At 38.7% G+C, this 72,089-nt stretch overlaps 1 protein-coding gene across 1 annotated transcript; it reads left to right on the top strand.

The window, feature by feature from the left end:
* Nucleotides 1-15,561: 15,561 nt before the first annotated feature.
* On the top strand, nt 15,562-71,579 carry WDR11 (WD repeat domain 11). Its single transcript, XM_081240253.1, has 29 exons — nt 15,562-15,884; nt 16,882-16,993; nt 23,243-23,396; nt 24,366-24,539; nt 27,092-27,278; nt 29,992-30,157; nt 30,584-30,698; nt 31,540-31,735; nt 32,104-32,207; nt 35,697-35,873; nt 39,111-39,195; nt 44,698-44,804; nt 47,161-47,236; nt 51,697-51,805; nt 53,768-53,892; nt 54,590-54,737; nt 58,707-58,813; nt 59,240-59,354; nt 59,736-59,907; nt 62,212-62,320; nt 63,534-63,596; nt 64,719-64,784; nt 65,797-65,974; nt 66,588-66,683; nt 67,223-67,388; nt 67,906-68,003; nt 68,447-68,592; nt 69,361-69,441; nt 70,636-71,579. Exons 1-29 carry the CDS (start codon nt 15,799-15,801, stop codon nt 70,790-70,792), a joined length of 3,675 nt encoding a protein of 1,224 aa, XP_081096379.1. The 5' UTR covers nt 15,562-15,798; the 3' UTR covers nt 70,793-71,579.
* The last annotated feature ends 510 nt before the right edge of the window (nt 71,580-72,089 follow it).

Here is a 72,089-nt window from a genome sequence, read left to right as displayed (position 1 = left end):
CTCCCAAAGGGTAAATGGAGTGTTGTTACCAAAAGCAGGCATGGAGGTTAACTAGGCAAAAACAACGGAGATGGAGTAAGTAGCTGGGTGACCTTGAATTAGTCTCTATGCCTTAGTTTCCCCATCTGTAAAATGAGAATAATACTAATAATACCTGCCTCCCCAGGTAGTGATAAGGATTACATGAGTTAAAGGATATATACCACTTAGATAGAACATAGCAAGCACAATGCAGTGCTAACTAACATTATTTGTATCTGTAATATCATCTGTTCTTAAATTTCTATAATGAGCTCCAGTTATTTACTTCCTCACCAGAGTGGCTCTTTCTTTAGTTGTCAGCAATTTTTGAATGCTCTTTAGCAAGAGTCCGTCAGCTCTTGATTTTTGGTAGAAAATGACTAGAAAGCAGTTTGCCAATTTCTACATAAAACTGAAGTAATCATAACAGCCCCAGTAATTGCTATAAGATTACTAGGATGGTGTGATAATCCTGGCCAGCCTTTCTCCTAAGTCTAAATTCCAGGCATTCTTGGTTTTAAAGGGTTCCTACAACGAGAATCCAGAACCACACAGAAGGGAATGTTCTAGATCAGGAATCTATGTGCCCTGACAATGAGAATGCATAGTCTGACTATTCTCGCAGTTCCTTGGAGAGTCACAGTATCTCCAAGAGAAAAGCAGCCTTTTGTGATTTTCATTGCTACCAGAGCCTTTCTTTCCCCCACTGGCTGCTCAAGCCAGAGAAAAATGGCAGGACTCTGGTTCTCTACATGTCACACTGCATTAGTGCTTATTTCTAGAGACAAATGGCTCCATTAAAAACTGGGAAAGCCTTCTTATACCTGGACAGCCAGCTGAAAATATTTAAATTGAATTTCACTCTCATAGCAGAAATCCATCTTTATAATACAGTCCCCAAAACGACTTCAAATGATTTTGTGAATAGTTTCTGAGATGTGATGATAAGAAATGATTGCTTTGAGGGAGGGGGGCAATGGATGATTATTTCATTAGCTTTGTTAGCCTTGGCACACCATGACATTATGAAAGGAATTAGCAGCCCGGTGGACTACTCAGGGTACAAATAAATATTTTAATATAATTTGGAAGGTACTGCAATAAGGTCCAGCCTGGAAAATCCACTGCTTTCATTATGATGTGCTTATGGTTGAAAGTCAAATATCTGAAAATCAAAATTTAGTCCTACTCATTTTAGAGAGAAAATACAGTATATGACAACTTTCCAAACAAGGATTTATTTTTTATTTTTTATTATTTTTTTTTTTTGCGGTACGCGGGCCTCTCACCGTTGTGGCCTCTCCCGTTGCGGAGCACAGGCTCCGGACGTGCAGGCTCAGCGGCCCTGGCTCACGGGCCCAGCCGCTCCGCGGCATGTGGGATCTTCCTGGACCGGTAACGAACCCGTGTCCCCTGCATCGGCAGGCGGACTCTCAACCACTGCGCCACCAGGGAAGCCCCCAAACAAGGATTTATACAGTGCTGCTGACCTCAAGGCCCAGGCAACATGGCGGGCTTGGTTAGAGCCCTCTCAGGCAGATTCTGGGGGCTGGGGCTGAAGGTGGCTTCCAGCTACCTGGGCAACAAAGAGGGAAGCACAAGTATTTATCCTGCATCTAGACCTGCTGTGTTACCTAGTGGGCCAGGGCGGATAGGGGGCAAGTAATTCCTAATCTGTAAATATCCCCCAGAGATTCATTAAGAATCCTTCACAAGGGTGTCAGAAAGAAGTATATTTTCACCATATCAGGGCTGAGCAGATTCTCAGCCAGCTGCCGACATCCCCACCCCTCCTACACAGGGCAGGTCCATGGAGACGGTCTTTAACCAGCTGCCTGCCACCAACTCCAACCCTTATTTACTGGGAGAACTTAGGCAAGTTATCTTGTTACACTGAGCCTCAGTTTTCTTATCTGTAAAATGCGTATGCTTACTCAGGATGTGCTGTGAGGATTAAATGAAATGAGGAACGTGAAACACTGAGCACAGCGTCTGCCCCGTGAGGGTTGTCCCCCACCTCTTTCCTCTTTTCTAACATAGAGGAAGGAAGGGATTCTCAATTCCTCTTTGAAAAGCAATAACAAACTATCATGGGCTACACATTCCTGTTTGTTGTGAGTTTATAAGAAGCTGAGAAGTATAATTCTTTTGAGGAGAATGACACTCAGTTTTTCTGACCTCTGATTTTCTGTGTGACCTTTGATGAGCCCCCGGTCAGTCTGATTCCTGGTTACTTGGACCAGTTGGTCCCCATAGTGACTCCCAGCCCTGTCGTTTGCTGCCTTGATTCTCCCACATAGCTGAGGCTCTGCAGAGTGAACCTCTCAGGAACTGTTTGCAAGAACCTCTTTTTTTTTCCAGAAGCATCTGGGCCATGCACACAACTATATGGGAGTCCTTTATGTTATTAGACAGCCTGGCTTCCTCTGGCCAGAGGGGGTTCTTCCAGGCACCCAGCCTGAACAGGTGAATCCAAGTTCATCTCCATGAGTTGTTCCGGAATTGGGAAAGAGCTACGGGAAGCAGTGAAATCTAGCTCAAAGCTGCTGACAGCCACGTTTCCAGCAATTTGGTGGAGGACAGGCTGCAATGAGAGAGAAAAAAGCCAACACAAAGAGAGGAGCAGAGAGCAAAGGTGTAGAGAGAGTCCAGACTCTAGTCAGTACTTGGCTTGCTAATTTTAATTCCTCCAGATGCCTGCTGCACCCCTCTCCTTCCTGCAGTCTAGATGTTTCCTTCCTTAGTTTCCACGAGCCAAATAATTCTCTTTTTGCCAAAGCTAGTTTGAGTTGGATTTCTGTCCCTTGCAACCAAAATTCCTGACTTGGAACACCATTTTTATTTGATGCAAACGTTCCTCATGTTTATTTGGGATGTCATGGTTGTTTGTTTGTTTGTTTGTGTGGGTTTTTTTACATTTTATTTTATTATGGTGGGGACATTTAACGTAATATCTAACTCTTAACAAATGTCTAAGTATACAATAGTGTTATTAACTACAGGTACATTTTTGTACAACAGATCTCTAGAGCTCTTTCATCTTGCATAACTGAAACTTTATGCCCAATGATTGACAGCTCTACTGTTTTCCCAACTCCTGGTCCCTGGCAATCACTATTTCATTCTTTGATGCTATGAATTTGACTATTTTAGGTACCTCATATAAGTGGAATGATGCAGTATTTGTCCTTCTGTGAATTCAGTAAAGTTGCAGGATACAAAATCAACATACAAAAATCAGTTGTGTTTTTATACACTAACAACGAACTATCTGAAAAGAAAAGTAGGAAAACAATCCAATTTACAATAGCACCAAAAGAATAAAATATTCAGGAATAAATTTAACTAAGGAAGTGAAAGACATGTATACCACAAATGACAGAACATTGCTGAAAGAAATTAAAGAAGACACAAACAAATGGAAAGACATCTGTATTCATGGATTGGAAGAACTCATATTGTTTGAATGTCCATACTAGCCAAAGTGATCTACAGATACAATACAATTCCTATCAAAATCCCAATGGTATTTTTTACAGAAACAAAAAAAAATTTCTAAAATTCATATGGAATCACAAAGGACGCTGAATAGTCCAATCTGGAAAAAGAAAAACAAAGCTGGAGGCATCACACTTCCTTATTTCAAAATATATTACAAAGCTAGTAATCAAAACAATATAGTACTGACATAAAGACAGATATATATACCAGGGGAACAGAATAGAGAGGCCAGAAATAAGTGCAAAAATTTATGGTCAACTGATATTTGACAGGGGTGCCAAGAATACACAAGGGAGAAAGGATAGTCTCTTCAATAAATGATATTGGGAAAACTGGATATCTCTTCGCAAAAGAATGAAATTGGGCCCTTATCTTACACCATACATAAAATGGAATTCAAAATGAATTAAAGAGTTAAACATAAGACCCAAAATTGTAAAACTCCTAGAAGAAAACATAGGGGAAAACTCCTTGAAATTGATCTGGACAATGATTTCTTGGATATAACACCAAAAACACAGATTAAAAAAAAGCAAAAATAAAGTGGGACTACATCAAACTAAAAAGATTCTACACAGCAAAGGAAACAATCAATAGAGTGGAAAAGGCCACCTATGGAATGGGATAAAATAGTTGCAAACCAAATAAGGGCTTAATTTCTAAAATATATAAGGAAATCCTATAACTCAAGAAGAAAAAAAGGCCCTAACAACTCTTTTTAAAACGGACAAAAGACTTGAATAGATATTTCTCCAAAGACATGCAAATGGGCAAGTATATGAAAAGATGGTCAAGATCACTATAATCATCATCAGGGAAGTGCAAATCGAAACCACAATGAGATATCATCTCACATCTATTAGGATGGCCATTGTTAAAAAAAAAGACAGTAAGTGTTGGCAAGGGTGTGGAGAAAGTGGAACACTTGTACACCTTGGTGGGATGGCACGGTTTTTAATATTTTATTAAACCTGCTAGCATGCTACCCTTGAAATTCAGCTTCTGTTGCAACATGCTATTACTTCAAGGGAAAACTGGGAGTTCCTCAGTGGTGTACAATCCTCCATCTCCAGGCCCAAAAGATATCTTTTCCATGAGGGTCTGATAAAGAAGAACATGCTACCACCAGCCCAGCAGGTAGAAGACAGAACAGGCTGGAGTCCCTCAGAATTTGTTATCTTCAGTTATGCCTATAAGTGTGGAGTTTATTACAGAGTAGATTTAACTTTCTGAGTAGGAAATACAAAGTGTTCCTCTAGCAGTTTGGACACACTCAGGCAGAGTAAAAAAGTCAACCATGACTTCAGGCTCTGGAGTTCTGCATTCTAGAACAGTTGGTCAGTGTTACTTTGGTGGTTCAGTTCTTAGATGTAGTGTTTTGTGAAGCATCAAAGACCCTTGTTTTCAAAAGAAGACTGCTTTGATTTATTAATCCCACTCTCTTTTACTACTCTATTTCTCTTTTGCCTTCATTCTATACCTCTATTTGTCAGGAGGAATTTAGATCTCTTTTCTAACACCCTAAATAAAATGCTTAATTTGGTCGCTTTTTTGTAGCAATAAAAGCATTTAAGTGAATTAATCTGGTTGAGTTCAACAAATATGTATTGAAGGTCTACTCTGTGACAGGCATAGAACTAGGCAGAGGAAGGCACAGGACGACTGAGACATGAATATATGTCCCCAAGAGGCCTAGAGAAGGGAACAGGCATATTAAAAGATACCTTTTAAAATATATAAATGTCATGGTTATCTTCAGATGGGATTAATACTGACTTTTTCTCTGTACATTTTTTAAAAATCTCATTTCTTATAGTTTCTTTTATTTTGCCTTATTTTATTTATGTATTTATTTTTGGCCACACTGCATGGCTTGTGGGATCTTAGTTCCCTGACCAGGGAGCGAATGTGTGCCCCCTGCATTGGAAGTGTGGAGTCTTAACCACTGGACTGCCAGGGAAGTCCCCTCTTTTGTACATTTTTGTATTTACCAATACTTCAGTGATCATTTTTTTACTTTAGCAATATTTCATTCATGAACATATGCTACTTATATAATCACAAGAATACAGGAAATGTATTTTTTAAAGAAAAGCTATTTTGGTATAAAAGCAATGATATTTAGCCTTGAATCTGGAGATTCTAGAAAGACCTGGCAGAGAAGAGGACACCAGATCTGAGTTTTAAAAGAGGAGGAAGAAACAATCAAAGACAACGGTTTATTTCACGAAGAGGAATCGGCATAAACAAAGGCCCAGAGGCAGGAGAAAAGAGGCATCACCCCAGGTGATGGTGAGGTCCCCAAAGCCTGCCTTGGGGTCTGCCTGTTTCACTGCTGTGTCCCCAGCAATCGAGGATGGACAGATGGGCTCCAGCTGGGCCTGCAGCACTAGCTCTAACAGGCGCTCCGTGAACACGTGTGACGTGGAATGAGGAGGGGTAGGGCAGCAGTCAGGGGAGAACGCAGTTTCCCAGGAGGATAGACTTGATCCCGGGGGCTATTGGGAACCCCTGTGCAGTTTTCAGAGCATAAAGGAAATTTTTACTGCACTTGGCACACTCCATTTTACGCATAGCTACTGATCAGGGCTGGATAATGTCTCCACAATTTAAAAATTGATGTGTTATTATCACTTCCTTGAATCCCTAAAGTTCATATTAAGGAACCTCCTACCTCCTGCTGTAGGTTAATTAGCCCTAATGCAAAGCCTGCAATACCAATATAGCCCTGACATGAATATATTACCATGTAAAGACTGTTCTTATGGGCTGAATAAAGCAGACAGCCAATGGATTCCTCAATCATAGGCACCATAAATGTCTTCGGGAATGGCTGCTCTATTGGCCCTTTCTGTTCCGGCCTCAGCAGTAACTCATGTCCTCTACCTCCTGAGCCCCCAGGAGAGCACTCAGCTAGGAAAGGCAAGACTCAGAAGGAGAGCATTTTAATATCACTGCCGCTTTAACAGATGGCAAGTTATGGTAGGAAAGAAAACATTTCTCATATGTGTGTGTGTGTGTGTGTGTGTGTGTATAGAGAGAGAGAGAGAGTATTCGTTTTTTTTTTTTTTGCGGTACGCGGGCCTCTCACTGCTGTGGCCTCTCCCGTTGCGGAGCACAGGCCCCAGACGCGCAGGCTCAGCGGCCATGGCGCACGGGCCCAGCCACTCCGCGGCATGTGGGATCCCCCCGGACCGGGGCACGAACCCGTGTGCCCTGCATTGGCAGGCAGACTCCCAGCCACTGCGCCACCAGGGAAGCCCCTAGTATTCGTATTTGTAATTATGCACATATACATAATCAGAAATACAAATTTTCTTTTACTGTACTGCTCCTCAATAAGTAACACTGTTATTCAGTTCATCAGGATTTATAAAATGCCCCTTTATACAATTATGCAAGAATCCTAGTGGTTTTCCCTTTAAAATATATTAAGTGAAATTTAAGCCTGTATCCTACAGGGAATTAACTTTTACAACCACTACATTCTGCCACAAAGGAGATTAATGACTTTTCCTTGTCTACTTTCTATTGAAACCCTTCATGCAAATGAGACAGATGTGAGAGACTTGGCACATAGCAAAGTCAGATATGACTTTCCTAATGAATTTGGCTGGAAACCCCTAGGCATTAACTTCACCCTCAAAACAGCATCCTTCAGAGGTAGGAGCTGAATTCTCAGTAATCGACTTGTTTGGCGACCACCTACTAGGTCTGTCTTGAGGCAGACGAGTGGGTCTGGACCAGCCTCCTAGGTGTTGAGCTCAATGACACACAAAGGACCAGGAAAGGCAAGGTGAGACTGGGAATCCCAGGCTCCCCACAGAGGCCATGTAGACAGTGAGTACAGATTCTGGGAGACAGTTCCTGCTGTACCCAATGTCCCCTTGGAAACATCAGGCCAGTGAGAGGAGCAGGATGAGCAGGAAGGAGGGATGACACCTCCCAGTCCTGGCACCTGGCTCAGCTCCAGATTTGGAATCACCTGGGGACTTCAGACAGGGCTCCTTTTCTTTGGCTTCTGACATTAGGCCTAGAGTCAGGTGTGTTATGACAAATACAGAACATCATGTTGTCAAATGGTAATCTGGCAGTCAAGCAATGTAAGACATGCCTTCATTGTATGAAAATGGCATACGATGGGCAGTGCATTTTATTCCATTAGAAAATGTTAAATTTCTGTATTTCCCAAAAAATCACAAAATAAAGGGCAGATTACGTTAGGGAAATGTTTGCAAATGATTACATCTGATTATTGAGTGGAAAAGAGGAGAGTAAAAATAGTTCTTATAGTATGACCTCAATTTTATAAAAAATAAAACATATATGCATTTTTTTAAAGAAGAAATATTTAGTCACTTAAAAGAAGCCAATATTACCAGGGGTCATATATTTTTTGTATTTATGCTCTTCTGAAGCTTCCATATTTTCTTCAATAAGTACTTACTTATTTTGTAATTTAGAAAAAATTTAATAATAAAAAAGAGACAGTTATACTCACTCCTGTGAATTATTTTAGGGAAATAACATAAAATTAAAACCAACTATAAGCATGAAGATATTTACTGTAGCTTTATCTTTGTGATTAAAAATGGAAATAACTTAAATATCAGGCAATAGTGGAACAGCTAAATAAGTTATTGTATATATATTCTGTGAAATATTGTGAAATCATTCAAATGATAATTATGATAACTATATAAGTATTACAATTATGATAGAAGTTTCAAAGAAAAAGATTAAGGGCTTCCTTTGTGGCGCAGTGGTTAGGAGTCCGCCTACCAGTGCAGGGGACACAGGTTTGAGCCCTGGTCCAGGAAGATCCCACATGCCGCAGAGCAACTAAGCCCGTGCGCCACAACTACTGAGCCTGCGCTCTAGAGCCTGCGTGTCACAACAATTGAGCCCATGTGCCACAACTACTGAAGCCCACGTACTTAGAGCCTGTGCTCCGCAACAAAGAGAAGCCACCACAATGAGAAGCCACGCACCGCAATGAAGAGTAGCCCCTACTCGCTGCAACTACAGAAAGCCCGCGAGCAGCAACGAGGACCCAATGCAACCAAAAATAAATAAATAAATTTAAAAAAAAAGAAAAGAAAATGATTAATAAAATGTATGTGTATTATGAAATTGTGTAAAATATGTTTTCATTTGGACAGGATTGGGAGAAAAATATGTGAATATAAAAATTACATTAGCAAATGATTGTGGATAAAGATTGTGGATACATTTTTCTCTTTTAAAAAAATTGTGATATTGTTCTTTATATTTCAAAGGAGTAAAACTAGATGCTCTTAGATAAACACTTTCAGTATATGTCAGGGGGCTACGAGTGCCCTGCTTTGTCTTATGGCTTCTAGGCCTCTTGATTTAGTCTGTCCACACTCAAGGCTTATTACAGGGAAGACTTTGAATTACAAGTCAGTCATCTACCCTGAGTAGAAGTACAAGTATGACACTTAGAGATTAGACGTATCAGTGGCAAGTTGGCATTTGTTTTTTTTTTTTTGTTTTTTGCGGTACGCGGGCCTCTCACTGTTGTGGCCTCTCCCCGCTGCGGAGCACAGGCTCCGGACGCACAGGCTCAACGGCCATGGCTCACGGGCCCAGCCGCTCCGCGGCATGTGAGATCCTCCCAGACCGGGGCACGAACCCGTGTCCCCTGCATCGGCAGGCGGACTCTCAACCACTGCGCCACCAGGGAAGCCCCGGCATTTGTTTTTAATTGCAACAATCGGAGGGTTCTTTGAAAGACCAGACAATGTGAAAGCCTGTTAGAGTGTCTCACAATCTATTTCCACCAAGGTCCAAGCTCACTAAGAATGTGAAAATCAATAGAATCATTTCTTCCCAAGAAATCATGATTGCCAACCACATACAACCTCGTGGGCTTAATCTAATTTATGAAATGCTTTTCCATGAGCACAATATTAAGCCATTGTTTATTTGGACTAATAAAATTCTGATGAATAAACCAAATAAGGAAGTCCTCTAGTTTATTCTTCCCTTAAAAACAGCCAATAACTGGATAAACACACACTGACAGAACCTAAGTGGCCCCAGGAATGAGATTTGCTGGCAGGTCCATTATGGGGACCCTCCCTGGAAAGAGGGAAAGGGTGAGAACGGGTGCTGACCTGGCTTCTCGTCCTTAATACTCAGGACAGCTATCACACTGGAGAATCTTACACGCAATATTTTTAACCTCTAAATTTGTCCAAAGTCACAGAGCTAGGAGGCGGCGGGACCAGAGCAGGACTCCTGTCTGTGTGTCTGGCTGGCTGTCTAACCGCAAAGCCCTCGCTGTCTCCAGCAACTCCTAACTGCCTCTCCTTGTGTGCAGGATGTAAGAGAAACACATCCCTCACACAGCTTCCTCGGGAGAAATCCATTTCATCATGACTGCTTTTCTCAGAAACAGCCTTTAGTCTAATAAACCTCAATTACCGTGTCATAAGGTGCAGCGACTGATTCATTACACTGTAATAATTATCCATATTATGTAGAGCTATAAAAAGAGATCAATAACGAGAGTAACCAGATAATAAAGCAGACTGATGATTATCCATGAGGAAGTAAGGAGTGGGCGGAAGGTGTTTAAGGAAAAACTCAAGGAAAGATAGGCAGATGCCAAGTCTAGGCTGTCAATCTAGTACCCCTCCCCTTCAGCCAATCCCCCGCTCAGCTGCCGACTGTGCCTCCCACGTTACTGGGTGCCTTTCCTTTAAAATGTACTGACTGCACAAAGTGTGCACTCCTGGTCCCCATTTCATCCCCTTTGACAATGTCACAACCACTCCTAAACCTCACATGAAAGCAGCTCTGTATCCTGGACTGAGTCCTAACCAGGTAGAGGTTCGCCTCTGTCACTGGCCAGAAATATGATCTTGGGTAAGTCCCTTCCCCTTTCTGAGGGTGAGTTTCTTTATCTAGAACATGGGGTTGGCGATAGCTACCGCTGACGAAACAAGGTTGGTTTGGAATTCAAATGCTTTCGTTTAAATAAGACAGGATTGACCAATTTAAAATACCAATGTCACAAGGAAAATACTCTAACAATGTTATAAGGAAAACACTCTAACAGATGCACTAAATGTCTTGGCACAAAGTGATGCTAGAGTTAGCGGGAGGCTGAGTGACCAAGGGTCAAGAGAAGGGTCTCAGTAAAGACACAGCCTGAGAAGGGAGGCTCAGGGGACCCAAGCCTGGAAGAGAATGAGGCATTGTCATCCTGAAAGATACACAAGCTGCAGCCCCTCTCCTTTAAAAGCTAACCCCTGAGGCCACCGGCCCTGAGCTTCAAACAGCATTGTAAGCATGACGTGATTGTAGGGCGGTCAGCAGAGCACTGGTTGGGGCTTGCCCGGCAGCTCAAACAGCCTGTGTCTTTGGCTATGTGTGAGGACAGCCTGGTCTTTCAGAAAGAGCTGAGTTAGCCCCTTCAGGCCAAGGTCATCATGGTCCATCCAGAACTTCGATTCCCCAAACCCTGTCTGATGTGTTCCCTTAAAGCCCTGGTCTTAAAGTTGGTCACTGTGGTTTTGGTATCCTGGTGACTGACACAGCAAATTTAACTCCACTTTTACCCAAATCCTCATTACTTCTTCTCTTTGCAGGATGCACCTTAGAGAGGGAAGATCTTTCTTCAAATTCAAGATGATAAAGCTTAGAGGGGTCAGTGCTATCAAAAAAAGAGGCCTAGATTTATATTCCAGCTCTGTCAGTAAATTATAAGGTACTTAGGAACCCAAGTGCTGTGTTAGGCTCTTTTAATGTATTATCTAATGTAATGCTTTTAATCATCCAAGGATAATTACCAACCCCCTCTAAAAAATAGAAGAAAAGGAGGCTTAATCAACTCAAGTAATTTGCCCAAAGTCACAATAAATGCCCTTCTATTACTGATGCTAACCATCCATGACTCCCTAGGACCAGAAGAAGGAAATCCAGTATGAGGTTCAAAGAAAAGCCTTCGCTCACATGGAAAGTCCTTAGCTCACTGCCTGACACATGGTTAATTCCCAGCAAATGATACCTGGTATTAGTAATAGAACTGAATTAAAAGAACCTTTAAAGGATCACATACAGTATGTGGATTCCATGGACTTGTGCACATAGAAGCAGGTGGTGTTAGAAGACATTTGGACAAGCGTGAAGGTCAGGAACTGAGCAGGACTACCAACAGTGTGACTGAAGTTGCTCATTATGTGCCATCTTAAGTGAGATAAGACAAAAACACAATTAAAAGCTACATAAATAGTAAAATATGCAAATAAAAAGAAAAATGTTAATGCCTTAATTTTCTCTTTGACTAATTTCATTATTCCTAAGCGTGTACCCTGTCCTTATACACCATGTTTCAGCATCAGAATTATGTTCCTGTCCCTTTCCACAATGAGGCCACAACCAGGCTACCACTATCTTTCTTAGTTTTGGAAATAAGACCATGACTTCAGTCCTTGACCTTATGGGGGTATATGTGCTCAGCCAAGTGGCTCAGCATTCATGTTGCTACCTATAGAATGGGAGAATTTTTTGGTAAATCTGATAAGGGATTTGTGTCTATAGTAGGTAAGGAAATTTTATAACTCAATAGTGAAGAGACAAATGACCCAATTGAAAAATGAGCCAAAAATCGGAATAACATTTATCCAAAGAAGATATATAAATGGCCAATAAACACATGGAAAGATGCTCAACATCCTTAGCCATCAGGCAAATGCAAACCAAAACCACAATGAGAACCACTTCACACTCACTAGGATGGCTACAAAAAGACAGAGAATAAAAAGTGCTGAGGAGAATGTGGAGGAGTAAGTGCCATCCTCATACACTGCTGATGGGACTGTAAAATGGTGCAGCAGCCTCTTTGGAAAACAATCTTGTAGTTCCTTAAAAAGTTAAACATTAGAATTACCATATGAGCCGGCAGTTCCAGTCCTAGGTATATACCCAAGAGAAATGAAAACATATGTTCACATAAAAACCTGTACAGGAATGTTTATAGTAGCATTATTTGTAATAGCTGCGAAGATAAAAACAACACAAATGTGCATTAACAGATGAATGGATAAATAAAAGGTGCTATATCCACACAATGAAATATTATTCAGAAATATAAAAGTACTGCTATATACTACAAAATGGAAATTTTTTTTTTTTTTTTTTTTTTTTTTTTTTTGCGGTACGCGGGCCTCTCACTGTTGTGGCCTCTCCCGTTGCGGAGCACAGGCTCCGCACGCGCAGGCTCAGTGGCCATGGCTCACGGGCCCAGCCACTCCGCGGCATGTGGCATCTTCCCGGACTGGGGCACGAACCCATGTCCCCTGCATTGGCAGGCGGACTCTCAACCACTGCACCACCAGGGAAGCCCAAAATGGAAAAATTTGAAAACATTACACTAGGGGAAGAAGACAGGTACACAGAGCCCAATGTTGTATGATTCCATTTCTATGAAATGTCCAGAGTAGGCAAATCTATGGAGATAGTAGCTTAGTGGTTGCCTAGGCATGAGGAGGGGGTCATGAGGTCAGGGGGAAATGATGACTGACTGTTAACGGGTATAGGATTTCTTTTCCAAGTGACGAAATAGTCTACAATTGATTGTGGTGATGGTTGCAAAGCTCTGTGAATATACTAAAACCAACCAAATTGTGAGATTAAGTAGGTGAATTATATGAATTATATCTCAATAAAAGTATGATTTTAAAAAAATCCTATGCTTCCCAAGCAGCTGGCATTCATTGCAACTGGACTGTGGTGTGGATTGTGCCATGGAGGGCAATGTGGTGTTGTCAGTAGTTAAAAGTATCAGTTCTGGAATCAGATTCACCTGGGTTCCAACACTGCTCTGCCTTTTATTGACTGCATAACTTCAGGCAACTCTGTGAGCCTTAATTTTGTCATCCGTAGGATACTTGTTATAATACAGCCTTATGACTTTGAGTAGATTCAGTGGGATGATGCAGGTGAAGGGCTTATCATAGTACCTGGCATTTTATGAGGGCTCCATAGTAAGCAGTTGACTTCATCACCTTCATCCTCAACATCTCCATCCATGGTCAAACCAATTTACCAGCGCTCTTTCTGATGTGACCTTGGAAATTTCACTTGGAAGTAAGTGATTTATTCACTAATATATTATTTCTGTCTTCATCCCTTTCCTCTGCTTTGTCTCACCCAAGCAGAGTAGCAATCAGAAATATCACCATTATATTCTTATCTCCACCAACTTTAAAAGAGGAAAAACAGTTGTCCTAGTTTAGGGAAGCAAATGGAAGACAGCAGTGGAAGGATGCTCTGAGCCCACTTTACCTGGCTTTGGAGTTGACGCCATCGGACGTGGAGTGAAATGGTAGTTTTTCAGGCATAGAAGAGGAGCTTAGGTTCTTTCCCATGGAAAGAGCAATTGTCCAATGTGTTTATTCTGTCTTCCACACTGGCCAAGACAGACGCTTCAGAGAAAGCCATAAAAACCCATTAACATACTTAATTCACACTCTCGTACCATGGGAGACATATTACTGTTCCAGCCCCAGCTGTTCATCCATCCTTGCCCTGAATATTCAACATTCATGTCCTCTAGGCAGCTTACAGATTCAAACTAATTAATTCCTCTTACTATAAGAGGGTTCCCTGCCCCCTTCTCCACCTGTGAGCTTCTGCACTGACTCCTTACTGCCTGCCACCTCATGCCTGGTTGACCTTGTGCTTGAGGCCATTTAAAACTCTTGCACCATCAGTCATTTACTGAGGACCAGGAAGAGTGCTGGGCATTGGGGAGAAAGGAATATTGAGATCTGGTTCCTTTCTGAGAGGAGTTCTAAGTCTACTAGAGTGTATTTATTCTGCTATAACACAGTTGCCTAAAAATGTGTTAGTCTCCCTTGCTAGACAAACATATCTGCAGATAACAATAATGTAGGGTATAAATACTGAAATAGCACAGAAGAACAGCACAGAAGAGTGGTTTCTCAGAGGTCACTACACACTTCCATTTACATCTCACTGGCCAGAATTTAGCCTTATGACTTGATCTAGTTGTAAGGGAAGCTGGGGTATGTATTAATTTAATGGAGTGATAATGTGCCTGAAAACAAATTGTGGTTACGTTCCTAAGAAAGAAGGGGGGAATAAATTCTGGGAGCCAATTAGCAATCTCTGTCACAGGAGGCACCAATGATTTTTAATAAGGGAGTGGCATATTTAGATCTGTGGTTATGGGTATCTCTGCTAGCCCCAAAGTATCATCAGTAGGGAAGGATGTGGGGCAGGGAAGGCAGGACAGCAAGGCAAGGGAAGGGAAGCAGCAACAATTGCCAGAGAACAACTAAAAGCCAAACTGTATTCATTAACTTTAACGACTAAGAGGACGTTGTCGGTAATCTTTGAGAAAGCTGTTTTATAAGAGTGATAAGGTGGACACAACGACCCATGATGACAAAATTACCATTATTTTTGTTCCTTTTGTTGATCAAGGAACTAGCAATGTACTTGGGGAGAGACAGAAGACTGCAAAAATTGTAAAGAAATCATTGTGTCGAGTGTTAAAGGATAATAAAAAAAAGTGTGGAGTACAGAGGAGGGAGGCATTGAGTCTGACTTGAAGGAGAGCAGCACAGGAGAAACTGGCAAACGAAAGCTATCCCAACAAACAGACACAGGCAAAGGGCACTTGGCCTCAGGAGAAACGCTATTTTGTTGTTGCTTTTTAAGTATTTCCAAGGCCATATATGGAGTATTCTCCGTATTTGCAAATTTTTTATGTTCCGGCCATTCTTCTCATTCACTCTCTCCATTCATCCAATTAACTTCACACATGCATTTATTCTATAAACTCCATGAGGGAGGAGACTTTGTCTTCTTCATCACCACATCTTCCATGCCTACAACAGTGCCTGTCATTGGTTGTTGCCCTAAGTGAACTAATCCAAGGCAGAAAGGCTAATTGGGGCTTTTAGCTCCTGCTTTTCACCATTTCCACCAGGGCACATAGGTCTACGCAGTCCCAGTCTGAACAAACCGGACGTAACCAGAGTCAGCACCTCTCTCTTCCGGGAACCACCTACGCAGAGGTGCGGAACCGCTACAGCGGCGGCATCCTGAAGCAGCCGGAACATAGGCGTGGCGGAACCTGAAGGAAGCCGTACCTGGGGGCGGTGGAACCAAACTGCGGCGCCCACGAAGCCACCCGGACTCTGTTTGGAACGGAAGCGCAGTGGCCGCCGCTTCCTGGTTGCGGGTCGGCGCCGAGGGCCGGGCTTAGCCGCAGCGATGTTGCCCTACACGGTGAATTTTAAGGTGTCGGCGCGCACCCTCACCGGGGCCCTCAGTGCCCACAACAAGGCGGCGGTGGACTGGTGAGGGCGCGGGGCTCCGAGGCCGCCAGGCTCGGCCAGGAGTTTGTGAGGGGAAGGGGACAAAACAAGAGGTTTCACCGCCACCACCCCCCCACCCCGGCTTAGTTTGGCCTCGCAAAGACTGGGTGCCGCCTTCACACTTGGAGTTTTTCATTTAAATGCTGGGTTTGTGTTGTTACTATAAAAGCTGTAAATGCCCCACGTGGGAACTTTGCCTGTGTGGATATATTTGCCCTCGTTCTACCATCTCTGTTTCTCTTTGCTCTTTTCTCCACACCTTCCTCACCCTCCCACTCCCGTCTCTTAACCTCTCTCCAGTCTCCAGCCTTCTCTCCCCAATGTCAATTCCCCTGACCACGTTCTCGTCCCCATTCTGTCTTCTTTCTCTTTCATCCCTGTTTCTTACCTTTATTCATTCAACAGTGTGCCGGACCCTGTGCCAGGCTCCTGTGCTCTCGCCGGCACTTCATTTCACCTTTATCGGTTTACTGTAAAAAGACACTGCAAATTAACAACTAGACAAATATAAAGCAAACTGCGGTAGCTGTGGCTACTGGGAATGTTGGCAAGAGTACCGAAACCTCCTGTTCACTGTTTGTCTTTTTATCTGGTGGGAAGGACCGGGGCTAATCACAGATACCGGGGAGCATGGTCCCACGCACTTTGTGGATGCTCAGTATTAAAAGTTGAATAAGACAAGGTATATGCCCTCAAAGACAAATAGACGACAGGAGTTGCTTTATGCGTCTTCACGGCTCTACGTGCATATCTCTCAGAACCTTTTTTTTATCTGAAAGAAAAACTAAACAAGCTTTTTTAAAGCTAAACGAGACATTTAATTTAAATGCTATAATGTAAAATACTAGCCTTTGGGCTTAAATAATTTTATTAGTGATGGTGCATGTTAGTTAGATTTCTCACTTACTTAGGCTGCCTCTTGGCAAGAGAGAAGTTGCTTTGCTTTGCTTTTTACTTAAATTTTAACACTTTTTGTTAGGGGCTGGCAAGGTTTAATTGCTTATGGATGTCATTCGCTGGTGGTAGTGATTGATTCCAATACTGCTCAAACGCTTCAAGTTTTAGAAAAACATAAAGCTGATGTTGTCAAGGTAAGTCAGATCCCACTTTGACCCTATAACCTATTGTCTATTCTAAAGTTTTAAATATCGCTAGAATCTCAGTAAGTCATATGTACACATGTTGAATAGGTTTTAAGTATGATAATCTATTTGGGGTAGCCTAGTATTTCCATATATAATGTCACATCAGGATGAGCTAGTATGGCTCAGATGAGCTAGAATGAGCTAAAATGCTAGTTCTTAGGTCATTTCAAAGCTGGTGGAAAACACTAATTCTGCCATGTACTGGACCACTCATTCACTCATTAATTTTGAGCACCTAACATGTGCTAAGGATATAGAGATGAAAGCCCTCAAGCAATTCATTGTCTAGTGAGGAAGAATGAAAAGAAAACATACAAATACAGTGTGGTAAGTGAGACCTGCCTAATATGCTGTGGAAAGACAAAGGAGCTACAGGTCACCTCGTTTTAGGGATCAGAGGAGGGTCTCAGAAGTCTTTTCATTTTAGGGACTGTAAACAGTAGTTGGCCAAGTGAAAATTGGGAGAGGTGCACTGCAGGAAAAAGGGAGGATATACACAAAGGGAAGTAATATGTGTAAGGATGGCTAAAAGATGGGATACACATGTAGGAGTGATGAAAGAAGGCAGCTGGAGAAATTCACCTGCCCCAAAAGGTTTGTAAGATTATGAAGGAATCTGGATTTTTAAGTAGGAGATTGATATGATCGTATTTGCATTTTAGAAAAACTCATTCTGGCAGCAGTGGAGGATCTGTTGGAAAAAGGCAAGACAAGGCAGTGGGATCATTTAGAGAATTGCAGTAATTTGGGCAGGAAATTCTTAGGGCCTAAAATAAAGCAGAGGCGTGAAGGAGTTCCATTTAGGAGCTAAGAGGTAAACTTGATAGCCTTTAGAGTAAACAGTCTTCAGGGAGAGTCAGAATAGAATGACTCCAAGGTTTCTGTTTGAGTAGTTGAATGGCAGTGTTGCTTTGATGAGGTGAGTGTGTGAGAAGTCGGTGAGTGTAAGTGTTTAACGTGCAACGTTCGAGACACCTGGGGCAATTGAATTATACTGATCTGAAATTTTAGGGGAGATGTTACAATTGGAGATAGAGATTTGGGGTCTTTTTCATTGTTAACAGGTTTACTGAGATATTCATACCATTTAAATTCACCCATTTAAAGCATACAATTTCCTGGCTTTCAGTATATCCACAGAGTTGTGTAGCTGTCACCACAGTCAGTTTCATAACCCCCAAAAGAAACCCTGTACCCATTAGCAGTTGCTACCCATGCCTTTTCCCCGTCCCCTTCATCCCTAGGCAGCCACGAATCTACTTTCTGTCCTGTAGATTTGTCTGTTCTAGACATTTCAAATAAATGAGACGATACAGTATGTGCCTGGCTTCTCTCACCTAGAAGAATGTTTTCAAGGTTCATCCATGCCATAGCATACGTCAGTACTCTATTCCTTTTTATTGCTGAATAGTATTCCACTGTATGATAGACACCATTTATTTATTGATGGACATTTGGGTATTTCCCACTTTTTAGGTACTATGAATAATACGGCTGTGAACGTTTGTGGACAGTCTGTTTGTGTGAACCTATGTTTTCATTTCTCTTGGGTATATGCCTAGGATTAGAATTGCCGACTCATGGTAACTCTGTGTTTAACTTTTTGAGGAACTGCCAGACCATTTTCCAGAGGCTGCACTATTTTACATTCCTGTAGCAGCGTACGAGGGCTCCAATTTCTCCTCATCCTGAGCAACACTTGTTATTATATGTCCTTTTGATTATAGCCATCCTAGCAGATATGAAGTGGTTCTCATTGTGGTTTTGGTTTGCATTTCCCTGATGGCTAATGATGTTTAGCATCTTTTCATGTGTTTTTTGGCCATTTGTATATCTTTTTTGAGAACTGTCTGTTCACTCCTTTACCCATTTTAAAATTGTAGTTTTAAAAATTTTGGAGTTGTAAGAGTTCTTTATGTATTCTAGATCCGAGTCCCTTATCAGATATATGGTTGGCAAATATTTTCCCTCATTCTGTGAGTTATCTTTCACTTTTTTGATAGTGCCCTATGAAGCACAAATGTTTTAAATTTTGATGCAGGTATAATGTTTTTCTTTTGTTGCTCTATCCAAGAACCATTGCTCTTCCCAATGTCAATAAGATTTACACCTTTGTTTTCATCTAAGAATGTATGGTTTTAGCTCTTATATTTAAATTTCAGATCCATTTTGAGTTAATTTTTGTATGTAATATGAAGTAGAGAAAAATACAGGTGATTTTTTTTTTAATACTAACCTGTGTCTTGCGATCTTGCTAAACTTGTTAGATCCAGTAATTTGGGTGATTTTTTTTTTTTTTTTTTTTTTACATAGACAATCATGTTACCTTCAGATAACGACAGTTTGGGTTTTTCACTGATAGTCTGGTGTCTTTTATTTCTTTTCCTTTGTCCTATTGTGTTGACTGGGACCTCTACTACAATGAATAGAAGTGGAGGGAGGATACTCTTGTCTTATTCCTGCGCCTAGGAGGAAAGCATTCATTCAATTCTGATGTTAGGTATAGGGTTTTTGTTTTTTGTTTTTTGGGGGGTTTTTTTTGAGAAAAAATATATTCTCTCTCCCCCCCCATTTCTATCTTTTTGGCATTTCTGGAGTTTTCATTTCTTAGCGTAGATCTGTGTTTCAGTCTGGCATCATATTCCTTTTGCCTGAAGAATTTCCTTTAAGTTCTTGAGGCATGTATCTGATATTGTTTGATCCTTTCAGCTTTTATTTGGCTGAGAAACTATTTCACCAGTTTTTCTTTTTCTTTTTTTCTTGTAGTGCTTTAAAGATATCACTCCACTATCTCCCAGCTTGGGTAATTTTTAATGAGAAATTTTTCTCTTTGTTTCTCTGTATGCATTGTATCTTTTCTCATCTCATCTCCTTATCTGGATTTTCAGCAGTTTGATTATGCTGTGTTTAGGTGATTTTTTTTAACATTTTTATTGGAGTATAATTGCTTTACAATGGTGTGTTAGTTTCTGCTTTATAACAAAGTGAATCAGTTATACATATACAGATATCCCCACATCTCTTCCCTCTTGCGTCTCCCTCCCTCCCACCCTTCCTATCCCACCCTTTCAGCTGGTCACAAAGCACCGAACTGATCCTCCTGTGCTATGTGGCTGCCTCCCGCTGGCTATCTATTTTACATTTGGTAGTATATATATGTCCATATATACACTACCACTCTCTCACTTTGTCCCAGCTTACCCTTCCCCCTCCCCATGTCCTCAAGTCCATTCTCTAGTAGGTCTGATGTTTTTTTTTTTTTTGGTACGCGGGCCTCTCACTGTTGTGGCCTCTCCCATTGCGGAGCACAGGCTCCGGACGCGCAGGCTCAGCGGCCATGGCTCACGGGCCCAGCTCCGCGGCATGTGGGATCTTCCCGTACCGGGGCACGAACCCGTGTCCCCTGCAACGGCAGGCGGACTCTCAACCACTGCACCACCAGGGAAGCCCTGCTTTTTTTTTTTAATATGTACACTACTTGACGTTTACAAAGATGGAATTCAGGTACCACACACACACACACACACACACACACACACACACAAAACAATAATTCTTATCCGTGGTAGTTTTATTCTGTAAAGTTGTTGCAAACACTGAGTTAGCATATACTGAAACATTGATGGCTCCTCGGGGAAATACATGGTGTGGTTCCGAGTGAGCCTTTAGTCACAATATTTTCATCAACTGATTGATACATAACCTTGTTTTTTATGTGTTTCTGTTAAAAGACATTTAATATATTGTTGATTTATTATCATTGAGCTCATGACCGATAGCAGTATAATTCATGCCTGGACAAAGGTTATTTCACGTGTCTTTTTTCTGTAAGGCACGTCACAACTTCTTGTGCTTAGGAGCACTAGACAGCACTTCGACGCTGCACTTGAGGACCATTTTAAACTGAAATCATCAACAGGAAGCACAAAAATGCAAAACTCATGGTACTTAATAGATCTCAGAAAAGACATTTGTTTACATTATGAGAACTGGAACAAGAGTGCCTCATTCAACCACAGCTGGGATGCAGTTGTATGTTGAGTGACTCAGATTTTTCACTACCCTGCACATGTCTATGAATGACTGCAAAAGCACTGCAAAATACTGATTTTGCAAATAAAATCACAAATACATTTTAGCGAGTAAGCAAATTCACAAATACAGAATCTGCAAATAATGAGGAGGGAGAGTATACATACATTCACACATGTGAATATATATACACATTCAAACATACATGCATATATATGTGCCTACGCACACATTTTATTAAAAAAATTCTTGCCTGAGGAAAAGATGCGTTGGAGTAGAAACCTAAGGCTTATTAACACTGGAGTTCAGAAAACTTCTTGTTTCCATCTTTTTCATGAAGGCTGTTGGAATTGGTTAGCATGCTTCCCTAACCTAGCATTTTCTATGAGTGCTTACTTATAAATACACACATCTGTGTGTCTGTGTACATATGTCTACATAGGTATATATTTGAAGAGTCTGTGGTGTTAAGTTCGTTTACTGAACACATACTCGAACGTCAGCTGCAGGCACTGTGTTAAGGCTGCGGGATAGACATGGGAGTGAGGCCTTGGTGATCCTGCCCTATGGAGTGGGATTGGTGATAGGGTTGGTGATAGGTCAAAAGAAAGTAAACAGAATAATTAACAAAATGTTGTGTGGGAAATGTTCTGAAGTAAGCAAGTAGGATGCTGAGCTAGAGGGGAGGGGAGGTTGTGTCCAGGGAAGGCCTTGGCTCAGAGTAAGGACTCTGTTTTATTCCTTACTCTGCCAGTATTTGATGCTCAGTTAATTTCTTGATTTTGTGCCGGGATTCTTGTGTTTTTTATTTTTTTTAAAAAAAACTATTCTTAATGATATTACTAAAACTATGATGCACAAATTTGTTTTTTAGAGAAAAAACTGTTAATGTTATTTTCCAGTTTTATGAGAGGGATAGCCAGAGTTTTTGTTTGCTTTTGTTTTTTTCCTTTGCAAGGTTTTTGTAGCTGTAAGTTGTCTCCTTTTAATTAGAAGAATAGAATGCAGGAAAAGATTCTGCTTAGCAATTTAGGATTTTACATGTTATGTCAGAATTAGGTTTTATGGTTATTACTGTGATCAAATGATATACCAATGATCATACCATTTTAAGATATGGTATTCCGGAGTTTTTTACGTGAATTCCCCATAGTATTAAGGTTGTGCATCATTTTTTCATATTTTAAAGGCAGGAACATTGTGATGTTTTCAAAAATATTTTAATTACAACTTTTAAAAAATATCATAAATAATAAAAATGTCTGACTTTCAAGATGGAAGCTAGTTTCCTTTTTAAAAAATTTTTATTGGAGTATAGTTGATTTACAATGTTGTGTTAGTTTCTGCTGTACAGCAAAGTGAATCAGTTATACATACACACGTACCCACTTTTTTTTTTTTAGATTCTTTTCCCATATAGCCCATTACAGAGTATTAAGTAGAGTACCCTGTGCTGTACAGCAGGTTCTTATCAGTTATCTATTTTATATATAGTAGTGTGTAAATGTCAATCCCAATCTCCCAATTTATCCCTCCCCCTGCCCTTATCCCTTGGTAATCATAAGTTTGTTTACTATATTCATGACTCTACTTCTGTTTTGTAAATAAGTTCATTTGTACCCTCTTTTTTAAGATTCTGCATATAAGCAATATCATATGATATTTGTCTTTCTGTACCTGACTTACTTCACTCAGTATGACAATGTCTGGGTCCATTCGTGTTGCTATAAGTGGCATTATTTTGTTCTTTTTTATGGATGAGTGATATTCCATTGTATGTATGTACCACATTTTTATCCATTCCTCCATTGAGGGATATTTAGTTTGCTTTCATGTCCTGCCTATTGTAAATAGCGCTGCAGTGAGCATGGGGGTGCATGTCTCTTTTTGAATTATGGTTTTCTCCGCGTATATGCCTAGGAGTGGGATTGCTGGGTCACATGGTAGTTCTATTTTTAGTTTTTTAAGGAACCTCCATACTGTTCTCCATAGTGGCTGTACCACTTTATATTCCCACCAACAGCGTAGGAGGGTTCCCTAGTTTCCTATTTTTATAATATAAGTGTAGAATGTAGTTTGGGTTCCAGTTGGTGTTTTATAAACATTAGGTATAGTTTCATCCAGTGCAAGTACTTACTTGATTTGATTTCTTCTTGATACTAGGTTAAATGGGCCAGGGAAAATTATCACCATAACATCGGCTCACCATACTCCTTGCGCTTAGCTTCTGCTGATGTCAATGGAAAGATCATCGTTTGGGATGTAGCAGCAGGAGTAGCTCAGTGTGAGATCCAAGAGCATGCCAAGCCTATTCAGGGTGAGGAAAGTCTGTACTCCGCCAAGCGTCTGTATTAATACACTTACTCTTAGCGTGGTTGGTTTTTCCCATTCGTTTAATTTCATCACTTCTCAGTTAACTCTTGATTGTGTTTAGCCTGTTCCGCTGATCCGAATCTAGCTTTCTTTTCCTTATCAATATGCTTCGGGGCTTATTTCCTCAAATCTCAGTTGATTTGTGCTTTGGTAAGATGCATTAATTTCAATCTTGCCCTCAGTTGAGCATGATGAGAAAAATTAAGCTGCTGTAAACAGTCTTGTAAATGTAAGCTATAATATAAGTAAGCTTGCCCGAACTGCTCTTTTGAATTAGCCCTCAGTGCTTACTTTCTCTTAATAGAGATAAATTTTTTTTCTCATTTTCATATAGATCATTTGTTTGCTTGCTTATGTTACTGACCTATAATCAATACAGTATTCCTGGGCTCTTCAGGCTTTGACTGAGTGGCTCTCTTGACTGAGTGAATCTTTTAAATGACTATTTAAAAAATACTTACCAACAAGTACTTACTGTACTATTGAACTAGATCCTTATCCTCTTTATTGTTATGAAAAAACATGAAATTCTGTAAAGTCCCATTAAGTAATTCCACAAAAACATTAGGAGAGTCTGACATTGATCATGGCTGGGACAGTCTTTGACATAAAGTTTTAAATAATGAATAGTGTAAATTGCTTTGTATTTTCCTTGAAGTAATATTTCAGATTACTTGGAAATTTTGACCTCTAGATTCTAATGTCCAGACAGCTCATTTTTATATAAAATTAGCTTTTCCTATCAATCCTGACACATATATGCAACATTGAAGGGGGGTAGTTAAGATTTTAAGGATTATGTAAACACACACACACATACACACACACACAACTAGATATCAAGGACACATTAGACAAGTAATTTGAAGTGGGTGATTTCTGAATTTTGCCTTTATTTTTCTGGTCTTTACAGATGTTCAGTGGTTATGGAATCAAGATGCTTCCCGAGATTTATTGCTTGCTATCCATCCGCCAAATTATATTGTGCTCTGGAATGCAGATACTGGCACCAAACTCTGGAAGAAGAGCTATGCAGATAACATGCTTTCTTTTTCCTTTGACCCTTTTGATCCCTCACATTTAACTTGTGAGTAGTAGTTTCTTGTGGAAAATGAGTTGAGGTGTTTGTAACATATATGGTTAATGCTACACACACACACACACACACGCACGCACACACACACACACCCTTCATACATCTATAATGTTAAAATGAGAAACACATCTAGTTCATATATTTTCAGCTCCTATTACAGATACTATGATGGTTAGAAATTTAAATCAGCAAGCCAGACCTTCACTGTGTGGAGTTTGTGAACAGAATTAGATTCGTCAGAGAAAGAGTTGCTGTGTTACTCTAATTCAGACTTAATTAAATTTTTTTCTAGGAACATCGAAAGAACCTGAGTCAAGGGTTTCATTTAGTCTGTGGCCAGATTCATTTCTTCCTTTTTAAAAAATTATTTTAATTCATGCCGTGTATTTTGAGTGCCATAAACAGATGCATGTCAGGAAAAGACCAAGCCCAAGGGATTTTTTTCTCGTGGAGGCTGTTTTTCCCAATGTGCTTTTACTGAGCTGCTGATCTAAAAATCAGATTCTAGACAGATACTTTTATGACTAAATTATGTAGAAAATATTTTTTATTCAGTTATCCAACAGATATTTCTTGAGCTATTGTTATATGCCAGGAGTGTTCTGGGAACCTGGAATATATCAGTGAACCAAGGCAAGAATTCCTTCCTTCCTAAAGTTTTCATTCTAGTGAGGGAGGGTCAGATTATAAACTATGAACATAATGAATTAATAAATTACAATATATTAAGAGGTTATAAGTGGTATAAAAAAGTAAAACAAGGTAAAGGGAGTGGGAGAATGGGAGTGGGCAAGTTGTTGTATTAGATGAAGTGGTCAAAGTAGGCTTCATTTTGATATTTGATCAACGACTTGAAAGAGGCAAGGGGATTAACTATGGTAAAGAATGTTTTCCCTGGATTTGAATGACTCAAAATTCTAACATGTATCCACCAACGTTTATTGAGGGGTGTGTGTATGTGTGAGTGGATGGAGGGAGAGTAGGACAGACAAGTAGAAATTAAAATGGGAAACAGCTGTATAAATAATTGCAGTACAATGTGTTTAGGCTTCGTATATATAAATGTGTGTATATGAACGTATGTGTACACTCACTCACTCATTCACTCACTAGTTTGCTGTGAATGCAGTGCTGTGGGAGCACAGAGGAGGGCTGGCCTGGCTGGCAGAGTCAGGGAGTGAGGGCATCACACAAGAAGGGGAATGACTGGGACCTTGAAGGGTGACTTCTGTAATCTGAAAGGAGACAAGGCTTCAGGCTAATTTACTGCATCTCTGTAATTTGGTTGATGAAAGCGCTATATATTTCAAAGCATCAGTTGACCTAACATCTTTTTTTTTTTTTTTTTTTTTGCGGTACGCGGGCCTCTCACTGTTGTGGCCTCTCCCGTGGCGGAGCACAGGCTCCGGACGCGCAGGCTCAGCAGCCACGGCTCACGGGCCCAGCCGCTCTGCGGCATGTGGGATCCTCCCGGACTGGGGCACGAACCCGTGTCCCCTGCATCGGCAGGCGGACTCTCAACCACTGCGCCACCAGGGAAGCCCTGACCTAACATCTTTAATTTGCTCATTGAATGTGCTGGGGTTGTCATGATTCTTGAATGCTGCTTTGTTCCCTGTGTTTAAAGCAGCCTTGCGGATGGCCAGGATAGATAAGACTTTTATAATCAGATATGTATTAGTCTTAGCCCGTTTTGAGGGGGATTATTTTTTCAGTCATAAAAAGGCATAATTTGTGTTGTTAAATGTGATGCTGCCCCCTTGAATATTTCTGTTTCCTGTACACTTAGTAAACAGCTGTTGGTACTTTCCTTTTTTTGTTTGTTTTTTGCGGTACAGCAGCCATGGCTCACGGGCCCCGCCGCTGTGCCGCATGTGGGATCCTCCCGGACCGGGGCACGAACCCGTGTCCCCTCCATCGTCAGGCGGACTCCCAACCACTCCGCCACCAGGGAAGCCCCGGCACTTTACTTTTACTCTAGATGTAAAGAGAAAAAGAACACTCTTTACACATCCCGAGGTTCAATTTGATACGCAAGAAGAAAAAGGAAATATGTTTAGACTGAGTAGCTCATGATAATGATGAAAAATGAGTATCATCAAGTCAAATATTTGAACTTACCAAATGTGGTGTGCAGAGCCTCTTACATGTGGGATTTTTTATTTCTTCTGTGAATTTTATATTCTGAAAGTCTTTGGATTTTGAAGTTATGGGATATAACGAGGAAAGGTTTTTAATGAAAGTCCATGCACTGAATATATTTGGAAGAACAAACATTTGTTCTTTCTGCCAGTAACCTTCTGGTATCTTTTTAATATAAAACATTAATTTGGAATGCTGAGCTTGGAGGCCTCTGATGAATTGTAATGGACCACCAGTTTCACTTTAACTTGGACAACATTCCCGTTATGTTATGACTGCATAACACTGCCAGTTCTATATTATTAAAATTATCATTACCTTGCTCTCAAAATTGTATTGGAATAAAACTCTATGCTATACTAGATTAAACTTTAATCAGAGTTTTGCTTCTCTCAATACAGTACTCACCAGTGAGGGCATTGTATTCATCTCAGACTTCTCTCCATCCAAGCCACCCTCAGGCCCTGGGAAAAAAGTGTACATATCCAGCCCACACTCCAGCCCAGCTCACAGCAAGCTGGCTGCAGCCACAGGGGCCAAGAAGGCTCTTAATAAAGTGAAAATCTTAATCACTCAAGAGAAACCTAGGTAAGTTACAAGTGTAAAACTAACAGCAACATTCATTTATTTATTCAACGTTTATCTAGTTATCATCTATTCATGAAAACATCATTTTTGGAGATATACTAAGATTAATTTTCTTCTTTATGTTACCCTTTCTTGTTTGTAATTTTGAATTTATAAGAGGAAAAATGTTTTTTGTTTCTTCCCCTAAGAAGAGATTTAGCATTAACATGGCTCCTTTGTTTCCAGTAATGTGGTAAACAACCCCCATTGATTTTGACACATGAAAAGTCTTGACTTCTGAAAATAAGAGAGAAAGATTCTAAGATTATGGCCACTGAACACATTAAAAATTGGGGGACAAAAGCTGGATTTTCATTTTAAATACATTTTTCTGACTTAAATGCTGTGTAATCTCATTAGCCAATAAAATATAGGTGTTTTTCTCATGCATGTAAAGATGTTTCCCATACTGGTTAAGGGCCAAGATTCTAAGGGAAGCTGTAGCTTCTGTGACTCTGAGTATAATTTAATCTTGTTCAAATTTCACTCTCCCAATCTCTAAGATAGTGTTTGAAAGGATTTCTTAGGGTTGTAAGGATTAATAGGTGCAATAGCTTAAGTACTGAACATAGTGTCTGTTACTCAATAAGCATTCTTTTGGTAAAGGCTAGCTATTATTGTTTATTTCAGAAATTTCAACTGAGTACAATTTTCTTTTAAAGAACTAATTTTATGCATTAAAAATAGATTTCTATCTTTTTCCTAGTGCTATGGTAGTTCTTATATTTTTATTGCTTTGGTAGTTTTTTTGGCATTTTTTAAAAGCTTTTATTTTTAATATGCTAAGATTATTCTTTTTTTTCCTTTTTTTTTTTTTTTTTGCGGTATGCGGGCCTCTCACTGCTGCGGCCTCTCCCGTTGCGGAGCACAGGCTCCGGACGCGCAGACCCAGCGGCCATGGCCCACGGGCCCAGCCGCTCCGCGGCACGCGGGATCTTCCCAGACCGGGGCACAAACCCATGTCCTCTGCATCGGCAGGTGGACTCTCAACCACTGCGCCACCAGGGAAGCCCTAAGATTATTCTATCTAGACTTTGTGGGTAATTACCTAAAAAATGTAAAATACAAATTGCTCTACAAACACATTCTGAATTTATATGTAAATATCATTTTTATATAGTAAACCATAGGCTGATTAAATTCACTAATTTATCTGTCAGCCTGTGCTGAAATAATTTAAGATTGCTCCTTAAATATCTTGAGAACTTTTTATTTACTTTGCATTGATTCTGTATCATAAATAATTATTTTTTGCCTGCATAGTTTTATAAGTTATGATTTATATACGTTACATTTTCTGTCATGTGAATCATATGTTCATCTTGAGTACTGGGGAAATGCATTATTTATCCCTTCAAATAGAACTACTCTGGGTGCTTTCACATACGTTATTACATATAATCTTGCTACAATCCTGGGCAGTAGTACTGTGCCCACATTATAAATGAGGAAGCTGAGTCTCACACTGTTTTAAATATGTTACTTAAGCTCACCCAGCTAGGAAATGCAGAGCCAGGATTTTAATGCAATCCACCTCCCTGTCTCTAGTCCTCTAATCTAACTTTAAGTTTCAAAACCTTTTAATAAAACTGTTACATAAGAAAAAAGGTACATAATTGTATGCCCATTCCTACTGAAATATATTAAATATAAATTTATTATAAAATAAAGTTGTGATTAAATATGTACCACAAGCACAACTTACTAAAATGAGTTTTGAGACTCTTTAACCGTCTTTATAATTCTCATATCATTTCATCTCTTTTATTTGCACAGAAGAAAATGCTGTGGTAAGTGGATAAAATACCAAGCTTTGTTTCACGAAAGCTTTAAGACAGCTGAAAAGTGAATGAAGGCGGAGTAGAGGAAGTGCCTTCCTTGCCCAAGCCGTGCGGATAGTGCAGTGACTCCTCATCCAGTTGCCTAGCCCTAACTGCCCTATGTGCTTTATGTTTTAGTCCTGATGCTTCATTTCAGCAGTCTGTCTAGTACTTCTAATTACAAAATAAAAATAAAACTACTGTCTTATGAATGCCATATAGTATTGTCACTGACCATCTCATACTGCAGACTTAGTACTTTACTTTACATTTTCACATATTCAGAAACATGTCTCTATCCGACCTGTACAGTATCATTGTCGTCATTTGGATTTTGGCACAAAGGAGAGATCTAATTTTTAGATACTAGCCCGTGTTGGTCATTTCAGGAAACAGCTGTACATTCTCACTGACAGTTACTATGTGGAAAGTACAAAATTCAATCCTTTTTTAGCTTTTTCTGATATGAATAAAGTCTGACTCATTTTTTTTTAATTGAATTATGGTTAATTTACAATGCTGTGTTAGTTTCTGGTGTACAGCAAAGTGATTCAGTTATACGTATTATATTACATGTTCTTTTTCAGATTCTTTTCCAGTAGAGTTTATTACAGGATATTGAATCTAGTTCCCTGTGCTACACAGTAGGACCTTGTTGTTTATCTGTTTTATATATAGTAGTTTGTGTCTGCTAATCCCAAATGCTTAATTTATCCCTCCCCTACCTCCTTCCCCCTTTGGTAACCATAAGTTTGTTTTTTTGCTTCTCTGAGTCTGTTTCTGTTTCACGAATAAGTTCATTTGTGAGTTTGACTCATTTCTTGGTGCCTGAAGTAGATGTTTACTTTTTTCAGTGCTGAATTCATAACTCTCAATGATTGCCTTCAGTTGGCATACCTGCCTTCGAAAAGGAATCACATGTTGCTACTCTATCCTCGAGAGATTTTAATCCTTGACCTTGAGGTGAATCAGACAGTGGGTGTGATTGCAATAGAACGAACAGGAGTTCCATTTCTGCAGGTATCTACAACTTATAAATTATATTACCAAAAGTTGATTATGAATTATATAGAGAAAAACCATAATTTTGCAAAAGTCCTTAGTCTCACTTTCTCTTTTTCTGTTTATTTAAAGATTAACAATGTTATTTTACATTCCTCATTTTTCTGCACTTTAGATTGGTTTGATTTAACTGTAGAAATTCTTCTGACTGATCTGGAGATATGTACTGAACTAGATAAGTTAACATGGATAAAGACAGATTTTTTTAGGATTATTGATGGATTTTTTAAATGTTCATTTAGTTTTAAAACTAGGGGATTATATGTGTATTTTTGTGTTTTGGGTTTTTTTCGCCCACATTCTCTAAATATGAGTTTATGAATCTCACCGTATATACTTTCAAAATCTACTGTTTTTAAAAACAAATACATCATCTATTTAAAGGTAATACCCTGCTTTCAACGTGATGGTTTATTTTGCCTACATGAAAATGGTTGTATAACCTTACGTGTTCGAAGATCTTACAATAGTATTTTCACCACTTCAAATGAGGAACCAGGTGAGTTTATATCTGACAATAATGTTAATTATATTTTTCTTCAGAGTTATTTTATAAAGCTTCATGTGGCAAATACTTACCAAAGCACGGAGTTAATAATAATCCTTGCCTTAAGAAAGTAGAATATGGTTATAACATGAGGCGTAAAAAAACCCAAGCCCAAGATAATCTCTGAGTGTTATAACAGTGCACCTCTTGTATGCTGCAAAGATAGTAATATTTTGTAATCCCTTCTTGATTATATCCATGAGCTAAGTGGATGTTATCTTTTGTGATTATTTCTTTAGCACAAGTCCAACCTTGTATATACCTTTATTATTACACCCCTTTGCTTTAGGATTTCCATGGTAAAGTAACAGGTTAATAAGTCTCCAGGGCATTGAGTTGTCAGTTTCAGTCTTATCCTGGAGAACAAAACTAATGTTTCTGTGGAGTGATGCACTGTGTAAAGGTGAAAGTGACTTTCACATCTTGTATACAGTGTAATTATTTTCAGGCTTATTGTAGACCACAGTAAATTATGTTGGGCTACAAGTGCACTGTTCATTATTTAATCATATATTACTGTTGATCCTTTTTCAAAGAATTTTCTTTATTTTAAAAATATTAAATAGACTATTTTGATAGTAACTGTTAGTTTGGAAATTAAACTTGGTGTAGACGGTCATTAAGTAAATTATCTTTATATCCTGAAGAAACAGGGAAGCCATTTTTGACAAACTTTGCATTAGTGAAGGGATGATATCCTTTTTGGTTGAGGTATTATTTAAATTAAAACAAGTACCAGTGACATTGATATGGTTGCTGTCTAATATTTAAAAGAAAACTATACTGTGTAAAGATCCAGATCCTGTCCAGGAGCTTACCTATGATTTACGAAGCCAGTGTGACGCAATCAGGGTGACAAAAACTGTCCGTCCCTTCAGTATGGTGTGTTGTCCTGTCAATGAGAATGCAGCTGCCCTCATAGTGAGTGACGGCAGGGTTATGATATGGGAACTGAAGTCTGCCGTGTGTAATCGAAGTTCACGGAACAGGTAAGTGAACCAATAGGGCCTCTTTTTTGTTTTGCTTTGTTTCCCCCTTTCTTTAGATGACCAGAATCATATAAAGATAGCAGAACCTGTTTTCTGAAAAAAATATTTTTCAATTGATAATTAAGACTTTAGATTATTCGGAGATTATGTAAACCTGCTACAGATATTTCACCTATGGGTTAGATTAATGAATACTGTAAAAATGGATAGAATACTATGATCTAAAATTACTATTTTGAGTTACTAACATGTGATGCAGGTTTTAAATATGTAAGGACCAGGTTTTAAATATGTAAGAAGCAGGTTTTAAATATGTAAGAACCAGGCTTTAAATATGTAAGAACCATCTAATTATTATATCTTTGCAGTAGTTCTGGCGTGTCACCTTTATATTCACCCGTGTCTTTCTGTGGAATTCCTGTAGGAGTGCTACAGAATAAGCTCCCAGACCTCTCCTTAGATAACATGATTGGTAAACTGCTTTTTTTTTTCTCTCACTTCCATGTTAGGTATACTTTTTGAAGGGCAAAATTAATAGTCAGTGGCTGCAGTTATTATAAAGACAAAGTTAATACTTGAGAAAACTAAAATGTAGACTTATTCTTTCCTAAATAAATCAGAGGGGTATAAAATATTTAAGCATAATAGTACCTGAAGTAGTATATACTGTTACTGTAGTGCTGGAATTAGAAAATGTTCATTCGTGAGGGACTCTGATCTACATGAAAGAGACGGCATGAGGCATCTGGATGCTGCATAGGTAGCCCTTGCTGGGCAATACCATACCTCCTCCTCCATGCTCACTGCTCCCTCAGCTTAGAATTGAACACACTCTTCCTCTCTCTCCGTTTCTGCTACTCCTTATTCAAAATTCAGCTCAGGTGTTGCTTTCTTTAATTTCCCAAGCCTGATTTTTGTGGTCCCTAATAGTCATCAGCTGATTGTAGTTGTGATTTTACTTGTTTGTTTCCCTACAGTAAATTATAAGCTTCACAAGGGTGGGACAGTGCTTGATTCAGCTTTGCATCCCCAGCACTCAGCCCAGGGCCTTGCACATTTTAGAAGTGTGATAAATATTTATTGAAGGAATAAAGTAACTGAGCAGTATTAGAAAAAATCATCTTAACTTCTTGACTTACATTTTCTTATTTTCACGTTGGGAATTCTTACTTCAACAAATATTTATTTGCAGATAATATATTGCTTCAAAGTTATTTAATTATTATAGGACCACTATATATTCAAGGAAGAATGAGGATTGGTGGTTTCAAATATATACAACTAGAAATTGTAAATATGCCAAGCAGTGCTGACGTCTAATTCTTTTAAAATTGTGGCTAGTGGTTTATAAAGGATTTTCTTTATCATTATTTGTTCTCCCACAGTGTGATTGAAAATGGATATTATTTACTAGGTTCTTTTGTTTAAATGCTGTAAAGATCCATGATATACTAGAAAGAGCATTAACTTATTAATCTTCTTAATCAGAGATGACATTGAGTACTTAATACTATGTTAAATACTGTGCCAAATTCTCTTAAGTATTAGATCAACAACGCTACAAAGTAGGTACTATTATTATTTCCATTTTATGTATGTGGGAACTGAGACCCAGGGGGATTAAAAAACTTGCCCCAGACTACACAGCCAATAAGTGGAAGTGTGAACCTCGTCATCCCAGTCTGGAGTCTGCTCCTTGGCCGTGGCATCTAGTCCCGGCTGCTTCACCGTAATCTAAGCAAGACCTGACCTCTCCAGACCTGGTATTCTCACAATTCCTGCCAGCTGTGGAATCCTTGTGCTCAGTGACACTAACTTTTATACTTAAAATTCTTTTCACCTTCTAGACATAAATCCATATGAGGAAGTTGAGACACATAATTGTTTTGCAAAATTTATTTTATTAGTTATACAATTTTCCAAGTTAATTGACCTTGTCTGCACTTAATATAAAATATTAAAGTGAAAAGAATTATAAACACACACGCACAGAACTCATTTGTAATAATACAAAGCCTGTAGGAATTTGTAATTTTATGCTGGTTAGGTATCTAAGTGGTATAACTTAACATTTTTTAGGAGACAAAATGATACAGATTGTATAGCAGTTCTTGACAGTGTTGTTGATTTAAAGGTATTAAATAAATCTTTGTTACTTGAAAACATTTTAATTAAAACTTTTAATTAAACTTTTAATTTGAAATTCACTATGTACTTAGTGGTAATTGAAAGCAATTCAGTTAAATACAGAGGCCTGATTTATATTCATTGGGTAAAGGCTGCTGCTTAGTAAGGCCTAATCTGCCCTACTTTGTGAATCACCTCACATGGAAGATGCTTGAAGAGAAATATGACAGTTTCCTGAAGTGAACTCCAAGCTGCCAAGGGTTGGTAAACATGGTACCTACCTGTGGAACTTGCCATTCCTTTAGACCCCATCTTTGTTACTAAAGATTGATACCAATTGTATGGCTTATCCTAAGGGATCATTTATTTGGATTCAATTGATGGCCTTTTTTTCTGTGTATCTTACCGATTTTACAATAACATTATTACTAAAACAACTTTACAGCTTTAAAAGGTTTAGTTAGAATCCCGTCACCCACTCCTAGTAATTATTTCATTCTTCCCTTTCACAATGTGTGTGTGTGTGTGTGTGTGTGTGTACATATATATATACTCACACATATTCCTGATATGTACTTTTGACAGCTTTATCCCAGTATTCAGTAGTGCTTTAAAGGAAGAAAATTTTTATACCCTTATTAGTGAATGGTTTTGATTTTGTTGCACACTTTGTATTCACATTTTGTGAATGGTTTTGATTTTAATCATCTTTTTAGTTTGAAATTTGATAACCTAAGTACGAACGCTGTATCTAAAAATAATGCCATTTAAGACTTAACTGTCACTAGTGACAGTTTATATATTATATATTAGTAATTATAAGTATGTATTTAAATTTTATTTTACTTATTGATGTAAAAATATGTAATTATAAAGCTTAAATGTTGTAATTACATTGACACATTAAGATTTCTTATTAGAAATCTAAATGAGTTCTTTGAACCTGCTATTTGTGATTACCAATTTTTTTTTATTCATCTTTAGTGGAGTATAATTGCTTTACAATGGTGTGTTAGTTTCTGCTTTATAACTAAGTGAATCAGTTATACATATACATATGTTCCCATATCTCTTCCCTCTTGCGTCTCCCTCCCTCCCACACTCCCTATCCCACCCTTCTAGGTGGTCACAAAGCACCGAGCTGATCTCCCTGTGCTATGCGGCTGCTTCCCACTAGCTATCTATTTTACGTTTGGTAGTGTATATATGTCCATGCCACTCTCTCGCTTTGTCAAAGCTTACCCTTCCCCCTCCCCGTGTCCTCAAGTCCATTCTCTAGTAGGTCTGTGTCTTTATTCCTGTCTTACCCCTAGGTTCTTCATGACATTTTTTTTTCTTAAATTCTATATATATGTGTTAGCATACGGTATTTGTCTTTCTCTTTCTGACTTACTTCACTCTGTATGACAGATTCTAGGTCCATTTTATGTACACTTTAAAGAGCATCAGCTTGAAAAGTAACCCTTTAGAAAGGCAGTAAGACAGGAATGCTCTGTAATATCTCATGCTACAGAAACTGTTCTCTAACCCTAGTCCTCTTGATTTGCCTTGGATGCCCTAATACCAGGAACTTTGGCTAAAATGGTGTTTCTTAGGAGACAAAGGTCCCTGAATTCTGGATAGCAATACTCTGGAGTAATCTATCCTTTGAGATATTAGATGATGCAGTTTAAGTCCCATAGCCAAGTAAGACTCGGTGTATAGCTACAGGCACTAGAGTGCTACATTACACCTTCTAGACCTGAAGAGTATACTTCCACTGTAAAGTTCCTTTAGACTTTTAAGAACAGCGTATGTTATAATTAACATATTTGTATTTTTTATTACAAATCAGGGCAAAGTGCAATTGCTGGGGAAGAACATCCCAAAGGCTCCATTCTGCAGGAAGTGCAGCTCAAATTCCTGCTAACAGGTCTGCTTTCAGGACTGCCCTCACCACAGTTTGCTATCCGTATGTGCCCACCATTGACCACAAAAAATATCAAGATGTATCAGCCATTGCTAGCTGTTGGTGAGTATTGGACCTGTTCTTTTTTTAATTCTTAATGTCTATTTTACATTTTTAAGATATTTAAGTTTCCTGGTTACTAGAAAATCCTTTATTCTCCTTTAAAATGCTTTAAGAGGAGGAAGAGGCTAAATGAAATTGTATAAATACTCATCTTGGAATACTTTTTTTTTCTGTTCTATTAATCTTTTTTAATCACAATGATAACTCATTCACCTGACACCAGATGACAGAGACCCTGACACCATGGGTACATCTCTAAAATGTCAGGAGGAAGGTCCCTGTGTAATGCTGAAACCAGACTCCTTGTCTTTTCTTGGACCATCTCAAGCTCTTCCTGTGCATGTCATTTTGTTGTGAGTTTTTGTTAACTAATAATATAGTCACACTTAATAGTTTAATAATAGCAAAGTTCTTCATGTGCTAAGAATTGTATGTTAAACCTGGTTTTATTGTGTTTAAAGTGGCTATTGTCTTTATAAACTAAAGATTTGCCTTTTGGATTGAAATTGCATATTTTTATGTTGTAGATAAAAAAATTGGTCTGGGTTTCAACTTGCTGTCACAGTAATTTCATGGTAATGGGATTAACCTGATTTCTTTTACAGAAAGGACCAAATTTCTATTTGCTACTAAATATATAAGGTTAAAATTCATTTCTCAAAAATTTTGAACAATAATACATTTGTTTGAAATTGTCAACATTTTTCTTAAGATGCTATTGGTTTGACTTCTGGCTTTTTCCCAGAAGGTCTATAAACATGTGATTTGTGATTCTTTTTTTTCCTAAAATGAAAACCTGACCTTATGGCCAGTGTGTCTCAACTTAATGGCTGACTTGTGAGCCCTAATGGCTTGTTTGAGTATTACTGTTTGGCACTACTCTTATTTTCCCATTTTTTCCATTATTATCTTTTGAAAGTGATTTGAATTTTAAGGTTCAGTGGTCTGTGTTTACAGGTGTGCAGATTTATATAAATGCAGATAGATGTTTAATTTTTATTTTAGAAACTATTGGTTCATATTAAACTTCTCATTGAGGTTTCAATTGGGGTTTGTCAGTGTACATAATGTGTACATCTCTGTACAATGTCAATATACCTTCTCTTTCAATTAGGATTTTATTAATTTCTTGGAGAAAATTACTTCTTGGGATAGCTAGATAACAAGAGCTGAGTCAGGCTCTGAGATTTCCATTGTAGAATAAGCTGTATTGTGCTGGTATATAGTGAATAGCAAGTCATTTATTGAATTTAGTATAATAACAAAGTAAAAGCAAAAAATATAAGTGCCTAAAGTCTTGCAGAGTCATTAGGAAAGAGAAGCAGAGTTCAACCAGAATTACTTCTTCTTGGGCCCCTTAAGTATTAAATCATAGTTTCAACATCATCACAATGTGCAGAATGTAGAAATCATATGATTATTATGAACATCTGATAATTGAAAAGTTTTAGTAATTCTTTAGATATTTTCTCAGTACTAGAAGATACTGTAGAATAGGTGATAAATGTAACCAAGTGTAAGAATAGTTTTTATTTTTTAGATGTTTTAAAGATGTTGGGGGTAGGAGTTTATTAATTAATTTATTTTTGCTGTGTTGGGTCTTCATTTCTGTGCGAGGGCTTTCTCTAGTTGTGGCAAGCGGGGGCCACTCTTCATCGCGGTGTGTGGGCCTCTCACTATCGCGGCCTCTCCTGTTGCGGAGCACAGGCTCCAGACGTGCAGGCTCAGTAGTTGTGGCTCATGGGACTAGTTACTCCGTGGCATGTGGGATCCTCCCAGACCAGGGCTCAAACCCGTGTCCCCTGTCCCCTGCATTAGCAGGCAGACTCTCAACCACTGCGCCACCAGGGAAGCCCATCTAGAATAGTTTTGCAAGAAATTTCTGAAGCTTTAATTCAGCAAGTTAGCTAAAATTGGAAATTGCCTAACATTTTTACACTTATTATATTATTATTTCTACATTCTATTGCTTTGTATGAATCTGTTAATTCTTCTAAGTCATGTGCAGTGAGAAAGTGATTGTGCAACCACTTACATTGTTCACTTTTCTTGCTTGACTTATAAAAGCATGTTAAGGGCTGAAACATTACTTTCTCAAGAAAGTATTACTTTCTCAAGTGGCCATGTCCCTTCTAATTAAAATTTAAACATACTACCTGAGACCATGAAAAGCTTTAGGCATAATAATAACTACAAATCATAATTACAATGATAACAGAAATAGTAATAATCATGTACTTACTTTGTGCCGAGTGTTGTACTAAGTGTTTTACGTATGTTTCTCAGTTAATCTCCAACAAATAGATTTTCCATTATTCCCATGTTAAAGGGATACTAACACAAATTTAGTGTGGGCAAGTAATTTGCAAGAGTATAGGGCAGAGCCAGGGCTTAAACTCAGGCTTCTTTAACTGTAAAATCCACAGAGAGCCACTGTACTTTGCTTTACTTTATGATGTATTTAATGTTAAAGACAGAGCAAAACCAAAATCTTTGTAAAGAAAACTAGAAAAATCTGGTTAATGAGTTCTGCTAGGTTTCCTTTTTGAGGATCAGTTATAATAAACATTCAAAAAGCTTAAGAAGGTGCATCTTCAGATTTTGTGTGTATTGAATTAGGTTGTGAAGTCTTTGAAAATCTGTCCTTGGATTTAGGTAAGATTACAGAGCACATGAGATTAAGCCCATTTTTTTAAATAAATTTATTTATTTGTTTATTTATTTTTGGCTTCATTGGGTCTTCGATGTTGGATCTTTATGGCTGCGCACAAGCTTTCTCTAGTTGCGGCAAGCGGGGGCTACTCTTCGTTGTGGTGCGCAGGCTTCTCATTGCAGTGGCTTCTCTTGTTGCAGAGCTCGGGCTCTAGGCGCGCAGGCTTCAGTAGTTGTGGCACGTGGGCTCAGTAGTTGTGGCTCGCAGGCTCTAGAGCGCAGGCTCAGTAGTTGTGGCGCACGGGCTTAGCTGCTCCGTGGCATGTGGGATCTTCCCGGACCAGGGCTTGAACCCGTGTGCCCTGCATTGGCAGGCGGATTCTCAACCACTGCGCCACCAGGGAAGTCCCTAAGCCCATTTTTGATGAGAGGGAAGACAAAGAAATTTACTCTTTCTTCACACCTAGCTTGGGTTCCTTTTATAAAATATAGATGTTGTAAAATAATTGAAATCTTGAGAAAAGACTTTTGTTAGATTTGGAACTTCCACTAGATTAATTCTCCTCTATTATGTCATTTTAATAGGTACAAGTAACGGTTCTGTCCTGGTGTACCATCTCACCAGTGGGCTGCTGCACAAGGAGTTAAGCATCCACTCGTGTGAAGTCAGGTGAGTCTGTCATTGGGATATTGAGATCATAAACATGTAATGCCAGAAAAAAGTTCTTGTGGACTTTTCTACACTGAATACTCTGCAGTGGTGATTATTTGACTGAAAACTTTGAGTAATGCATATTCATGTCCAACTAATGGCTTTGTTCATCAAGGCCGAGTACTAGTTGTTTACTTTGTAGAGAACATTATGCAGTGGAGAATTTTTTTCTCACTTTATTTCTGCATCTTATTTATTTCTCCTAAGGCCAAGGCTATTTTCTCCCTGGATATCACTCTGTTCCCTTGTTCCGGTTTATATAGTTTGTTTTCCTTTTCTGTAAAGATCCCTCAGTAGGACTGCTCGTGAAAAATTTGAATAAGGTCATTTTAATTGTTAATTAATCTCATTTATTCTTTCATTTTGAGATGTGATCTGTTTTATGAGTTCTCTGTATGCAGAGGTATCTGAGGGAAGGCTAACAGGACAGAAAGATGACTCTTGCTTTCTATAGTTTTCATGTGTATGTTAAAATTCTTAGTGAACCCTTAGTGTGCACATTCTTTGGAATAAATGCGTTTTCTAAATGGGGAAGGGTCAACCCTTGAAGTATCACAACTTCTGATTGTGATGGAAGTTTCTGAAGAGTTTATGTTGCCTTATCCTTTCAAGTGCATGATTTTTTGGTACAGCCTGAGTGACTGTTTATCGCCACCTTATGCTATGCCCCTACAGTATCTCCCTAAATACATCTACATGGCAGAGTAATGTCTTCAAAAGTGTTAGGCTTTTGGGGTGCAGAGACACAGGTAACTGCTTGGATCCTTCCAAGCTGTTGTTCATCTTTTCTCTCTCCTTCCAGTAGTCCCTGCTGCCACTGATACCTTCTCTCTTCCTTTCTTTCCTGTCTGCGTTTCTTCTCTTGACATTTCCCTTCACCCCTGGCTTTTGTGTGCAGTGTTCCCTTTTATGGCAAACACCAATCAATCAAAACTCACCATTTCATCAGTATTTGTTCTAAGGATTATGTTAAGTGTTAATACTTCACAGGCATTGTTTCACTGAATCCTCACTACAACTCTATGCAGTAGGCACTGTTATTATTCCCAATTTACAGAAGAAGAAACTGAGTATTGTGGAGTCATGAAAAGGTACATGGAATTCAATCCGGGCGTTTCAGGCTTCAGAACTGAGCTCTTAGGATACATGTGCTAAATCTCCAGCCAAAAAATTCACATAGATTAGTTGGAAACATTTTGGCAATAAGATAAAAATGTTGACTAAGCCGGATTAATGCCAGGAATTTGGTACATGCTTCTGGAAAATCAAGCACATTGTCATTTTTTTCAGAACACTGAAATCTTATTGATTTATTTGTTTGTTTGTTTATTTATTTATATTGAGGTACAGTTGAGATATAACATATTAGTTTCAGATGTACAATGTTATAATTCAATACTTGTATATATTGTGAAATGATCACCACAGTATGTAATGTTTAATAAAGACAAAATAGCTAGTTAATCAGTGAGCTATTTGCTGTAAGTAAGATTGTTATCCTGGATTGTTCAGGCCCTAGATGTCACTAAGTACAAGACTTACACATGTTATGATAATATTTGTTATTGACACCAAAATTACTTATAATGTGTTACTTGGGATACCAAATAACTCTAAGGGTATGCTACTCAATCAGGCTAGTGTTGTGAACAATCACACAAATATGCTCCATTTTTTCAAATATAAATTTTCCCTCTTAATTGCCATTTTGAAGATAATTCACATTTTACATCCAGAGATGGTGCCCAAGAGGATGCTAAAATACTGCTGTCTTTGTGTTTCAATTAATGCAATTATAGTATTACAATTAAAAGCCATTATGAAAATTTCACAGATGTGTTATAAAAATTGCTGAACTTATTAGCAATAAACCCAATATATTCTAGATACTCATATGCAAATTAAAGGCCAACTTTAGAAAGTTATTTTTCTACTTAGTACTAAAAGTGTTTTCAAAACCCACTTCATCTTAAGTACTTCAGTCTTTAGCATACATATGGCCTGGTACTGCCTAACTACAGATAGTTGCATCTATGCGTTTTTTGAAAGCTATGGTGTTTTAACCAGTTATGCTTTACAAATATGAAATGTATATTGAGCCTCTTCTGTATACCTGTAAACAGAGAAAACCTGGGAGGCTTATAATCCAGTGGAAGATACCTAGAAGTAAATAATGTAGAGTGGTACATATAGGTTTTCTTAGATTATTAGAGTTCTTATATTATTAGTTGGTGTCTTTGTCCAATAAGCTAAAATTACAATAATGTAGCCCAATACTATTTTCAGTGTCAGAAATTGTTAAAACAGTAGTTTATATTGGTATCAAAACACTGATTGACTCAGTATTGCTTTGAGTACATTGAGTTATTTGTGGAAAGTAAAATGATCTCTATTTTGTCTGTCTGTAAATTTGCAAAGTTAGTTTCATATAACGGTGGAACTTCAAGACCTTTCAGAAAGTGTTTGCTCCCTCCAGCCACCCAGTGTTGAGAAGCAGCTAAGGTAGCATCCCCAATGCAGGTGAACAGGCCCAACTTGGGAATCTATAGGAGTCAGAACACTGAATACCTGTTGGTAGATTCTAAGGTTACGATTGTTCAGTAGCAAGGAATGCTACAGAACAAACTTAGTCAGAAAATGAGCTGCTGTTCTTAAGCGTTTTTATAGAGCTCAATGTGTGGTTAAACCTAACAGTGGTTTTCTAATCCTGGGAGCAGTGTTGTGCTCAGCTGTGTTTGACAAGAGTTTTTATTCTTTTCTTTTGAGAAAAATCCCCTCCTATCTAATACACTTTGAAGTCCAACTTGATTTTTATTTTCTTTAGTTGATCAGTAGGAGTCAGATGTACAGGCTGCTGCTGGAATCTGCTCAAAGGCAGCACACTCGTGGTGCTTGATTATAAATAAGCAGCCACCCATGTTCTGCTATATCCTGAACACTGGGACATCCTGTAAACTGGGGGGAAAGCACTTCTCTGAATATGTACGGCACTTAGAAACATAAGGAGGCACGGTAGGCTTTTTTTGGACATCATTCTTTTAATCTAATGGAATTTGCTGAGTGCCTGTCATGTGCTTAGAGAGACAGGACATGGTACCTCCCTTCTAAGAGAGTACAGTCTACTGCAGTGCTTCTCCATCAGTCGCACTGTTGTTTCCACTGAAAGCTGTTGAGGCTTTCAGGCAAAACCCTATTTGCCCTTTGAGTCTCAGCTTTAATGTTTCCCCAGGAAGCCCAGCCTGGCCCCTGAGACCAGATTCCATGTGACTCTTACAAGCTCCTGTTGAACTGAGCACTGTTCTCTTCTGAGATAGATAATACTGGATGCACTTGTATAATGTCTCTTTTCTGCTAGATTGTAGGCTCCTGAAGGACAACAGTCACCTCCATCTCCTTCACAGCTGTATTCCCTAGCCTAACAAAGCCGCTAGCATGTACTGGGTACTTAATAGCACAGGCACTGGCATATATGGGGTACCTAACAGATGTATTTTTAAAAATAATAAATGAAAAGTGGGAGGACTGAAATTTTTACTGTCCAGAGGTAGTGGCATTACTATACTGGAGTGTAAGTAGTTCAGATTGCCAGCAGCAAGACTTGGAAAGTATATCTTAAGGTTTCTGTGGGTAAACAGATCTGATTGAAGCTACCAGACTTACTTAGAGAACAGAAGTTCAAAACGATTCTTGTCTCCTTTTGTTCACTCTCAGTAGAAAAATTAATGAGTGCTATGTGTTCGGGGAAAGGAAGAGAAACAAGACAAATGGACTTTTCCAGTGAATAATTAACCAACTTATATTGTAGTCGCTATAGCTGCAGTTTGAGTATAGTAAATGAGGAGGCCTAATGAAGAAAATAGGGCTTGAGTTAGATCTTGAAATAAGAGTGATCATTGATGGTGATTATGAATACATACAGTGCTTACTCTGTGCCAGGCCTTCTCTGTGCCCTCAGTGTTATTACTCCTGCACAGCAGATGAGGAAGCTGAGAGGTAGAGGAGCACAGAGCTAGGAAGTGCTGGAGCCGAGACTTGATACTATATAGTATTTGAAGAGGGAAGGAGAGGGGTCCTTCCAGGCATGGAAGTTCTCACGAGTTCTCCGTTTTTAGCAGCCGAATCCGAGTGTTTCAACACAATTTTACATTTGAAGAGTTATAAATTGATAACGACAGTAATTCCCTGCTGTTGCAAATATTATTTTCAGTTCTCTTGGGATTATCTTTGCTCCTCTGAGAAAAGACAAGTAGGTGGGTACACAGGAGTCAGTGAGGAAAAGCTACTCTAGTTAAAATAGCAAGGTTTTTAACGTCTGAACCTTTTTAACACAAGGTTCAGATGATTGAGAGGTAAGTTGGATGCCGAATGGCTTTGGAAGTCACACAGAAGAGTTTGGATTTGATGCAGGAGCCATTGTATTGATAACCTTTTTCTTGGGCAGGTGAGAGACATGTTCAGAGCAGTATTAATGCTAAATCTAGCAATAGCGTTCAAATTGGAGTAGACGTGGAAAAACTAGATCAGAGGTCAGTAAACATTTTCTGTAAAGGACAGATGGCAAATATTTTAAGCTTTGTAGGCCATAAAATTTCTGTCACAGTTACTCAGCCCTGCCATTGTATTGTGAAAGCAGCCATAGGCATTATGTCATTGTTAAAAATGGTTGTCCTGTAAATGCTGATGAGCAATTGCATATAGAACAGAGGTTTAAACTTGCCTCCCAGCCAGCTCTGTTACCTTGTAAGCAATGCAGGGTAATAGTAGTGTTTCTCACTTCTTTTTGTGACTCTGATGAATTCGCTTGTCCTGGGTCCCCCCATTTTCCATTGATGGTGAAGCCAGTTATGTTACTGGGAAAAAAACATAGACTCACCTACTATCAGTCCCAAATAAAGGGGACTCCCAGGGCATTAGGTTGATAGGTTACTGTCTTGTCATACGTGTCTGATTTTTCTTTTATGCTTTTCTCTAATTGACATACTGTTAGGAACGTTCATCCACTTCCAAATCTAATAGCTCAGTTTGTATTGTTTGCTTCAGGAATTTCTGCTTCCTAACCAACTAGGAATTTTGGTAAAATTTGATAAAGTTCCTACGTGTACTCAACTTTAAGCAGTCTGCTCGGAATATTTCTGTACCACTTGTTTTTAAACAGTGGAATTCTTGGCAAATACTGTGATGTGACCCTCTCCTTTGCCAGATTTTAATAGCTATTTTAGTGCTATGAATTCTGATAACTAACCTGTCTTTTTATTGGATTTGGAGATAAAGTTTTATTAGAAACAATTTTATATATGTTGGAAATGTATGATAATATAGCCTTAAATAAATGTCATTAATATAATTCCTTAATTAACTTGTATAATAAAATTTAGGTCATAGAAAAAACTTATTTTTCAAATAAATTTTTCAAACAAAAAAAGAATATTAGATTAATCTTTGTTTAATTTCTCATTATAGGGGTATTGAATGGACGAGTTTAACTGGTTTTCTTTCTTTTTCTACCTCAACACCAAACAACATGGGATTAGTGAGGAACGAACTTCAGCTGGTTGATCTTCCAACAGGTCTGTGTATTTAGCCTATGAAGATATTTTTAAATGGTACCATCATATTGATCAAAGATGTTTCTATTTATAAAACATGTTCCAAAGTACTTTCTTTCACCTTGGAGTTTTTTCTCATTTATATATTCATTTTTATATATTCTATGTTTATGTATTCATTTTTTGGTTGTTCCATAATAATTGCCTTAGAAAAGACGCATCATTGTTTGTATGCAAATTGTGTTAACACAAGTGCATGGTAAATGGAGGACCATTAGCCTGAATGGACAGATTCATAAATGTGGTATCAGCTGTACTTTCAGGTACATTGTTGTAGATAACCAGAAGTACAGTGTTAAAATCAATCTTTGTAGTTACACTTTATTAGAATCTCTTTAAAAATTTTTGGCCTTTGCAGGAAACCCTTAAAATCTTATAAAAATCTTATAAATAAAGATTCTTTTTAAATGCTTAAATTTAAAACTTTTGATAATCTCTGGCTGGCTAAATAGGAAAACTTAATTTCGGAGTTTAAAGACTTTACAATAGGAAATATTCCAGTAAAGTAACTTGTTCACAATTGTTAAAAACCTATAGCCCAGTGAGTTTCAAAATAAGAACTTGAAAATAGAGTAAGGTGAAGGTTTTATATTATCTTATATATAGCACATGGGATGATTTCAAATAGGTTTTTTTTTTAACAAAATTGTGGGGAGTTTTTTTTTAAATGGCTTAGCAATATGAATATATTTTTAACCAATAAGTTACCTGTGTGTATAATAAATCATATATATGGTTGCTTCCTTGTATTCTCAATATATATTTCTAATTTATAGTTGTTCTTACTTATCAGAGTATGTTACTAAACCTCAAAGAATTAGCCCCACTTCAGTCCAGTGTTGCTCTAGTCTAATTGGAAATGACCTGCCTGGTGACCCCTATCCCTACATTCCTGAGTTGCCAATAAACTGGCACTGGTCACTGTAGTTACATGGGAGCCCAGGGATGAAATGCTGTTCTGTAGTATCATTCACTAAAAAAATGCCTGTTCATTTTTTTCCAATCAGCTCAGGTCTAGGACTGTTAGATAACTTAAAATCTGTCTTTCACAGATTTATTTTTGAGGAACGAATTTCTGAGTAATAGTTAGTGACGTTTTAGGTGGGACATTTAAATTCATAGATTATAGACTTTTACAGCCTTGTCTTCTAAGGAGGGCAGCCGACTAGCAGAGCCAAGAAAGGATGTAGGGTGTTTGGCGAATAATAACAGTGAGATTCTGTTTGATGGCATTGAAGAGCAGGGAGGCATATAGACATCCACTTGTCTTTGAATTGAGTATGTTCTCTCTTTTCTTTAATGTAATAGAAATCTAGGAAAAGATATTAAAATGTATTTGTTCAGGGACTTCCCTGGTGGCACAGTGGTTAAGAATCCACCTGCTAATGCAGGGGAAACGGGTTCGATCCCTGGTCCAGGAAGGTCTCACATGCCGTGGAGCAACTAAGCCCTCGAGCCACAACTACTGAGCCTGTGAGCCACAACTACTGAGACCACGCGCCGCAACTACTGAAGCCTGCACGCTCTAGGGCCTGTGTGCCACAATTACTGAGCCCGTGCGCCTAGAGCCCATGCTCTTCAACAAGAGAAGCCACCACAATGAGAGCCCACACACCACAATGAAGAGTAGCCCCCGCTCGTCACAACTAAAGAAAGCCCACGCGCAGTAACGAAGACCCAATGCAGCCAAAAAAATGTATATTTGTTCAAACGTAAAGTAGAGCTTGCATTTTTTAAGTTACAGAAAACCATTTAGCTTCTTTAGCTATTAACTAATTCTTAATATTCCCCAGTTTCAGTTTATAGAGACCTTTTGATAGGAACATGTCAAAATATTGTAGTTGAGTATTTTGCACATGGGGCAAGAAATCTTAAATACCTGTTCAAAGAGTGTTTTCTCCACTAATTAGTATTTGTAAACATGAAAATATTTATATTACTTTGAGTAGTTTTTACAGTAAGCAGTTGCTTTACCGTAGATGCATTAAAACTTTAGAAATTGGTATTTCTAAATTTCTAAGATTAAATTATTTGAAAGAAACCACAGAAGGACTTCAAGAAATTCTATAGAAAAAGAAAATATCTTTTTATAAAGTAGATATTTGGATGTAAGTAATATACTGTTGGTCTTTAACTTGTAATAGTTTTGAATACTTGAGAATACTTTTGAATTTAGATTACTAGAAACAGCTTAGAAGCAAATGGAAGAGTGAACAGGAATAGAGGGTAGCACTGATCAAATTACATTGGTACAGCTTTTAGTTTCTTACATGTTTTATGTGCTTTTTTACCTTTTCTTTAATGTTTGCAATTAAAGGGAGGAGCATTGCTTTTCGTGGTGAACGAGGTAATGATGAATCGCCCATCGAAATGATTAAAGTATCTCATTTGAAGTAAGTGTCATCCTAAAAATAAATTCTCTGGTCTTATCACAAGGTAATCTCAAGGATTTTTTTATCTTTAAGAAAGTGAGAGTATGCATGCATGCATATAGAATTTCTTAGTGATAGCAAACTGTGATGTGCAGCCATATCAAAGAAAATATTTTAATCGCAAAATTAAGTTGCTATTGCTTTTAATTCTCCACTTCTAAAAAGACAAGGTAACTTATCTGAACCTTAACATTTCATTAGATTGGTAAAACCAGTAACCCCATTGTGTTCCACTATAGCTATGTTGATATAAATGCCTGTCACTCACTAAGAAATGTTATTTGTTAATCTGGTGAAATTCTTATTTCAACTTCCACCTCAGTGTGGGTTTACTGAGTAAAAGAATTCGTTTTCCTTATTTGTAATTTAGATCTAATTCCAGTAAGTTTCTGAGTTTTTTGTTCCAAGGGAAAATAAATGTAAAGCAGGATTATTGACAACAGAAACTGAATGAAAACTAATCAAGAGAACAAAGAAAGAAGGAGTAAGCACTCTGAAATTGTTTTTAAAATTGCTTTAGCTTTTCGAGGATCTTTGCATTTCCATGTAAACTTTAGACTCAACTTATCAGTTTTACCATAAAGCTTCCTAGAATTTTGATTTTCATTGCATCGCATCCATGGATCAGCATGGGGAGGAATTGACGTCTACCGAGTTTTGTGATTCATGAACGTGGTGTATCTCTCCACTTATTTAGTTCTTCTTTAACTTCTTTCAATAATATTGTGTAGTTTCCAGCTTATAGATCTTACACATCATTCGTGAATTATTTTTTGCTTTTTCTTTGATGCTATTATAAATGGTGTTTTTTCTTTTTTTCTTTTCAATTATTATTTATATACTGAAATAGTTAATTTTTTACTGAGGTAATATTTATTTATAACATTATATGAGCTTCATGTGTACAACACTGTATTTATACTTCCGTGTACCCTACAGCGTGCTCACCACCAAAAATTTATTTTCCATCTGTCACCATACATTTGATCTCCTTTACCCATTTTGCCCTCTTTCCTACCTCTTTCCCTCTGGTAACCACTACTCTGTTCTCTGTATCTACATGTTTATTTTTATTTGGTTTGGTTTGTTTATTTTGTTTTTTTAATTGTTTATTTTTTTATATTCCACATATGAGTAAAATCACATGGTATTTGTCTTCCTCTGACTTATTTCACTTAGCATAATACCCTTCTGGTCCATTCTCATTGTTGCAAATAGCAGGATATTCTTTTTATGGATGAATAATATTCCATTGTTATATATATATACACCACATCTTCTTTATCCATTCCTCTCTTGATGGGCACTTAAGTTGATTCTGTATCTTGGCTGTTGTAATTAATGTGACGATGAACATGGGAGATGCAGGTATCTTTTCAGATTAGTGTTTTTGTATTCTTTGGATAAATACCCAGAAGTGGGATAACTGGATCATATGGTAGTTCTATTCTTAATTTTTTTAGGAATCTTCATACTGTCTTCCACAGTGGCTGCACCAATTTACATTTCCACCAACTGAGGGTTCCCTCTTCTCCACGTCCTCACCAATACTTATTTCTTATCTTTTTGATAATAGCCATTCTGACAGGTGTGAAGTGATATCTCATTATGGTTTTGATTTGCATTTCCAAGTAATTAGTGTTGTTGAACATCTTTTCATGTGCAATCTGTATGTCTTTGGGAAAAAGTCTGTTCACCTCCTCTGCCCAGTTTTTAATCAGGTTGTTTGTCTTTTTGTTGGGGAGTTGTATGAGTTCTTTATATATTTTTGGATATTAGCCCCTTATTAGATATATCATTTGCAAATATCTTCTCCTATTCGGTAGGCTGTCTTTTTTGTTTTATTTATTGTTTCCTTTGCTGTGCGGAAGCTTTTTATTTTGATGTAATCCCATTTGTTTATTTTTGCTTTTCTTTCCCTTGCCTGAGGAGACATATCTAGAAAGATATTGCTGTAGATACATGTAGATGCCCTTTATTAGGTTGAGGAAGTTTTTTGTTCCTAGTTTGCTGAAACTTTGTATCATTGAGTAGGTGTTGAATTTTGTCATATGCTTTTCCTGCATTTATGGACGTCATCATTTGGTGTGTTTTTGTTTTGTTCTTTAAGCTGGCTTAATATGGTGAATTATATTGCCTGATTTCTCAGATGTTAAACTTGACATTCCTGGGATAAACTCCACTTGGTCATGATGTATTAGTGGATTTGATTTGCTAATATTTTGATATACTGTTGGGTTTGATTTACTGATATTTTATTGGGGATTTTTGCATCTGAGTTCATGAAGGATTTTGGTCTAGTTTTTGTGTAATATCCTTGACTGGTTTTGGAATCAGGGTAATGACCTTGTAAAATGCGTTGTGAAATATTTCCTCCTCTTCTTTTTTCTAGGCGAGTTTGTGTAGAATTGATATTATTTCTTCCTTAAATAGGGCGAATTCACTGAGGAACTCATGTGGGCCTAGAATTTTTTTTGCAGTCAAGTTTTTAAATATAAATTCATCTTCTTTCATAGATGCCAAACTCTTCAGGTTCCATATATATATTTCCTTCAGTACGCTTTGGTAGTTGGTGTCTTTCAAGTAACCTGTCCATTCATTTCATCGAAGTTGTTGAATTTATTGATATAAGCTTGTTCATAATAATTCCCTTATTCTTTTAATGGCTCTGTGATCTGAGTAATGTCTCTTTCATTTCTGATAGTAAATTATGTCAATTTTATTAATTTTTTCAAAGAAACTTCTATGGTTTCTTTGATTTTTCTCTGTAGTTTTCTGTTTTCTGTTTCATTGACTGCCATGCTTATCATATCCTTTTGATTCATTGACTTCTTTATCATTGTGAAATATCCTGTTTGTCTTTGGTAATATTCTTTGTTCAGAAGTTTGTCTGATTTGTCTGATTAGTATAGCCACTCTAGCTTTCTTTTGACTAGTGTTTGTATGGTATATCTTTTTCCTTCCTCCTATTTGTAACTTATCTCTTTAAAGTTGATTTCTTACAGAGAGCACATAATAGGGACTTGTTTTACTGTTTGATCTGATAATCTTTGCTTCTAATTGCATTGTTATAAATTATTCATATTTAATGTAATTACCAATATGGCATATGTTGTCATCTACCATCTTGGTAGTTATTTTCTCTTTTTTTCATTTTGAATGAATTAATATAGTTCATAATTATAGTAGGTTTAATTTCTCATATGCAAAATATCAGTTAGTATAACCCACATAAGAACAAAAGTTCTTTGGAGGAGAGCCTCAATAATTTTTTTAAATGTAAGGGAGTCCTGGGACTAAGAAGTTTGAGAATTGCTCAAACTGTTTGGACTCCAGTCTCTTCTATTTCCAGTCAGTCTTGACTCTACACAAGCCTGCTAAATTGATACATCTTAAACAACTGATCACATTATCACCACTGCTTCAGAACTCAGTGATCTGCTGTTCTCTGCAGGATGGATCTCTACACACGCTAGCATTGCATTGTAGGGTGTCTTAGGGATTTTATAATGTGAATCCAAAATTCACATTTTAGCTTCTTTCTCATGAGGATTGCTCTCACATACTCTGCATTTCACACAGCATGTTCCCCCAGACACCCTGTGTCCTTTCCTGTCTTTTGCCATGTATCACACTTGTAACTCTGCCTAGAATGCCATTTTCCTATTGTCAAAATTAATCTCAACTTTCATAGTGAATCTTTATAGCATTTACCAGATTCTCTTTTATATTAGTTATTTACATACATGCCTTTACTTGTTTTTATATTAGATATAATAAAAAATGTAACATATTGCATTTGTATAATCCATCACGGTTTATAAAAGTCTTTCATGTGTGCTGGTCGTTTTTTTTTTTTTTTTAATCCTTACAGTATTTAGTGAGGTATGTAAGACAGGTGTTGCCATGTTAAAGCTAAGCAGAATAAAACTCAAAAGGTCACATGGTTTGTCTGAGGTCACATAATTATCAAGTGGGAGTCCTCTGATAACACTGCGCTACAGGGATCTTCCTCCTCTGCCACATTTCCTCACTGTCGGCATGATAGAAACCTTACTTACTTTTTCATTTAATTTTTACTGTAACCTGCGTAGCAATCAATCCATTGATGTAAGTAGTGGTATTTTCATGTGTTGATGAGAAAATTGAGCCTCAGGAGGGTTATTGTAATATGTGGCCCCAGGATGTGAACTCATCATTCTGAGCTGGACTCCTTGCCTCCTTATGGCTATGTGGCTCTCACAGGTCATTTTAGAGCTTTACCTTCTTAGGACTGTTAATCATGAGGGCTAAAGGTTAGTTTAAATTCTCTTTGTTTAGAATGTGTCATCTGAGTTTTCTGATTTACTGAACTTTTTATTTGCACTGCTTGTGAAAATTTTGCAAAAAAGAGGTTTATTTAGTAATTTTGTTTATTTTAGGCAGTATTTGGCAGTTGTATTCAAAGATAAACCCCTGGAGTTATGGGATGTTAGGACCTGTACCATTCTTAGAAAAATGTCCAAAAACTTCCCTGTGATAACTGCTTTGGTAAGTTACAATTTAAGAAGTAAACAGTTTATTTAGGTATGTATGTATGTAGTGAATATTTTTCTTTAGCTTGAATTGAAATCATTACTCCTGTGTATTTTCTTGTTAAAAATGTGTATTCAGAGAAGATGATCTAAACAAATGGAGACAACTCTTATTTTCTTGGATGGGTTAAGCTAATATTATATTAAATTCCAATTAAAATTTAATTTAGATATTTTGAGGAACATGATAAACATATTCTAAAATATTTATGGAAAAATACAGGTCATAGTCAACCTTGAAAAAGGAGGAGTAATGTAGGCAGTATGGGTGGGGGTCGGAGCCATCCTACCCCATACAGTACGTATTATTAAACCATAGAAATAAAAGCAATGTTATATTGGCCCAAGAAGGAGAAATGGATCAGTATAATAAAGAGCTCATTAACAGACCCATGAATGTTTGGGAGCTGAATGTACAGTAAAGTAGCTCACAAACCCAAGAGGAGGAAGAGACTGTTTAGTAGACAGTATTGGGGAAACTGTCTTACTTTATGGAGAAAAATACTGGATCTCTGCATAATGCCATATTCAGAGGTGGGCTCCACAGGATTAATGACCTAAATGTAAAAAAAAAAAGTAAAGCTATAAAATTAATGCAAATACAGAAGAATATTTTTCTATTCTGGGGGCAAAAGAGGATATCTGAAGCTCAAACCGAAAGGCAAAAAAATTGAATGAATTTGATTATATCAAGATTGGTGCTTTCTATTCAATGAATCAGACCATTGTCAAGGTTAAATATAGAAGACGGGTTGAAAAAAGAAGTTTTCCAGTGTCTGAGATGGACAGTGGGCTACGGGATTAGTATCCTGCAGTGGAAGGACGAACAAGCACGTGAGCAGTTAATGAATATGGCAGGGAGGCCTAAAAGGCCAACAAGCAGGCGAAGGAATGTTCAAACTCATCGGTTTTGAGATGTGCAAAGTAAAATAACCATGATATGCCTTTTAGACACAAAAAGGGTAAAGCCATGTAGCATCCCATGTGGCTGTAATATGGGCTATAGGAATTCCTTGGCACTGCTGATAGGCACCTAGACCAGTGAAGCCATTCTGCAGAGCAAACTGGCAGCACTTAGGCAAACACAGACATCCTCTGTATTCCAGCTGATCAGCTTCTGGTCATACAGGAACTTTTGTGAGGATAGTGACTGCATTGTAATTTGCCGTGAGGAGAGTATAGAGACAATCTGGGTGTCTTTCGCTGAGAAACTGAACTAAACTAAAAGCTAGGCTAAAAATTGGCAGATGTACCTATGGAGGGTTATATAACATGCAGAAACAACAGAGGTGGGACTTGAATACATTGCACTGAGTAAAAGGAGTTAGAAACAGGAGGAGATATATAACACACTACTGTTAATGCAGATCACAGATATGTGCATGTAAAATAACTACATGTTAAGAATTTATACATATGAGAGGATATTAGATTAAATGCATTAGAATAAGCAGGAGTAAATAAATAAAAGGAGAGGTTTGGGGTGGACCTACAGATGATAATGGGCCATGATTGGAGGAGTGTGATCATCTTACCTTGTGTACCTAAGGGGGAGGTGGGGAGGTAAGGAGTGGGAGATACCATCATTAAATGTATTATTTTCATTCTGTAAAAAATGAAAGCATCAAAAGTCTAAAACCTGTTGGAGTTGGCCATTAAGCTCTTTTTCCTTAAGCTGTAATTGAAGATTAGAGGTAGAAGGAAATAGAGGTAGATCATTAAAATATTCTACCATAGCTGTAACGAAGATGCATTCATTCAACCTTTCTGAAAAAAGTAAAACCTAAGAACAAATTGTGAATTCATATGTAATAATAATAAGTGACGCTGGGCAATGGCGGGTATGCCCAGCTCTTCTGGAAGGGTTCTTTGACAGAGAAACTGATCGCTTGTGGGCATGTCTGTCTTTGCTTCGCAGGAGTGGTCACCTTCTCACAACTTGAAGAGCTTAAGAAAGAAACAGCTGGCTACACGAGAGGCCATGGCCCGCCAGACCGTGGTCTCAGATACAGAGCTGAGTGTTGTTGAGTCATCTGTGATCAGGTACCCTGTTTCCGCCCCTGTCATTTGTAATAGCCAAGTCATGGTTGGGAAATTGACAAGTGTCATCCCAAGGCACCTCTAGTCTGCTTTTGAACATACATTGGTGTTTCAGTACATGCTCCTATTACTATAGAGTTAGTTTTAGTACTGCACTGCTTGGTGCAGTTTGCAGCAGTAACCGGTGCAGTGACATCTACACATCAGCACCTGTTAGTGACTATGATCTTTCTCAGTGCCCTTCTGCTCCATAAACTTCAGCTTCTGAAATTCAAATGAATGTAGCATGAATATCCAGATGGATCATATTGTCATTTATGTTCACCAAGGGAAATGTATTAGGGATTCTAACTTACGTACCACCCCGCCCCCATCCCACTAAATTTACAAATAAAAAACTTCAGAGAGAATGATGAGTCAAGGTAAGGCCTCTGTTCTGCAGCAGAAACAGCAAAAAGGCTTTTTTTCTTGTGTGAGGTCTAGATCATCACGTTTTTCTGTGCAGGGTAAACGTTCACTCGTGGCATTCGGAGTAATTTGTGTTTTCCTGTTATTACTAGGCAAAGATGAGTTTCAGCCTTTCTTTTTTTTTAAAATGGTTTTGACCCCCTGTTAATGCATCTGTATTTGGGGTGAGTTAATTAACTATGTCACTCTAGGGAAAAGAAATATCTTTATCTTATTTTCCTCTATCCCAAAGCTTGTTGCAGGAGGCTGAGAGTAAATCTGAACTCAGTCAGAACATCTCTGCCCGGGAGCATTTTGTGTTTACCGATAATGATGGCCAAGTTTATCATCTCACTGTTGAAGGAAACTCAGTGAAAGATAGCGCTCGGATTCCACCAGACGTGAGTCCAACCTGTGATTAAATCTTCATCAAGATTTCTTATCAAAGTCCTTATTGGTTCTATATCCAGTGAAGCCATAGTTGAGTTTGAAAACTATCTCAGAAAAGTGTAATGTAAATAAACTTTACTAAGGAGCTATTATCACTGATTAAACTTGTTCCGTACTGCTAGAGAACAGCATTATAACTGTTTCGATTAAATACTTAGCCGTGTGTTCCTCATTTTGATCAGTATAATAATCCATGAGGAATTATTTACATTGTATCTATGACAAGACTGAGGGAGAGTGAGTAACTTTCCCCAGGTTGCCCAGCCTAGTGACGTGGCAGAGCAGCATTTTAAACCCACGTCTGTCTGTCTGACTCTAGTTCCTCTTCTTTCCATTTCAAGCATTACCCTGAAGGATTTGACTACAACCTAGTATTATTTTTGGGTAATAGTAATCAGGTTGTAGGTGTAAAAATATTTATTAATATTTACTAACATATATATCCTCCTGTGGGCTTGTGGAGTTCTCTAACCAAGGTTTTGTAGTTAATAATTTGCGTCAACATGTATCTCACATGTTGTTTTTAATGGATGGATGAAGAAGATGTTTTTGTTAACGAATAATACTATAACCGTTAAGTGGAGGATGAGATGGTTTTTTAAATATATATATATTGATTTAAAATTGCCATCTAAAAATGGAATGTTGTAGGCGAATGCCAACCCCCATATTTTACAGATGGTTCAGAGTCTCATGAGGTTGCAGTGAGGATGTTGGCTGGGGCAGGGGATCCCCTTCCCACATGGCTCGCTCGCATGGCTATTAATGCTGGCCGTGATGAGAGGCCTTGGTTCTTCCTCACATGAACCTCTCCATAGGGCTGCCTGAGTGTCCTCAGACATGGCAGCTCGCTTCCTCCAGAGCGAGTGATCAAAGAGAGAGCAAATGAAAGCTGCAGTGTCTTTTAGGACCTCGTTTTCAGAAGTCACATTTTCACAGTATGCTGTTGGGTCACAGTTCATTGTGAGAGGTGACTACCAAAGGACGGGAATACCAAAGGCAGAATCAGGTAGGGGGGTGGGCCTCTTAGGGGCTGGCTACCACATCTTCCTTATTAACAACTTTAGAAGAATTGAGGGCATTCAAAAAACCTTCATTAACAAAGATTGAAACTAGCATGTGAAAGTGCTTTTCAAACTGTAATTATATTTGTACTGTTATATAGAACAAGTCATATCTGAGACTTAGTAATGTCTATTTTAAACTCTCTAATATTGCCAGAAGTTTTCACTAGTGTGAAAATAATGCAAATGTGAAAAATTGATATTTGGTAGTTATAAGTAGGAGCAGTAACTTTAAGTGTGTAGCAAGAAAAGCTACAACCGTAAAGGGTGTGGACATAAGACTTGCAGTGTAATGAGCTGTCCTCTGGAAAATCAGTTTGCTTTCTTAGTAATATTCGACCTCCTCCTCTAGACTCCAGAGAAGGACCCATCTGAACTCCGATAGCGGCACTTGAAAATAGCTCAGTCTCTTTGTTGTCTAATCACGTCACATTTGAGATTAGAATAGAAATAATCCAATAATTTTTGAGATTCTAGTTCCCCCTCACCCTAAAAAAAAGTTTAAAATTTTTGAACATTAGACACATGAATTTTTCTTTTTGTAACTGCTTCTTTCAGGATTGTTGCACCACACAGCTTTTAAGATTCTACACTGTCTTATGGAGATCTGAAGTCAGGCTATAGCAAGTCTCTATTCTGCCTGCCAGATCATTTTATTCCACAGCTAGAAGCAGCTTCCTCAAGGAATGACCATCCTAATAAGGATCCAGCCTTATTAGTGAAATTAGTGCATATTTTAGAGCAGATTATTTTTAGGGAAAGAGAATTAAGCATCTACTGTATAAAACATGAGAAATTGGTTTTGGTTCATTATTTTTATTTGCAGTAATCAAAATATTTTTCAATGACTAATACGTAGAATTTAGGCAGAGGTTTTGTTTGTTTATTTTAATCCAATATTTATCTTACCCTCCTCCCAAATGTAAAGTGTTAAACATTTGTTTTGATTTGAAACTTCCCCTGAGTTTTGGCCCCAGAACTATACAGTATATAAAATTGGAAAAGAAGAAGAAAGCTTGACATATTTTAAATTATGTTCTCATGGAGAGTTTATAGTTGACTGACTGCCTTTATTCAGAAAACCAGAATAGCAGGAGAGAATGAATATCTTTGCTTTGCTGCCAGCCTTACTTCTGATCTTTTGAACATCATATTTTACAGGTAGGCAACATATCAATGTCAACTAATAATACTCTATCATAGAGTTTTAAATCTTACACTGGTTCTCTTGGGATTATTTGGAGTCACAAAGAGAGTTTGTGCCACATCCTCTGAAAGCACCTTAGACTTTCCATATGGCTTATATCCCATCAACAAGCTCTTAGGTAGAAAGGTCTGGGTTGTTTAATTGTGCAGTTGTATTAATACATCACTTGTAATTCTAAGCTGGTAACACTGATTTCTGGGCAAATTTAAACTTTAATATTCTAATTTTTAGAAGTTAGAAAATAAGATTATAAAATGTAAAAAAAAATTAAGACTGAAAAAGTAAATTTAAAGGCAAATTCTTAAACATTCTGTTAATATGGTCAGGAGAATAGAAATAAGATCTTTATACTATACAGAATTCTATTTAACATAGCTTTCCAAGTTTTTTATTAATTGAATTCATTAAAATACTCAATCCAATTTTTTCTTTTGTTTCTTGACTAACACTATGATTTATGCAGTATTTGGTGTGTGTGCAAGTCTATTAATAGCCAATTTGGCAAACCCTTGGAACTTTCCTACTTCTTACTATCGATGCCATGAGAACTAAACACGTGAATTTTTACATTGTTCTATAAATTAAACAAGATTTCTTTTAATATAAGTAGAGAATAAGTAGAAGAGTAATTGAGCAATAATATTGTTTAATAGCTAACATGTATTGACTGTTTACTCTGTGGCAGGCATTGTCATAAAGCCTTTACCTGTAGAAATTTACTAGCACTAACAGGAACTCCTCAGGTTCTGTGAGCTTACCTTACTTTATTGATGATAAGTTCTAGACACAGAAAGATTAGTAAACATGCCCCAAATCACACAGCAAATTAAATGATAAAGCTTGGATTCAAGCCCAGGCAGCTGACCCCAGAGCCCAGGCTCCTCGGCTCTCCATCATATGACCTCTGTGCATGTGTTAGATCTTGAAGCTCCTTTCTCCCCACTTGGATTTATTACCGTAGTGTTTCATTCTTATATTTGTGTTTCCCTGTGTAACTTCTCTGCAGAGCCTTCTGTGAATTCAAATTGTGCAGATGCCTTTAATACACAGTATCTCTTCACCTTCCTTATTCCAGAAGGTATCAGTGAAGCTCTGGATCCCCTTTTTCTTTCTCTTTTTTTAATTGAAATATAGTTGGCATACAATATAATGTTAGTTTCAGGTGTACTACATAGTGATGGATCCTCTCTTTCAATAGAGAAATTGCTGAACAATTAGCTGTGAAACAGCTTTAAGTTTCCCCCAGAATAGATTTATTTATCCTTTTGCAGCGAGGGATAACTTGGAGACAGGAGCTCTCTTGAAAGGGTGTCCTTTCCTTCTCTTTTTTCTTCTTTTAATTTTCTTTTCTCTGAAGTAGTTCTTCCTCAAAAGACATCCCTTTTCTATAAATCTAGTTCAGATAACAATGTCTATCTAATTGAAATCTCCTGGTTCTTCTTAGTTGAAATCGAAATGCTAGGTAGCTCTCGTAGTGTCTGAACTCTGTTAGTGTTTGATGATGTTCTTACTAAAGCAAAACCATTTTTAATTAGGTTTTATTAAAATATCTTTATTATTTTATCACAGTTATTAAATGAAAAGATTTCTCTCTTATGGCTGCTTGTAAGTGGTGAAATTGATGTGCATTTGTTGCTGTTGTTTTCTAGGGAAGTATGGGTAGTATTACCTGCATCGCTTGGAAAGGTGATACATTAGTTCTTGGAGATGTGGATGGAAATTTAAATTTTTGGGATTTGAAAGGCAGAGTATCCAGGTATGAGTCAAAAATGCAATCGTCTTATTTGGTTTAAAAAAAAAATCTCTTGGTATGATTCCATTGGAGGCTTGTGCCTTGGTAATCAGCAGGGTCACCAAATACGGTCATGTGGAGCTTGGACCCTTGGGTCTCTTGTCACTGCACTTGGGAGGAAGGGCCTTGAGCCAAACTCTGGAACATTCATAGAAGACCCTTATCTGCAGGTGGCTCATGCAGAAGTCCTGGGACACTATTCCAGCCATTGCTAAAGAGCAGACACTCTCTGTTGTACGTGGCCCCTGTCCCAGAAAGCAGGGATTCCCCTGTCACGTCACTAGACCGTGTCAAAAGCAGAGATAGAAAGAGACATTGGACATACCTCTTGATGATGAGATGTTACTCTGCTTCATATTGGTGTTTTGGTTTTTGTTTGTTTGTCCTCAGAGGAATACCTACACACAGAAGTTGGGTGAGGAAGATTCGTTTTGCCCCTGGTAAAGGAAACCAAAAATTAATAGCAATGTACAGTGATGGAGCTGAAGTATGGGACACTAAAGAGGTAGGCCCAACTCCATGTGGGGACACTGCAAATGAAGCTGCTGGCCACAGGAACTATGTATTTTTTTTCTTCCTTCTGATTTAGAAATGAAAACGCTGTAATGGGTTTGTCAAGCTTATTAAAAGTTTTCTTCCTTTAAAATTTTTCTTTCACAGTATTTCTGTTTTAAAGGTGATAGCTCAATAGATTTTTAATGTTATCACTATCTTTGGGACCTTTAAAATGCAGTCTGCATGTGGAAGGTAGACTGCCAAAGACTGCTCAGTCTTGAACGTAAACTGGACCTTTGCCACAGGCGCTGTCTTTCCTTGACTGTTTAATCTGGAATGATAAACATCTTCCTTTTCTTTGTGAAAGTGACAATCAAGTTCACTCTTGAAGGTTCAGATGGTGAGCAGTTTAAGAAGTGGAAGAAATGTAACCTTTCGGATACTGGACGTGGACTGGTGTACATCAGATAAAGTGATTCTGGCTTCAGATGATGGATGTATCAGGATCCTGGAGATGTCCATGAAGTCCACATGTTTTAGGATGGATGAACAGGAGTTAACCGGTATGGAGTTCTAGGGAAAGGATGCTTGGAAACCTGTCTTTATTTTGCACCAGCTGCTCTCTTCGGGGGAGAGAGATGCTTCTGTTTCATCTCAGTCTTGCTTTCTGGGAATCTGAGTTTAAGAAAATATTATATATTAACTTAAAGCATGAGTGTCTTTATTGCTGAGATGCTAGACTCTTTGTAACTGCAGACGTCAGTCATTCCCTGACTCTGGTTTACCAAGCGCCCCTTCCTTGACCTGTTTCTAAGCGCTCTGTCAAAAGAGCAAAGATGTTTACATTTATAAAAATGGCTTCCGCAGACTTTAGGAGAGCTCATCAGAGGACATAAATCTAGTGATAAGGTGCCGCTGGCTTTTTAATAGTGAGCCTTATATCTTTCTCAACCATGCATCATGGAGAAATCACTTTGGAAAGTGTTCTAAGTGTCATGAATTCTGATGCCCATTTTATGATTTGTTAAAGGGCCAGTCAAAACAAAATTAGATGATTGCGCTACCTTACCCTTTTTTGTATGGTTTTGTATGGTTTATGCTTCGAGATTTTTTTTTCCAGAGTGAAAAATATTTTAGCAAAAATAGCTGTGACTGTAAAAGGAGGATGAGAAGTTTGTGAACGCACCCATCAATCTACTTGAAAATCAGACTTCCTTCATTAAGTTTTCTCCAAGCATATATTTGGTGTACACTCTAAGCTATCTGATCTGTAAAAAAAAATTTCATTTGAGAATCGTTTAGTCATTTATTGAGTTTCATCTTAGAAACTGTCTATACCTCTGTAGAGTCAGTCTTTGGCACATTCGGAGGCAACAGTGTTTTGAAAACCTGCCCCTTCATGTTATGTTTGTGCTTGAGGCACTACCAAGCTGCTGTTTATGTTGGCTGGGCTACCTTACGTTAGGTGTGCTTTTGTGTTTGTCACTGCCCCACCCTGCCACTGTGTTTGGAAACCACCACTTCTTATTCCGTAACCGTGTCTGCCATCTGCTGAGGCAGAAATGGAGCATTGCATTCCCATATGTGTCCTAGAGACACCTGCCGGCTCTGCAGACGTAACAGGACTTCCTCCTAGGGAAGGACAAGCATAGATACTTTTTAAACATAAAGTTATTAAGGAAATGGAGGGAATTTCAAGGATGATTTTTCTTTTAGTTACTAATTCTAGGTAAAGAAGTGTGCAAATATAATCTAAATGTTTGAGAAGCTTTTCTTTGACCTTTAACTTAAAATTTGTATCTAAAGATCTCCATAGCCAGGGGACTTATTTTTAAATTAAACTGACTACAGAATTAGAGCCCATCATTAGCACATACCCGAACGGCTGACCTGCAGCCAGATTTTAGATTACATTTTTCTTTTAAAGTGTTCCTAATACTAAAAAAAAAAAAAAAAATTACTCCTATCCAATCTCTGTTGGTGTGACCTCAGCCAGAAAGCGAACAATTTTTAAATAATAATGGGGAAAGGTCAATAAAATTGTGCATATTTCCACATATTGAACTTTAAACTCAGAATAGCACTCAATAAATGTTGAAGAATAAAAACTGGTGAGAGTGTAAATATGGAGTTAGGAAAAAGATGTCTGTGTTTGCTGCCAGATATGTGCTGATTTGAGCTTGGAAAAATATCAGTCTGTTTGATATAATATATTCCTATTCTGAGGAATTAGAAATGTATTTTGGACTTACTGATGTCAGATAAAAAAATCATATGAGGTTATATGCAGTGATATAATATTTAATGTATTTTCTTCAATTCTCCTTGATGACAAGTAGAAAAATCATAATATATTGATTCAAATACGTTTTCTTAGAATAGCTTAGATCGTCGTCTTCTTCCACCTGGCCTTTATTTACATTTGTCTGATACCTCCCCCCGCCCCCACAAAGGGGGAGGTATCAGACAAATGTAGAAAACTGGAATCCCTGTTTTTGAGTTGGAGAATCTTTCTTGCCCACACTGCCTATTATCAGGGGCATAAAATGGCATAAAACAATCTTAAAATTCTTTTTAGCAGCATCTAAAAGGAATTCAAGAGTATGAGACTTTAATAACATTTAGTATGATGCTGTTTCCAAGCACTTTAAATAGTATCACTATGGTGTCAGAGACTCTTCAGTCTCGCTTTCTCCCCAACTCTTAGCCCCTGTGTCGCAAGTAGTGATTACATTGAATTACTCTCTGAGTTGCCACCAGACTTACACACCATTCTCTGCTGACTTCTCTGTAAACTGTCTATAGCTGAAGCTTTATAGTAGTATAAAATTTTACTTATTAAAAGCAAAAACTGTTTTTTTGTCTAGAACCTGTGTGGTGCCCATATCTCCTTGTTCCAAGGGCCGCCCTCGCCTTGAAAGCTTTCTTATTACATCAGCCTTGGAATGGACGGTATTCTTTAGACATTTCTCATGTGTAAGTTTTTTTGCATTTTTGTTTTCCTTTCCTAATTGATTTAAGATTGAAGGACACCCATGAAAATCAGCGGTGGCCTGTCTCCAGGGCTTATAGGGATTGGAACCTTAAAACCGAGCTGAGGCAGTAATGGCAGACACTCTAAAAGAGTCACTGATCTGCCTCTTGTCTTCACCCTTCTGGGGACTTCGGGGAAGCGTGAGCCTGTGGACAGCTGTGAGTACACATGCTGCTTTCAGGTGGCTTTGTGGTAGTCTTACTGTCTGAACGTGGGGCATGGCATACTGAGTGTGAAGAGGGCCAGTTGAAGCCAAGAGGAATTTGGGGACAAGATTAATTCTTTTTAGAAGCAGCATGAAGGGGCCTACTTCAGAGGTATTTTATGTTTTAGAGTCTGCCTCATTGCAAAAAAATATTCACATTATTAGTGGTTATTAGTTAAACTACCACAGGTGTTACAGGACTTATGCCATGTGGAATGCACAGATAGGCATGGGTTAGGGGAATTAAAAAGATAATAATATGATGGGGTGTCTTTTCTCCAAGAAGTATCTACTTAAATAAATGAATGGTCATTTTGCAGAGCAGAACAAGCACATTCCTTTAGTCATTGCTAAGTTCCTTATTAACATGAATCTAAATCTGATAGTTTTTATTTTTATTTATTTTTATTTTTTTTTATTTTTTGCGGTATGCGGGCCTCTCACTGTTGTGGCCTCTCCCGTTGCGGAGCACAGGCTCCGGATGCGCAGGCTCAGCGGCCATGGCTCACGGGCCCAGCCGCTCCGCAGCATATGGGATCCTCCCGGACCGGGGCACGAACCCGTATCCCCTGCATCGGCAGGCAGACTCTCAACCACTGCGCCACCAGGGAGGCCCTAAATCTGATAGTTTTTAGAGCTCACTGATAAATTTTCTGGTTTCTTGAAAGCCAAGGAGACTTTCTGTATTCATTTCTTGGTTTTGACTAAATAACATAAAAGCAGACATTAAAGATGATTGGTAGGTTCCTGAGTAGACTGTTGCTATTTTGGTCTACAACCAGGTTTTTAACCAAGGACTACAAAGAAGTTATTTCTGTATTAATACAACTTTTTTTCTGGTGAAGAAATTGTTGTAAGTGAAGAGAAATTGTTGTTGTGAAGTTGTAATTGAAGAGAATTGTTGTAAGTGAAGAGAAAATGAACTCATTTAAAATCTTTTCTTGGTACAGTGATTATCCAGAAAATGAAGAAATAAAGAATCTCCTTCAAGAACAGTTGAACTCATTGTCTAAGTAAGCACTCTAACTATGTTTTATTAGAAGATAAGAATATGAAAAAGAAAAACATAATGATTTAGGCTTTTTAAAATTAAAATAAGCTTTGTTTTAGAAAATGTTTAGTGGCCCACGGAGAGACCATTCTGTTCACAGAGGAGTGTTTCCCTTTAGAATCTTTGTCTTGTGGAAGTAAGGTTCAGATTGCTGTGCGGTGGACGTCTTGTAGCTCAGCCTGCCTCCAGCACAAGTCCCGTACGAAGCCTCATGTTAGAGGGTGTACACAGGGCGATTCTTGTGTGTCCGCTTCCCTCTCCTAAAGTGAGCTCTGTGTCAGGAGCTGTGTGTGTGTGCACTGTTCTGGCTAAGAAATTAATATGCTCCCTAGAGCCAAGAGCATTTAAAAATATGTACTGGGAATCATATTGGAAAGGAAGTAGAAAAATATGGGTCCACAAGGAGTTCTTGGTAAAACATAACATGTTTTTGCAATCTAGACTCTGCCACATGTATTTTAATACTTAATAAATTAACGTAATAGAACATTTTATTGATGTCAAATTCGAAATAATTATTGTTTTCTCTCTTCCAAGGTTAGCCTTTATGTTTAAATGGAAAAGAATAGATTTAAAGACTATCTTCCCTTCTTCCTGATTTATAAATATTCTATATTTGGCTATTTTAGAAATAGCAATTTATAAAAACACTAGCCTTTCTTCCTTAAATATTTTAACTTTTGAATACGTTCAAGAATAAATTCTGAATGCGTCTCTAAAGTATGTACTGTTCCTGATGATTATCAGCAAAATCATTTTATCAACAATGACATTCTTGTTCCTATAGTTAGACAGCTGTTCATAGTTTTAAAAACATGAGTTGAACTGCTTCAAGAAGCAAGAAGGTAAATCACAATTAGAGCCTTAAGCTGTGGTGGTTGATGGGTACTGCTTCTCCAAACCTAGATACACTCTAAGCCCTGTAAGCTTTTGCAGTTGCAGGGTCACAGCAAAGTGACTTCTTTTGTAAGTTCTAAACATACCCTTTGGGTAGGATTTTTCATTTTAAGAGTATACTGATTTATCTCCTTTATTGTTGGATTCAAAAATGTTGTCTTGCCTTTGTCTGGATTCCTGTCCGCAGTGACATAAAGAATCTCTTGCTCGATCCGGAATTTACTCTCTTGCAGAGATGCCTGCTTGTTTCAAGGTAACTCTGTTTGAAATGTTTTGTGTAAGACGGGGAATTTCAGGTTAACTCATTTCTTTTATTAAGGTTGTTAGTTAAGACCAAACTCTTGGATTTTAGAAAATATATCAGTTCATCCTTTATAGTTGGCTTACAATTAATTTTGAAAGTAGTACTACAAATAGGAAAAAAAAAACCCTACATTTTAAACATGAGGTCTAGGCCTTCTCTATTGAAAAGACTCCCTCCTACAGACAGCTTTTTAAAATATCAGCTACAAAGTGCATAAATATACCTATATATATTGGTATACCAATATTGGTATTAAATATACCAGTAAATTATATTTAGAAGTAATAACCTATACATTCTTACTGTACAGTAGAGTTGTCTCTTATAAAAAAAGACATTTCCGAGACTTCCCTGGTGGCGCAGTGGTTGAGAGTCCGCCTGCCGATGCAGGGGACATGGGTTCGTGCCCCGGTCCGGGAAGAATCCACATGCCGTGGAGCGGCTGGGCCCGTGAGCCATGGCCGCTGAGCCTGCACGTCCGGAGCCTGTGCTCCGCAATGGGAGAGGCCACAACAGTGAGAGGCCCACATACCGCCAAAAAAAAAAAAAAAAAGAAGACATTTCCCTCCACTCCCCAGAGAATAAATAGCATATTATTTCCACACCTTATCTAGTCAGTTATTCCAGAGGAACTTCTTCCTTAGTTGGTCCAGATTGAAAGGTATGCTAATGGCAAACCAGGTAAATAATGGCCCAGGCTTCAGAACCATGGTGTTCCTCTTAACACAGAACAAAGGGGGATTTGGGTCTGAAGGGGCCTCATGCAGCCAGAGCCCTGTGCTGTTCGACACCCAGTAACAGGGCTGGAGGACTTGCAGCTTCACCTCTTCCACCCAGCCCAGCACGTGGTCTTTCACATGCCAGCACCATGCTCCCAGCACTTGAAGCTACTGTGGGAAGCCCCCATCCAGGCCCCACTCTGCTGTGAGTTCAGTGGAAACTTTGGTTTCACCCTTGCCAGGCTTTATGGCGATGAATCGGAGCTGCACTTCTGGACTGTCGCTGCCCACTACCTGCACAGCTTGTCCCAGGAAAAGTCAGCAAGCACACCAGCTGCTAAAGAAACTGCTCCTCAGGACAAAGTGAACAACCCACTAGACATATGTTATGATGTGCTCTGTGAAAATGCCTATTTTCAGGTATTATGTTTCATATATTAAAGACCTTTAAAGCTCTGTCTTTGTAAGTATCTTAACCTTGGGAAACTTTCGCGCTAAGTAAAGGTCCACGTAATAGAAATGAGTCCCTTGGCACATTCACATAAAAAAGGATTGACTCAGTACTTGAAAAGCTCATAAATGCTTACAGAGTTTTAAAATAGACATTAAAATTTTATTATTAACAGTCTTCTGATTTTTTTTTGGTCTTAAAATTTTTAACTTGGTTCATTTTAATTTTCTATAAATAACAATTAATTAATTTACTTGGTTTGAATTTGCTGTTCTGTATATATAAAGGTAGTTTCATAATTTTTTTAACCTCCAGTAGAGTACTAAATTACACATAGGGATTTTTCTTCCAGCTCTACTGAAGTGCCAGTTCCTGTAAGCAGGCAAACTTGCACACAGATTATAATACATTTCAACGTTTTTTCTTCTTAGATTCTTATTAAATGTTAGATTTCTATGAAGCTGATTAATAATCTCAGAAGTCAAAGTAATGTTGACTAAAATGACTTTAAGTATAATTTAAATAATTCAAAAGTTTTAAAATCCAGCCTCAATTTTCTCTCTCTTTTTTTTTCTACTCTAGAAATTTCAGCTGGAAAGGGTGAATCTCCAGGAAGTGAAACGGTCAACTTACGATCATACCAGGAAATGTACAGACCAGCTACTTCTCTTGGGTCAAGTATGTCAGTTTTTATAACTCGTTTCATGTTTCGCTGAGTTCCTAGTTGATTAGTAATTTACAGCATTACTTATACCACACACACACACGCACACGCACACGCACACACACACACACTATAGTGTTTCCCCAAAAGTATAAAAGTATAAGTATAAATTTATGCTTTCTTTCGAAATAAGACCAACAAACATTCTGAGAAAGCAAAGATATATATATGGTTCACCAGCTTGTAATTTTGGCTTCCATAATGTCACATGAGGCCTAACTAGTTTTGTTTTGTTTTGGTTTTGTGTCTTTGAATTGATTGGCGCAAAGCTTACGTAAGCACCTGTATAAACCAGAATGTGGTTTTACATTTGTCCTAAAGAAGCAGTGTTGCACTTTTGTTCAACTTGTATATACGTAAACAAAGTGTTCACGAACATTTTTGAGAAGAGTCCTCTTTAAGCTGAAAACTTCAGTGTTCCAAATTATGAATTTTAAAAGGTTACGTTGGAGGAAAATGGCCCCGTAATTAGAAGAACTGTTTCTCTTACTAGACAGACAGAGCTGTGCAGTTGCTATTGGAAACAAGTGCAGATAACCAGCATTATTACTGTGATTCACTGAAAGCCTGCTTGGTCACAACCGTCACCTCGTCAGGCCCCTCCCAGAGCACCATTAAGCTCGTGGCAACTAATATGATTGCCAATGGGAAACTGGCAGGTAAGGCATGTTTTGGGGTATATTCGTCAATACTCTGGAAAATCAGACCCCCTCCTGGAAAGTAATTGGTTATTAGGGATATTTCTTTCTTTTTTATACACACTGGAGAAAAGTAGAAAGATCATTGCTAGCAGTTGATAAGATGACCATATAATTTAATCATTCTAGACCAGAGTGCTTTTTAAAGAGTAAATGGGGCGCTATTAATAATTGCCAAGACAATAGGCATAAATTGGGTAAACCTGCACACCCTAAATGCTGAAAACCAGTGAGTGAGGTAGGCTTTACTTGTTTGTTTTCTGGACTGTGTGTGTACTTCCAACCCTGTTCATTTCAGTGGTAACATGGTAAAGCCCTATTTTAATATTTTATTTTAAAATTTAAGTCAGTAATGTCTCCAATAGGTAGGTATAAAATGTCCAAGACCAGATGAAGTCAAATGGGGATTTTACCCTTTAGTGACTCGTCAGAGAGACAGCTCCAGTGTCACTTGTGGGGCTGCTGTTTTGTCTTCCAGAGGGTGTTCAGTTGCTCTGCCTGATAGACAAAGCTGCAGATGCCTGCCGCTACCTGCAGACCTACGGCGAGTGGAACCGGGCAGCGTGGCTTGCCAAAGTAGGTGATTCTAGTAGGTGCCTTGAACATTTGGGGTAGAAAGTTCGGTCTTGAACTTCTGACTCAAGATTTAGAAGCATTTTTGTGGCTGCAAAGCGGCTTTGCAAATATTTTCTTGCAACTTTCATCCTCTTATTCTTTGAGTATAAATTACATTTCTTATTGCAAATTGGAGGTTGCATTCGTAGCAATTAAGTGAAAGCAGCTGCCTCCTCTCCCTACTGGGCTGTGAGCCCAGACTACAGCCCAGAGGTGTTGCCAGGCCTGTCGGTCCCGAAGATGTGGGTCCCCGTCACTGCTGGTCATGATGCTGCAGCATCAGGGGGTGTGTAATAAAGCAGAGCTGAGCTTTGTTTCATAGGTACAGATCCCGTTTCGATTAAATTACTTTTTCCTTCTGTAGTGCAGGATGTCTTTATTTTTAACGTGGGCATCTTTCCCAGGTCCGTTTAAATTCAGAAGAGTGCGCTGATGTTTTAAAGCGGTGGGTTGACCACCTTTGCTCCCCTCAAGTGAACCAGAAGTCAAAGGCCCTCCTGGTCCTCCTCTCTCTGGGCTGCTTTTCCAGCGTGGCTGAGACGCTTCACAGGTACACCCAGTGTCCGCGGCTGGTCAGGACCACCCGGGATTAACCACCTTACGCTGTCGTGAGGCTCTGCCAGGTGGATGGTAGTCCTCGGTGTCGGGAGTGAAGGGAGAAGCATACATTACAGGTTTATTTAAAAAGAAACCTGAAGGGATGAACAGTCTATGTTTATTAATTCTTCATTTGGTCTAGGAACTGTGTTATTTTCCTACCAATATGCTAGGCACACCTAACAGGTACCTGTTTAAAAAGAATATTAAAAAAGTCTTCAGAGAATTGGGGACAATTCATCTTTGAGTAGAGCAACTGAGATGAAGGCTAGAAGGCAGTAGGAAGGGTGAAGAAAGTGTGGCGAGTTGGAGGTGTCCCTCTGAGAACCTTGAAGGGTAATTAATACTCATCACTTGTTATAGGACATTTTATTTATTTAAAAACTAAGGGAGGTAGGTTGAGGCAGATACTTCAAAAGCTTACTTGTTAAATCTGGGCAATGGGTACGTGGATCCTTGTCCTATCTCTGTAGATTTCTGTGGAATTCAACGATTTCACAATTTTTTTAAAGTATTAATAAAAAAGAGCCGGGGGTTGGGGCGTGAGAATTCTCCCTTCCTTTCCTCTAAGCCGGGGCTGAGAACAGTGCTGGTGCGACTTACGCAGCACTCGGGCTTCCGGGGAGAGTGTGTACAAGTCTTTACATAGAAACACGCCCTGGGACGGCTCTCCTCTCAGATACCATAAATTACAGCACCTAACTCGTGTTCTGTTGAGCAGCATGAGGTACTTCGACAGAGCGGCCTTGTTTGTGGAAGCTTGTCTCAAGTACGGTGCGATTGAAGTCAGCGAGGACACAGATATCCTTTGCCGGGACATGTGTGCTGAGGGGGAGGCAGATGCCGTGAGCGGGTTTTAGAATCTCTCTCGGTTGTGCTGCCGGGGAAGAACTATTCTATCATCGAGAAAGATCTGTATTCTGACCTTCCAGAGCCAGGAAAGAGGGAGAAACGAGAGGCACAGAATCAGAAGGAAGGCTGTTGCACCACCGGCATCAGCTGTGAGATAGACGGAGGGTCAGGAAGGGCTGTAAAGGGGAGGGAGCCCGAATTTTGTAATGTTTTGTTTGAACTTAAAAAGAAGATAGAGGAAGACTAGGAAGGGTAGAGGAGGCTGCTACTGGAATAAATGCATACTGGAATAGAATAAAAAGACTTGCTGTTATCCATAGGGACAGTCTAACATGGAACAAGACACAGCAGCACTTCAGAGAGACGTGTCATGCAGGCAGGTCACTGTGGTCCATGTATGACCAGGAGCATTTCAGTTCTTCTACACGTCACTTGAGTCACATGTGTTTCTTTGAAAAGAATGAGCTTGAGAATCCAACTCCCAGGTCCTTGTTTTTGCAGAGGCCTTGTTGTTATATCATTGCACTTTTTCTTGAATTGTTACATTGTGGCCTCATTTCTACATGTCATGGTTTTGATTTTCTATATATTTTTTATAGAAAATTAAACTGAACTCAGTGTCAGATATCTAGGCACTGGGGAAGTTGGCTCTAGTTTGAAGGAGCCATGTTGGATATCAGAACGCAGTGGAACAGGGCTGTCTAAAATCCCAGCACCCAGCCATCTGGAGCTCTTGCCTTGGGGCAGGCTTTGTAAATAGAGCCTCTCAGTGAAGCTCACCTGCCCCTTAAACCACCAGCCTCTCCGACTTTCAAACGGCATGAGCGTATGCACGTGAGTTTCACTTTTCTCATCCTTCTTTCTCCAGTCGTTAAGTGCATTTAGACCTTGGAGAACCTGGGAGGATGTTAGTTGGGTCTTGTAGAAGGACAAGCTCTGGGCTCAACTGGTGCAAGTGCAGGGACATTACACACTGAAACATCGCCTCCCCCCGCCGGGATTTGCCCTCCCCCAGGGAAGAGGTACCTGTGCTTCTCCCGTGCTGCCCTCCTGTGGACACTCCAGCAGAGCTGGTCATTGTTTCCGGCCTGTGGGAGGCTGGTGGAGCCCTTTTTGCCCTTCTTTTCCTTAACTGTGGTTTACAGAAACTCATCTCTGCTATATATGCGGATTATGCCCGCAGTTTGAAGAACCTCGGTTTTAAACAGGGAGCGTTTTTTTTTGCTTCAAAAGCTGGAGCAGCTGGCAAAGATTTATTGAATGAGCTGGAGTTCCCCAAGCAAGAACTGACTGAAGAGTGACAGGTCAGCATGTACCAGGGCACGCGGCCTCGCGAGCAGTCGGCCGGGGCGTTGGTCTGGCTGAGGACGGTCACAGCCCAGGCTCATGAGGATGCCGTCCCTGCTGGGGTCCTTGTGGGCTGTTTCACTACACGTGCACAGCAGTATGTGAATGTTTATGCTGTCAGGAGCAGGTTCTAGGACCTGTATTTATCTCAGAGGAAGATGGGAACGCTTCAGATTTTGAAAGTATAACATTTTATACTTTTGGAGACAGTTTTAAGAGTCCCTGGAAACACTTCTAATTTTTTTTAAACTTAAGATCCAAGCAACTGAATTGCTTTTCTCATTGACTAGGTTTAAATCTATAGTAAAAGGAGTTTGTGAGACCTATTCTGAAATCTGTGCTTTGCCTGTGTTTATATACAGTCATTCCAGGTACAGACAGAGCAGAAACATTTAAACAGTAAAGGTGACTTACCATAGCATTCCTTGTTTTCTTACCTTGAAAACAGAACTGTTGATTTCCTGATTTAGGCAGTTGCTAAATTTTGTAATTTCAGGTTCATAGGCTCATAGAGAAATTGTAAGCTTTATGTTTTGTTCCAGTATGTGGAGTCTTGTATATTTTGGATTTTAACTCTGGTGATGCGTTACAGTAACCTCCTCTCTGAAGGCGCTGTTCTTTAATATTCTTTGTTTTCTTCCAATGACTGTACTATATAAGATGTGACTGTTATAAATTATTGCTAAAAATTTAAATGTGTGTAATTTACAGAAATGATAAATAAAAAGCGACTTCATCCCAGCCAGTCCTTTGTGTACTCTGAGCTGCTGTGCACCAAGCCGCTTTGCGGAACCCGGAGAACCTGGGCTGCGGGGACTCGGGCCCCAGCATAGAGCTGCCTCTGAGTTCCTGGGTGGGCAGGGCTCGGCTTGTGGCTCTCAGAGGTGAGGAAATGGCCTTCCTGTCTTCTCCTCCTGGACGTCCACGGTGGCACGTGTCGTAACACCCACGAGGAGGTGTTTTTAGATAAAATCGTAGTCTCGGGGCTTCCCTGGTGGCGCAGTGGTTGGGAGTCCGCCTGCCGATGCAGGGGACACGGGTTCGTGCCCCGGTCCGGGATGATCCCACATGCCACGGAGCGGCTGGGCCCGTGAGCCATGGCCGCTGAGCCTGCACGTCCGGATCCTGTGCTCCGCAACGGGAGAGGCCACAACAGTGAGAGGCCCGCGTACCACAAACAAACAAACAAAAAAAATCGTAGTCTCTACCCTTAGATATCAACCAGTCTGCCCCATCGGACAAGGAACTGAG

This window comes from Mesoplodon bidens (genome assembly GCF_964165515.1).
Source record: "Mesoplodon bidens genome assembly, chromosome: 1".
Lineage (NCBI taxonomy): Eukaryota > Metazoa > Chordata > Mammalia > Artiodactyla > Ziphiidae > Mesoplodon > Mesoplodon bidens.
This window is presented reverse-complemented; position numbering and strand designations above follow the sequence as displayed.

Coding starts and splice junctions, on each gene's coding strand:
- WDR11 (XM_081240253.1), top strand. CDS start 15,799: ATGTTGCCCTACACGGTGAATTTTAAGGTGTCGGCGCGCACCCTCACC. Junction 32,208..35,696: donor CTCCTTAGATAACATGATTG/GTAAACTGCTTT, acceptor ATTACAAATCAG/GGCAAAGTGCAATTGCTGGG. Junction 39,196..44,697: donor ATCCACTCGTGTGAAGTCAG/GTGAGTCTGTCA, acceptor TTCTCATTATAG/GGGTATTGAATGGACGAGTT.